Source organism: Meleagris gallopavo, chromosome 29, assembly GCF_905368555.1.
Source record: "Meleagris gallopavo chromosome 29, MGAL_WU_HG_1.1, whole genome shotgun sequence".
NCBI lineage: Eukaryota > Metazoa > Chordata > Aves > Galliformes > Phasianidae > Meleagris > Meleagris gallopavo.
This window is the reverse complement of record NC_139432.1, coordinates 3,409,541-3,477,938: the sequence shown is the minus strand read 5'-3', so window position 1 is coordinate 3,477,938 and position 68,398 is coordinate 3,409,541. Positions and strand designations below refer to the sequence as shown.

General features: G+C 45.4%; 5 protein-coding genes across 7 annotated transcripts; 2 read left to right on the top strand and 3 right to left on the bottom strand.

Moving 5' to 3' along the window:
- Window positions 1-24,508: 24,508 nt before the first annotated feature.
- On the bottom strand, window positions 24,509-33,693 carry CALCOCO2 (calcium binding and coiled-coil domain 2). Its single transcript, XM_010724572.3, has 13 exons — window positions 33,545-33,693; window positions 31,779-31,967; window positions 31,152-31,254; window positions 30,640-30,773; window positions 30,313-30,438; window positions 29,704-29,831; window positions 29,497-29,587; window positions 29,219-29,341; window positions 28,407-28,493; window positions 27,316-27,411; window positions 26,817-26,931; window positions 26,398-26,414; window positions 24,509-25,892 (listed from the first exon to the last, which is right to left on the bottom strand). The coding sequence occupies exons 2-13, from the start codon at window positions 31,956-31,958 to the stop codon at window positions 25,710-25,712; spliced, it is 1,383 nt and encodes a 460-aa protein (XP_010722874.2). The 5' UTR covers window positions 31,959-31,967; window positions 33,545-33,693; the 3' UTR covers window positions 24,509-25,709.
- Window positions 33,694-34,070: 377 nt separating this feature from the next.
- Window positions 34,071-36,458, top strand: ATP5MC1 (ATP synthase membrane subunit c locus 1). 3 transcript variants are annotated; one of them, XM_010724569.4, is made up of 5 exons: window positions 34,071-34,176; window positions 34,499-34,556; window positions 35,092-35,169; window positions 35,451-35,626; window positions 36,235-36,458. In XM_010724569.4, the coding sequence occupies exons 2-5, from the start codon at window positions 34,515-34,517 to the stop codon at window positions 36,347-36,349; spliced, it is 411 nt and encodes a 136-aa protein (XP_010722871.1). In that variant the 5' UTR covers window positions 34,071-34,176; window positions 34,499-34,514; the 3' UTR covers window positions 36,350-36,458. The 3 variants fall into 3 exon arrangements, with proteins under 3 accessions (XP_010722871.1, XP_010722870.1, XP_010722872.1); XM_010724568.4 differs by having other exon boundaries at window positions 34,109-34,246; XM_010724570.4 differs by lacking the exon at window positions 34,071-34,176 and adding an exon at window positions 34,178-34,304.
- A 1,657-nt stretch (window positions 36,459-38,115) lies between these two features.
- UBE2Z (ubiquitin conjugating enzyme E2 Z) lies at window positions 38,116-50,069 on the top strand. Its single transcript, XM_010724567.3, has 7 exons — window positions 38,116-38,630; window positions 40,525-40,597; window positions 42,549-42,736; window positions 44,565-44,676; window positions 45,263-45,375; window positions 45,901-45,991; window positions 47,577-50,069. Exons 1-7 carry the CDS (start codon window positions 38,290-38,292, stop codon window positions 47,745-47,747), a joined length of 1,089 nt encoding a protein of 362 aa, XP_010722869.2. The 5' UTR covers window positions 38,116-38,289; the 3' UTR covers window positions 47,748-50,069.
- Window positions 50,070-50,348: 279 nt separating this feature from the next.
- SNF8 (SNF8 subunit of ESCRT-II) lies at window positions 50,349-53,757 on the bottom strand. The gene is made up of 8 exons (XM_003213067.5): window positions 53,629-53,757; window positions 53,215-53,265; window positions 52,726-52,864; window positions 52,314-52,418; window positions 52,021-52,093; window positions 51,306-51,447; window positions 51,013-51,087; window positions 50,349-50,590 (listed from the first exon to the last, which is right to left on the bottom strand). Exons 1-8 carry the CDS (start codon window positions 53,680-53,682, stop codon window positions 50,453-50,455), a joined length of 777 nt encoding a protein of 258 aa, XP_003213115.1. The 5' UTR covers window positions 53,683-53,757; the 3' UTR covers window positions 50,349-50,452.
- Window positions 53,758-54,195: 438 nt separating this feature from the next.
- Window positions 54,196-61,865, bottom strand: GIP (gastric inhibitory polypeptide). Its single transcript, XM_085210810.1, has 6 exons — window positions 61,820-61,865; window positions 59,722-59,847; window positions 58,539-58,685; window positions 58,065-58,196; window positions 55,423-55,515; window positions 54,196-54,323 (listed from the first exon to the last, which is right to left on the bottom strand). The coding sequence occupies exons 2-6, from the start codon at window positions 59,793-59,795 to the stop codon at window positions 54,314-54,316; spliced, it is 456 nt and encodes a 151-aa protein (XP_085066936.1). The 5' UTR covers window positions 59,796-59,847; window positions 61,820-61,865; the 3' UTR covers window positions 54,196-54,313.
- Window positions 61,866-68,398: the final 6,533 nt, after the last annotated feature.

The window sequence follows — 68,398 nt, the reverse complement described above, 5'->3', positions numbered from 1 at the left end:
AGGGAGAAGGGGAGGGAGGATGGAGAGCAGCACGGAGGAATAATTCCTGGTGGAAAAACACAGGCTCAGCTTCAAACCATCCCATAGCGATGTGTCCACATCTTCCTTAGAGGTCTGAGGGCAGAAAAACTCCAGTGGGGACACCTGGGGAGCCCCTCAGGCTCTCAGCCTGGCCTTGCTCATAGGTTGTGTCCCATGCACGTTCCTGCAGCCACCCACCACAGTGTAAACCAAAAAGACAAAACCTATATCCTATGTAACCTCTACCTGACCTCTGTATTAGGTACAGCTGTGTACCTAAACCTATATATAACCTATAGCCAGGGTGCAGGGAAGGCCAAGGAATGGACAAGCAAGGAGTGAAAAGAGAAAAAAAAATAACTGCAAAAGGTGGGGAGAAAAGGGTCTCTTTGCGTTCAGCTTTGCCTTCTGACACAGTGCTGATGGGGATTTGAGATGGGGGTCCAAGTCAGCAGCTCAAAGGGGAAAGTTTGGAAATGGAGGGGGATCATAGAGAGAGCCTTTGGGTGCAGGAGGAGTGGGCATACAGAAGGGTATGGACAGGCAGGTGTGGAAATGGAGGGTTGCTTCAGTGTGGAGAAGTTTGGAGTTAATACACCGAGGCCCACATTGTGTGTAAATGTTCAGAAATGATCGGGCTATGCATATTTTTAATTGCCTGTACCCGTGGTGCAAACACAGAGCTGCCTTTCTCCCTCCTGTTCCTCTCCATTTTCCCCTAAAAGTCTTTGTCTGGGGGAAACCTTCAGCACTGTCACCCAAAGGCAGAGCAGCTCACGCACTGCCTCTGCGCTGTTTCCTTCTTGCAAAGAGATCAGCTCCAGAAATCCACAAGAAATCGAGAATTCCTCTTTTCTCGTTACCGAATATCAGCACCGCTGTTCCTTCTGCCGTGTCTTCGGCCACCAAAGAAAGCTTTGAGACCCCCAACCCCAAACTGAAATGGGTGGGGGGAGGCAATGACCACGTCGGGAAAGCAGCGGCTCCGCAAAGTGACCCGGCGGGGGGGGGTGAGGGGGGGCGGATTGAAGCTTCATCCCCACCTGTGGATGCGACTGTGGCTGGGTGGGCTGCGGGCAGGGTGGGGAGAGGGACAGAGCTGGGTCAGCAACGGCAAATCGTGAGGAAAAGCCCTTGGAGGTCTTTCCCCCCTCACTCGCCCCCCCACCCCCCCCCGCAGACACCGCTCCTTTCAGCTCAGGAGATCCGTGGGGTCTCTATGGGATTTTGCCCCGCTGCGTCCTACAGAAAAAGGGTAAAAATCAGCGCGAAGCTGCGGGTTCGGTCTTGGCTTTTGTCGTTCTCTGCTGCTGAAAATCTTGGAGTCTTTGTGGACGCAGTGGGTTTTGTTTTATTTTATTATTGGTTTTTTTTTTTCGGAAGAAAAGTGAGAGAAAAAGGGGGAAAAAAGAGGAAGAAGAAAGAAAAAGGAAAAATGAAAAAGGAAATGATAAAAAGGAAATAAGAAAAAAAAAAGAAATGAGAAATAAATAAGAACGAAAAGAGAAAAAGTGAAAGAAAGGAGAAGAAAAAAAGAGAAAGGAGAAAGACAGGAAATGGAGAAAAAAAGGAAAAAAATGGAAAAGAGAAAAAAGAAAAAGGAAGAAAAAGAAATGAAATAAAAGTAAAAGAAAGAAAAAGACAAAATAAAGAAAAGGGAAAAGATAAAGAAAAGAAGGGACAAAAGAAATAGAGAAAAGGGAAAAAGGGAAAAAAGGAAAGAATAAAGAAAAGAGGAAAAAGAAAAGAGAGAAAGGAAAAAAGAGAAAGGAAAAGAGAAAATAGAAAAAGAGGAAAAAGAAAAGAGAAAAAAGAGAAAAAAAGAAGAGAAAAAAACAAAGAGAAACTAAAGAAGAAAGAAAAGGGAGATTTAAAAAATCGGGGGGAAAAAAAAAAGATAAAAAGGAAGAAAATTAAAAAATAAAACCCATATCTTTTTAACCTCCACCTTTCCTCTTTCAGAGCCCCCTTTTTTTTTTCCGTCCCACATTTTAACGACCGCTCTCCTTTGATGCCCTTCGTGTCCATTCCCTCCCTCCCCCCCCCATCCAGCTCCCATTTGCTCCGCTCCCTGCTTTGCTCTCGGCTCCGCGTTTGCCGCAGCTCCGGGCCGGGCTCCGTCTTGGGGTCAAGGCCAAGTTGAACGCCGAGAGCGGCAATGCGGGGCCGCCGTCGGGTCCAGAAGATGCGGGAGGGGTCGAAACGGGGCAGCTCGGAATGAGAAAAACCCGAAGGGATCCGGGCTGGAGAGGAGCTGCGGACGCAGAGGAGCGATTGGCCTGGTGCTTTGTGCCTTTTTTTGTTTTGATTTTTTTGCCTTTTTCTTTATATCTCATTCGAGGAAGATCCAACAGCACAGCGCCCAAGGAAGGACGAAGCGCCGCTGGATGGAAATGGGATTTTATCCTTTTTTCAAGGAATCCTCGGTCAGACACAGCCCTGCTGCCAGCTCCAGGAGCAGCGCCGGCTGAGGTTCTGCTTTCTGCCTCTTTTCACCCTAAATTTCCCACTCGGGTTCGCTTATTTAGAGGTCGGAGGGGACTTTTTCACCTGGTTTCTCCATACATTTGCACGTGGGCTGATTTATTGGAGGCATTACCGATCTTTTGAGGTCTCGTTTCCCTTCGGTTTATCTTTACGACACGGTCGGAACATTTCGAGCACAATTTGCAGTGGAAACGACTGCAACTGTGGCTTTCAAAGTGATATTAAGATTTCTATTCTTTGACAATTTCATGCATAAAATTCGGTGTGATATTTTATATCACAATAAAGCCAGAGGAACGGTGTCATTTTAAAAGAAAAGATCGATTTATTTTCCAGCTCCTCTCTGCTCTCAATGATTGTGTTTGAAATTATTAAATACACTTTGCAGCTATACTGATATTATATTCTTGATGAGATCAATTTAATATTTATGCCATCTGGAATCCAAAAATGTTTTGGAATAGATCTTAACTGTCTGTGATTTTTTTTTTTTTTAAGCAATTGAAATTGAGGTCATCCTCACAAAATAGAGGGGGGAAAAAAAAGCAACCTCAAAACCAACACAAACCCCAAAGCAGTTTGAAGGGGAAAAAATTGGAACTACTTAAAGACGTAACATTTGGAAATAATCAATTGTTGAAAAATTGAGTTCTGGCTCTGGAAGGGAGCCCAGCCCTTTGGTGTCTGATTTTGGCAATATTTCTGGGAGGAAAAAACCAAATAAAGGCAAATATTTTGACCTTTTCTTTCTTTCTCCCTTCATTGATGGATGCTCCTTTCCCACCCCACAGGCAGCCCCAGAAGCTCAGGGGGACATAGGAGAGAATATTTCTCTCCCTGGTGCTTGGAGGGCCATAATCTGTACTTCATAGCACGTTGCTCTTGAATCCTTTGAACAAATCAGCCTGGCATGGGAACAGAGAGCACGGCCTGGCTCCTCTTCACTCCTTTTATCCTTGCCTATTGCTCCTGGCCGAGCCCCTGTGCTGCAATCACTGCAGCACATTTCTGACCCTCTTCAGGGTGCAATGTGAAGCGACCTCAAACTCGAAACATTTTGCTGGACCCAGTTCTCTTTATCAATGCATTTCAGGTCTCCCCTCCCTGAGTTTGTTTGGCCAGAGGCTTCTTTCCTACCTTTCAGTTTCCCTTCCAGGAACCTGGAAGGCTGAGCACCCTGGACAGCCAAACCTGAAACCTCTGCTTTGGGGTTCTCCTTCCCTTTCTCCAAAATATGGTGTTGAAACTCCAGGAGGTTCCCCAAAGGCTGCAGCACCTTTGGAATATTGGCTCCTCTTTAAGCCTTCCCCTCTGCCCATCTCCTGCTTATTGGGCAGGGGAGGACTGAGACTCCAAAAGGGGTCCATTCTGCCCTCACTGCTGCCTCCAGGAAAGGAAGAGGTGTGGTGGGAATCTGTATGGCTTTGCCTGCAGAGCAGAAGCCCGAGGAAATTGAAGGCAATGTGGCCTGGGTGCAGCTTATGAAGCAAATTCTCTTGCCCTGGAGCAGAGAGAGAAAACATAAACGCTCATCTGCTACTGCAAATAGAGACATTTGCACATCTTCAACCTGGAAACAGCTCTATAAATACTGCTGGGTATCCATGTCTGTGTTGTCTCTGTGTACAGCCTTGCTTAAATATGCAAGTGATCCTGCTTAGATATGGCAAAATGTTCCTCTCTTCACATCCCCCTCTGCATACCCCCATATGTGTGTATGAGTGGCCGTGCATCCATCCTGCCCTGAGTCCCACCCCACTGCAGCAGCACTTTTGCCTGAGCACATTTCTCTTTTTTAGCACCCATCACTGCACACCCCAGGGATTAATTCGGTGTTCCCCAGGTTCCTGCTCAGCTAAAGCAAATCATTTCAGCTGCTGTGGGATAAAAGGGGAATTGCTCTGTGTGCAGCTTGCTATACTTCTGATGTTCCATCCATTGAGAGCTGTTCCATTCCTCTGAACTTTCCCACTTGGACCTGGCTGTGGGTCCTGCAGGCAGCCTGCAAAAAGCATGGTCACGTGGGTGGTGGGGATAAACCAGATTTTAGGTGGAATCAGGAATATTTTAGGGCTATTCTCACAAATGTGCCTGGGACTGGGATCCCCCTGAGGGAAGTGAATCCAGGTAGGAACTCAGCAGGACCAGGAGCAGCTCTCCCACACCATGCTGCTGCCAGGGCACTTGGGCAGAGGGCAGCCTGCAGGTGGGAACCTCACACCAGAAACCTATAGATGAGACTGTTCAGGTGCTGAGGATCTCTGTGAGGCAGCAGTAGGGTTCTGGCTACAGTAGTAGGGCTCATTGCAGCTGATGAACTCCTTCCTGCCTCTTCTCCACAGCACAAAATAAGTGATCATCTATTCCAGCCTCTCTGGTAATTCAGAAATTTTTCCAGACAGAGGACCTTTAGCTTTTGGACAATGCCATCGATATGACAATCTCTGCTGTGCTGGATGTGATTCATGCCCTGCATTCAGAAAAGTTTCCCTGTGCTCAATAGGATGGAGCATAAATCCCAGCGAAATGAATGGTGGCACCTCCAGGACCAAGCTGGGCACAGAGCTGTGCAGAGCAGCAGGATGAGGCCCTCAGCCCCTGCAGTGCCCATTGCAATGGGAATTATATTTCCTGATATTCGTGGCAAAACGTTTGGATTCAAGTCTTCAGAGCAGAAAAAACATCGGGGATCTGAGCAGAGCACATCCACAGGGCAGCCCCGCTGTGGAAATGTCACTCGGCTCACAGTCAGTGGGAATTTGGGACAGTGCTTTTTGGTATGATTTGTATTAGTTTATTTATTTATTTATTTATTTAATTTATTGTTCTCGTCTGATTTGTGCACAACCAAAAAGCGACTGGACGGCTCACACGGGCTCCTTCTGCCTTCCTGAGCACGGTGACGGATCGTCCAAAGGGAGCCACCCCCCCTGCACAGGGCTGGATGGGCTCCGTGTCCCCTGGATGGAGCAGAGACCACAGCAAACCTGGGAAACACTCGCGTCCTCCCCCCTTTTTCAACTTTTGAGTCCAATGGGAGCTCTCAGCACGAGCTGGGAACAGCAATAGGGAAGAACGGGGATCTCGGTGCTCCGGGGGGGCTTCAAAGGTCAGCGTTCCTCATTCCCGACCCCCGCCTTTGGGCGGAGAGGTGGCTGAGGGTGGGGACACGAACTCCGCCTCGCCGAGGGTTTCTGGGGATCCGAGCAGCTTTAGGAGCCCAAACTCACATCCAGGTAGCATCCAGCCCTTCTAGCGACCAAATTCACGGCTTCACACGGGTTGATTTAAACACTGCTGGGACTGGCCAGCTGAGATCGAGTTCATTTGGGCTGGGAAATGAATGCGAGGCTGTGAATCAATTAAACACCCGAACAGCATTTGCTAGAATGGGGGAAGATAAAAAGCCGACTATCAGCCGATGGGTCGGGGAATTGTTTGCTTACAGGAAGTGCCAGACTACATTAAATTCCGTGCATGAATACAATGGAGGGATTGTCGGTTTACGAGCTGCACACGGTCGGATGCTGATGTTCTGCATTGCAGAATCCTAACTCCAGAAACAGCATTACTCGAATCCTTCATTCAAAATCGCTTTTCTTCACCTCGTTTCTATCTCAGTGGAAAAGACCGGGGCTCCCCTCCCAAATCTCCCCCCGCTTCTTCCCTTTTCCCTTTTGGAGGATCCCAATTCAGAGCCCCGCAGGTGTCAGCACACGAGGGGGAAAGCCGGGTCCGGGCGGCAGAAATATTTCCCATCAATAAGGAAATAATTGCTTTGGGATTGGAGACATCGCAGCTGGAAAGGATCCCTGCAGTAACAGTTAAAACAAAAGTTAATTGCTTCTTTCTCCACGTCTTCGCTAAACATATCACTGAATTGGAGTCGGTACCGGCACAGGAGCGCATTTCTCCGTTAATTTTGATATTCACTGCTCTTCACGCCCTCGCCATACACACGAGAGGCGGTAGAACAGCGCAGAACGGACCCAGCTCCCATCTGTAACACGAACAAATCTCCCCAGTCTTCCCCCTTCGTTTTTCCCCCAACAAGTGAAGAAATCCCTCACATTTCCCCTCGGCCGTTTCAATGCATAAATCACACCCACGGCAAAAGGTTCTGCCGGAAAATAAGAATTCCAAGGATCACCACGATCAACTTGCCATCGGATTTCACTTTTTCGGCGCTGCAGAACGATGGGTCGCCGACCCGGAGAGCCGTGAGCCCATTCCCACCCGGATTTCGCCCTCTCCCAGCTCGCTGCCTTTGCCGACATAGCCAAGAAAGCAAATTACCCAACCCACAAGAATGTATTTTTTCTCTCTGTTAACGCAGCGGATAGGAAAGGTTTCTTTTTTCCCTCCTTTAGTCAAATAGTACAGAAAACAAACAAACAAACGACACAAAAACGAAACAAACCATGAGAAAAACTGACAACGCAATTGCGAGATAACACTGCAAAGCGGAGAAATAATTCCAGCATTGACTAATAATTTTTTTTTTTTAATTAATCATTTCTAATCTTCCTCCCCCCCCCCCCCCCTCCCCCTTTGCTCCCTTTGCCGATTCCCTCGAATGGAAGGGAAGCTTTCCTCTACCCTCCTTCTCTGTAACCTTTCAACGTTACCTGTTTTCAAGTTGTCCGAGGAAAAACGGATCGTTTTTCTTCCCTCTTTGTGGCACCTCCGGCTCTGGGGATCCCCTGAGCTCCTGGAAGCCCCTCAGTTCCGTCCGACCCCCCCTTTGCTCCGGGAGGTGCCATCGCCCCGCTGCTATTACAGCTATTACAGCTCCTCCTCTCCCGAGGGCTGATCAGGGAACGGATTTCTCCTTCGCAAAGGCAGCAGCTTCGGTTTACCTCCGTCATCGGGATTATGAAAAGCGAGCCCAAAGCGAGGACCCCACTTTACGGTGAGGAGGGGTCCCGCTGCAGTGCGACATCACCTATTTTGCTATCGCTGCTCAAGGAGATCCTGTAAACAGATTTACCGCCAGCACTCAATAACCTCTTCTTCCCCCAACCCCAGAAATCGCGGCTTTCCTCTCGGATTGCTGACGGAACAGGAGCTGAGAAGGATTTCCGTGTCTGCAGGGTGGATTTGGAACCCGGACCTCACCAGAAGGAGCAGAAGAGGTAAAGCTGCCCCTCATCTCCAGGCACCTCTGGCGCTCGGGGGTTCCCACAAAGTGCCATTACTTCAAGGAGAGCTTTGGTTGCAAACGACTCAGGGGAGAGCACTTCAGTGTCTCACCTGTGCCTTATTTTGCTTTCATTTCCTCCCCCATACCCGGTAATGTTATCCTGGAGAAACCTATGGGAGGGGTTAAATCCTTGAGATCCTGGAGGTGAAGGGAGGGGAGAAACCTGATGGGAGAAACCCCAAACTTTCCCCCATAGAATCGTTCACAACCTCAAGAAACCTTACAAGAAATGAAATAATGCATTTCCCAGCAACATTTCCCGATCTGATGTAAATCCTTTCACCTCTTAATTTCGAGGCAATCTCTCCATCTTCTCATCCTCTAGCAAAAAGAATCCATTTTCATTCCCTAATTATCAAGCAATCAGGATGTAAAAAGAAAAAAAAAAAAAAGCAGATTACAGCATAATAATAATTAAAAAAAAAAAAAAAAAGACAACAGCTGCATGATTAAAATTGAAATGATCTTTCCTTGCTCCCAAAGTCCAGCTCACTCAGAAGCATTTCTCAGTGCCTCTTTGCTTGGTGTCAGTGCAGTGTTTGGAGCTGTCTATTCACCACCATTCCCACTCAAAAATTCCTCATTTCCCCAACTCTGATTATTTTTGGTATTCTTAAAAGCCTGGACATTGAAACACTCACACCCCAAATCCCCCAAGGAGCTGCAGTTTTGCTCTGCTGGGCTCCCAGCACAGAGCTGTACCCACCTCACCCTCCACCTCCTCCATTTCCACCTCACCTCTCCCTGGCCAACCTCTCCTGGGGCATTTTGGTGCTCTCTAGCTGTGCTCTTCCTTCTTGTTTTAGTTAAACCCCATCAGTTTTCGTTGATGCTCAGCAGTGCAGCCAGGGGTACTTTGATTTCTGAAGCAAAGCACAGGAAAATCAGAGTCACAAATCCAGAGTTATTCACAGCTACAGAGGAAAGTTCTTCAAAAAACATTTTCATTCATTCCCTTCAACAAATTTCCTCCCAACACTGCCCAGACCCATTTCTATACAGCAAAAGAGGCAGAGAACGTGCACTTGCACTTACCACCAGGGACTTGACTTAGCCACTCATTTTCTTCCCATTTCCAGGATATCACGGATTTTCCAATACCTGTGCCCAAATCATTTTGTGTTCACCATCTGGACAGGCAGATCTGGCTTCTCCCTCCTTGTGTAGTGGGTACACTACATCAGGCAGAGCACTGGTCTGGCAGATGGCTGCCAATTAATTGTGCTTTCCCACCATCATGATGTACAACTTCTGCTGCTGACAAGTCACGTACGGCGAGGCACCAGGCAGTGCAGGCTCACTGCATGGATGCCAGAGCCAATAAATGCTTCTTGGTCCTCAATGGTTGTCAGCAATGTCACCACCCGTGTGACTTAACATAATAACATATTGCTGCATCCAGGTCCCAGCAATTACTGTGCCAGCGGTGGCTTCATAGTTTCCATTCATTATTAGATGTGTCAGAAGCGCCACTGATTGTTGCTTAAGAAATTAAGAAGCAAACACTGCATCCTCCTGACTGTAATAATCTCATCTTCTTTTGTTTTGCTGTTTGTTGGTGACACCTTTTCCTTCTAATTTGGTATCCAGATAGAGGATTTTTATCCTGAACTGGGTCTCCATGTCCCCTATTCTTCTTGGGTGTGATATCCTGGGGATTTTGGACTATAGAATGATAGAATGGCCTGGGTTGCAAAGGACCACAATGCTCATCTGGTTCCAACCCCCTGCTGTGTGCAGGTCACCAACCAGCAGCCCAGGCTGCCCAGAGCCACATCCAGCCTGGCCTTGAATGCCTGCAGGGATGGGGCATCCACAGCCTCCTTGGGCAACCTGTTCCAGTGCCTCACCACCCTCTGGGGGAAAAACTTCCTCCTCCCATCCAACCTAAACCTCCCCTGTCTCAGTTTAAAACCATTCCCTCTTGTCCTATCACCATCCACTCTCTTAAACTGACCAAGGCTGCTGCAGTGCCTCTCCGGGCTGTGCTGTGGGGAAGGAAGTCCAGAACAGCACCAGCAGAAAGGAGTCAGAACCCTCCATGGGCCAACATCCCTCCCTGTCTCTGCTAGGACATAAATCTTCAGTTATGTGCCGTAATGAAAGAATCCGTGCCATATGCACTGGAACTAATTAAATCTGAATCTCGTTCCCAAAGCAGGGGATGTGCCCTGGGAGAAGTGCAGCTCCTCCACACACACAGGAGGAGTTTTTCTCCAGGCTGCCAGCTGGACTGACATAGCCCTGAAAAACGCTGAGCAAATGTTTTGGCTCCTGGGCTGGGTTCAGCCTCAAATTCTGCTTTTGTTCCCGCTGCTGTTTGTTTAAGGAGATCTTCAAACTAAATGTGAAAGAGCCCAAATGTCCTCAACATACCACTGCCTTCAGGAAAGCAGGAGAAATGGATGTTGGGGCTTATTATGCAGATAGCTCCTGAATCAAGGCTACCAGAGGACAAATATTATCTGAAAAGCAATATGTGTGGAAACTGATGCAATTTTCACATGCCGATAATCACTTCAATCTCATTTGGTGTGATTATATTATTGCAAAGGGATTATGTGCTATTGAAACTCAAGATATCCTCCAGCCTAGATAATTTCTCAGAGCCTTCAGCTGACAGTATTGCTGTCCATAATAATTATAGCTCATGATCGTTTTGCTTTGCCCAGCTGTTATTGATATAACTCATCAGCTAGATGACGTTCTAAGATCACACTGATAAACTGAAAGCTGCGTGCATACAAAATATGATGGAGTGAAAAATAATAAACCTGCTACACTGAATGATCATAACAAAGCAATAGTCCATGCTGTGAGACATGAAAGTCTTCAAGGAAGGGAAATTTATTAGAATTGTTTCCAAAATACACAGTTCAAAGTGAGCAGAACAACAGAAGCTGGGATTGTCTCAGCAAGGAGCCAATAAAGAAGGGAGAAATGGAGGAGATGCTATTTGAGGTTCTTACACCATGGCATCCTGACCATATTAACCATTCACATCTCAGCTCCTGAAGACCAAAGAGGCACCAAAGAGGGGTGAGAATCCCTCTGTGCTTTATAGCTAATGGATGGAGCAGTGTGCTCATGGAAGGACCTCCCTGCAAGAAAAACCCCTTTTCCTAGCTTTTCCCTAGCTCCCACTTCTCAGGAATTAGATTACAAAATGGCACTCGCTTCCTTCCTCTGCCCATTTGACTTCCAAGTGGGAAGCACTCCCAAGACAGCCCCATCCTCCCCCCTTCAAACAGCACTGGGGGAGCAGCTCGTGTATCAGCGCAGGGGCTGCAAAGCACTTCACAGGCAGATGCGGTGAAGGCAGCTGAACCTGTGCTTGCCCTTAGCTGAAGGGCAGTGTCGAAACTTCATTTTCTTTTTGATTAACCCTCGGATTAAGTAATTTAAAAGGAAGGAAAGCGGTTCTGCTGAGTGACACTAATTTCAGTCTGATTCATTTTACAATGTTGTAAAAACAATTATGTGCCTGGCACCCTCCAGAACATTGAGCACTGCTCAGTAACCATCAGATCTACTGAGATGAAACTGATGCAGCTTGTTAGAGCAGAAACTTATTGAAAATGTGCTTTGCAGCCAGAGCAAGTGGACAGTGGCTTGTTTTTTGTAGTACGACCTCGGCTGGTTTTCCTTCTCTTAAATAAAGACGTGCAGTTCTCAGATCTCAAGGATCTGCTGTCCTGGTCAAACTCATAGGTCAGCACCCTGATGGACCCTCGAAATTCCAGTTCTGCTGGAAGGAATTGCTTTGATTTGCTGTTTCCTGACTATGATTAATTTGTCCTGACTACTGGCCATTTTAATCCCTACACCAATACTCTGATTGATCAGAACAAGGCTGTAGAGATCTGTAGAGATGAATGTTACCGGATTTCTCACTGCTTAAGAGTCAGTAAGAGCTGACACTACTGAGGGGTATCTTTGCTGTCTGATCCAGCCCTGTGCCACTGATTGCTGCAGCAGGAACAAAGACCAGGTTGAAGCTATCAAAACTGTCTACATCACAGTGGAGAGAACAAAAAAAATTGGTTCTGTTCCTCGCTCTGTGGGTCACAGAGGAAGTTAGTGAGAAGTCCAGTCACAGAGGTGGTCTTCTGCCAACTAACACCACGTTCTGTGCCTCAGTTTCCCTACCCACCGTACTGACAAAACAATATTTTCCCAATCCATTAGAGGTGCTTTGTACATATGGTGTTTCTAACATGCTTTGCTTTAGTTCTGACTGGACATTCAGTTCCAGAACTTAAGAACAAAAGGAAAAGATACTAATTACCTTGATAACTTCCCCTCAACCTTGCTTTCCATGGCTGTCACTCAGCATGCATTTAGTTATTATGCTGAACTGATCCTTCTCCATTTTCCTTTACACTCAAACGTTCTTCCAGTCTTTTGTACTGTATTTCTATATAGGAAACAGAACACCATGGATGTGAGTAGCCTCATTTGTAACCAAGCTTCTATTAAAATATATTAAAAGATTAATATTTTATGGATACCTTGCATTGGAATGGACTTCCTCGAAACACAGACTCATCTGTCTCCCAAGGCGAAACAGCTCGTATCACTGGCTGCTTCAAAATGGGATTGATGGTAGAGACTAAATTCATTCTTGATGAAATGGAGATCATCCACTCAGTCTATGTGACAGAGTTAACCAGTGTTAAAAATTAAGAAAGTGAGGATGAAGTACTGATTATTGCTTCATGTTACTGTTCTGCAGAGCTAATACAATGCAATAAGCTCTGGACAATGGATGAAGATCAAGCTGAATGGGACAGTGAGTGAGATGCTGAATGAGGTTGTATTTGTTCATTTGCTGATGGAAGAAACTCAGAGCCATAGCCTTAAACCCATCTTTTTATGATGGCAGGTGTTGTAAGTTCTTTGGACAAGGACAGTGCCACGTTATCTGTCTGCAAAGCATGCAAACATAAAATTATTAATGAGTAAAACAGATTTCCTTGTTCTTGACAGGTGACAAACATTGAAAACATTTTCAATGACAAATCTAAGCATAACTCCAACAGACCCATGTGTTCTCTGGCAAGTATTTCTTACATCTCTTACCTTTGAACCCTGCTCCATCATTCACCCACTCACCTTATGGCAGTTTTCAGGATAACCAGAGGAGCCGTAGTGAGTATTAATAAGAATAATCAACATTTTTGTTAATACACAGCAAATGAATATCAGTGCACTGAAACCGCTCTACAAGAAGAAATCACCCTATGAAATGAAGCAATTTGTCAGACACAAGAGGTCTTTTTGCCTCTAATCAGATGAAAACTAGGCCAAGGAAGGGCATGTGTGAGGAGCTGAGCGCTCTCTTAACAGAGTTAAGTGCAAAATGAACGACTCTCCATGGAGCGATATAAACAACGAGCCTTGCCAAACCCCCAGACTTCCAGGATCACAGTTGAGATTCCTCATTTTGGCCTCTTCCATCATTTCATCTCTGTGAGCCTGAAAAGTGAAACCCTGGTATATTGCATTAATCTATTTGTGTTCATGTCAATCTCAGTATCAGTGAAGACTAATAGATGTGGTGCTGGAGATGTCTGACTATGGCAGTCCAACAGCTTAGCAGGGTTGGCTCAACATCCACTGGGAAGGAAATACTACGATCAACAATTTAATAGAGTGCCTACACTGCAGAACAAAGCTTTAAACAACCCAGCTCCTATTCTAGAAGAAGTACAGCCATGACCATGCATGTGCACCCTCAGTTCTCAGTGAAATAAAGTCAAGATAGCTCAGCTATCACTACACAAGGGTGTTACTGAATTAAATTGCTGCTCCATGCTATAAAGCTGCATGGAGAGTGTGCACCATTGCTCATAAAGGCGTCACAGTTTGAGAATGACTACTCCATTTTACAACTGTAGGACTGCAGAACTGCGTGGACTGAAAGCATTTGAGGAAAGGCAGCAAATCCATCCCTTCAGGCTCACCACGCTTCTCCCACAGATTCCATTCCACCTGCTCTTAGAGCTACTGAACAACCTGTCTATCAACACAATCCATCCTGATTTCAATTTACTGCTATAGTCAAGGTTGGATATTCCACAGTTTTGCTGCTGGTTTCGCCAAGGATTGCTTAAAAGCCACTTCAGTTGAAAAAGACACCTTCTTATCCTATCTTATCCTTATCCTATCCTCATCCAGTGCATCCTTGCTGTTTGTCAAACCAACAACAGCAACAAAAAGCAGTGACACCAGCTGTTTTTTTTTTTTTTTTTTTCAATTTGGCAAAGAGAAAACGAATCATTGACACGCTCAGTTTGAAATTACGACCTGAGATCGAATGTAGAGTCGATGCCAATCCAGCATCCACTAGGAGTAGAAGAGGAGGAACTGCCATTAACTCGCTGTCCTCTGAGAGCCACAGGCTACACTCTCCATTACCAAGTACATTCCACAGAGGGTAATAGCTAAGTCTGAAATAATTCCGCATGCAAAGAACTTGAAAGAAGTTGTCCACAAAGGTGGGGACTCCTGCAGGCAGGAGATGCTCCATGCAAGCTCCCAGAGCTATTTTTTTCCCACCCATTCAGTGTATTCTATCCCCCTCTGCCGGCCACCCATGAGCCACCCATTATGTGGGAGCTGCAGGAAATCTGAAGCCACACCAATTAGAAATGGGTGTTAAAAAAGAGACGGGTGGCAGCAAGCAACAGGCTGAAGAAGAGAAATAAGTGAATACAGAGTCAAGGATCAAGTAGACATCTTCATATGGCAGAAGAGGTAAATACAACCCTCTCTGAGAGTAGCTCTGAAATGTTGACTTCTTTTTGCTTTTTACTACCAGTGGCTTCTTCTCTGCAGAATTAACACTGTTCTGGTTAATGGAACAATTTGTCAGATGCATGCATACATTATCTGTAAATGAATGAACAAGATGCAGGGTTAGAAAGGTATTAGCCTCCTCTCTTCTTCTCTACATGATCCTGGTCACACTGCACAATGTACAGAGCATCTTAATTAAGCACAGAAGATTTAATGGCACTGAATATGATCAGCTCTATACTGATCCCATTACTCTAAAGAAGCCAATAAATGAGGCTCAACAGCTTCAATTTCACTTCACTGCAATCTCATCAGCATTCCAATTCCATCACTTCTGAGAAATCAGCAGTTTCAATTGAATATAGCCCTCTTTCTCAGTCAGGTCCCATTCTACAACTACTTATTAGCAGAGCTAATTCCATGTTAGAATGATCCAGAACTACACAGCAGAACCTTTTCCAGCCATCAGCTAAGCCAGGACTTCTTTTCATAAAGAAGCAGGAAAAAAAAAATCTTAGCAAGGAGGCAAAAATTTCTTTTTCTTGTAACTACCTTAAATAGTACCAAAATTATGCTGAAAGTCGATTAGATACGTATTTGTGGCAATATTATCACATCTAAAACTTGTTTTCAGCTTAGATACCAAAAATATAACTACCTACTAGAAAAAGAGCTAAAATATTTTATATGTGCTTTTTTTTTCATGGAACTGAGGTCCTGCACATAGAGATCATTAACATTTATGGAGTTCTTAGAGATTTCCAGATAAAGAAACTTTGGACAATCAAACAACAGTGTTTTCTCTGTCCAGTTGCCATGTACTGGATTGTCATTAATATCTGCTAATAGAGTTGTTTACTTATGAAGCTATTATGCAAAGGGTCAGAGTGTGCTGAACTAGCAAAATGTGTAAGGTCCTCATTACAGACAAATATCCTCAGAGGATCACAAGATGTCACCAGCACATAAATTTGCAGATCAAACTTGTGTCTATCAATTATAAAAGTCTGGGATGGGGAATGTGAAGCCAATTTGCTTCTAAACTTGCTTGAAACACATGAATCACTCAAGTAACTCATTAACCTATAGAGCAAAGGTTATAAGCCCAGTTAATGTCTCTACTGAACCCTTTCCTGCAGTAGATATTTTTCCAGAATAGTCTAGCCTAGCTAACACAGAGCTAGGAAAGATGCAATAAATGTCTATTGCTGGGGTGTATGACCCAAAGACTGATTATACACAGCCCACAGCATGGGAGGTGGAATAAGATGATCTTTAAGGTCCCTTCCGACCTATGTCATTCTCCTATCCTTTGATTCTATGACTGCCTACTTTCTTTTTCAACAAGCCAGAGTCTGCATGTGCCCTCCCCTCCATCTCTCACTGCTTTGACTTTCATTCTTTCCTGGGAATGATCCCTAAGAAATAACAACGAGGTGAATGCAAAGTCAAATTTATCTCCCAAAATAAAGCGTATCCAAAGGTCAGCAACAAACCAGAGTAAATTTAGGTTCTGTTTCCAAGATTATCAGAAATCCACAAAACTAGACGTTTACTGGGGTTTGTACATTAGACTTCATCAGGAACATGACTCCAAATGTCAAGCAAAAACGCTTTGATGAGAGACTTGTAAGGAGCAGGACGGCAGGGCTTAACTGGACTCGTGAAAAATGAGTATTGTTTAAGGGCTCATTCACTCATGAGGGAAAAAGTTTTCCTTGTCCAATGAGTCCGAATGGCCTGAATTCTTGTCAAGGTGATTCCATCCCAGAATATCAGAGGCTATTTCTGAATGAGCGTTTACGCGGCAACATGTAAAGTAGATATTTTTCCTTTTGACAGCGATGAATTCTTTTGATAGTGATGAATCTGAAGAAAATGACCAGTGAATGCTATTTATGGCTGACTGACCACATCAAAGCAAGGCTAAACTGGATATTAAAACAGTAGCTCAGTGACAGAACAGCAATCTTGAAACATGGAATGGAGGGCTTACCCTTGAGATGCATTGCTGGCAGATCCTCCCCTGTCCAGGTTTTATGTCCTCAGATTTGGCGATGAAGATGCCTCTTCCCTGACAGTCACAACCCACTTTACAAATATAAGTCCTGTGTTTCCTTGATATGCTATCAGGCTGCAAATCATCACCACTATAGGAAGGGAAACAATAGAGGGACTCTTCAGAAGTTATCAAACGCTTGCACTAAAGCTGCTTTCTAAGGTAGACTTTCTAGATGTAATTTTTCAATCTTTTGAAATAATTCTGAAAAAAAAGAAAACAACTAACTGTAATAAGTAAATGCAACATCTGGCTAATTTTCTGGGTAACTAAGTCAGAAAAAAAAGGTGCTATTTTGATTTTCATCTCTTTAATTGCAAAAAATAATGAAGAGACCATCACATGTCATGCCATGTTTGGACCCGATGATCTTTAAGGTCTTTTCCAACCCGAGTGATGCTATGATTCTGTGATTCTATTCTATATGCATACAGGCTAAGCAGCTCATGCTTCTAAGGGCTTGATCATCACTTCTGTTCACCAATCTGTTGAGGCAGTACAACCTGTCCAGTATGCTGTCCTCTCCTCATCATCTCTCACTGTCCATAGGTTTCAGGAGAACGAAGAGTTGTAATTTCAAACTTTGCCCTCTGAGCAAGATGCAGCATCTCCTTTCAGTCAGACCTCAGCAATAAAGCAAGGTGGATTGCTTCTGCTTGCTGCAGATGCATTATTTACAAACTGCCCATTTTAGATGGCAATTGGTCATAAAGGAACCACCAAACAGGCCAACAATTTCTTGCTGCTTCAGAAGCCACCAACAACTGCCCAAACAAACAGTCCCATTGATATTTCTGATGAGTGGTGAAAAACAGATTCCTGGAACACAAGCCTGAATAATGCTTTGTTTAAATTGGGAACAGAGCCATTTGTAGTGCTTCTTCGTGTTCTGCACCCCAGGCACGAATCCAGAAAAGTACTGGCAAGAGCTCACTGACATATTAAGTTTTGACTTCTTGCCTAACTTCAGTCATTAAGAGAGAAATATGTATCATGATCACAAGCAAGCCCTTCACAGAGATTAAACATTAGGGATAGTGGAGGCTTGCAAAGAGCAAATGTTAGAACAACAGGGGACACTCCGGGGCAATAAACCAATACTTTGCCTAATGACTGGTAGCATATGTCTGAACAAACTGCATCAATGGGGAATTCCAGGACAGCCTGCCAAGCTCTGCACAACCAGCCACAACTTTCAAATGATATTTGGAAATCATGTCATGACCCTCATGCAAATAGCAATCGACTCAGCCTTCGGGGATGGACTACACCGCAATTATTTTGGCTCCTCCGAGCCCAAAGGCTGTGTGAATGTTCTCCCAGTGCCCCATCCATGCTGGTGCCAACTGGAGACCCATTCACAAGGAGCTCTTTTTTTGCAAGACCGCTGTACTGGTGGCAAGGTTGAGGTAACACCTGCAAGGGACGGAGCGCTGGGAGCTGCTTTCAAAGGCGACGGCTCACCAGAAGGCATGGAGGAACTGCTGAACGAGGGGAGTTCGAACCCCATGGGACACCAGGAGCCTCGAACCGGCGACCCTAAACCTCAGCGCGGCCCGCAGCAGCGCCACCTCCCGCCCAGGTGAATGCCCTTAGCGTTGAGCCCCCACCCTCGCGCCTTCTGATTGGACAAAACGACAAGCACCACCCCCTTCTTTCCCCGCCCCCTTATTAACATATTGCCGCTCCATTGGGCCGAGCGGCTTGTGACTGGATACAAACAGCAAGGGGGCGGGGCAAGGAGCTGCCGGGGGGTGACGTCACTTCCGTGCGCCACGAGTGCGCAGGCGCGTTTTAAAGCCCTCCCCTTTCCCGCCCACTGACGGCTGCTGACGGCCCCGCTTCGTTCTAACGGTCGCAGCCAATCGCAGCTGTGAGGCGATGTGAATATTCATGAGGGCTGAGGAGGAGCGTCTGGGCGTTGGAGGCTGGGGTGACTCCTGAGGGCTCTGCTGCTCGGGGGGGAACGAAAGTGCTTCGCTTGGGGCCTTCGTACAGCAGTTTGGGGGAGGTCAGAGGGGAATGAACGGCTGTGAGACCCAGAGGAGCGCGTCTGCCTGGATGGGATTTCAGGGCTCTGTTTTAAACAGCCTCAAGTTCGAAGTTGGATCTCCACAGCTCTGCCAGGGCTGCCCCAGCTCTGGGTAATGGCAGTGCACGGGCCTGAGAGCGGCTGCGTCTCAGATATTAACATTAAAAAAAAGCACCCAAATCATCTTCGCAAAGTAATGATAACAAAAGCAAATTAGCAGCCTTGGGGAAATGAAATTAGGTGCTGAGGTCTGCTGGTGCTGCTGACACAATGGGCAGCACCATTTACATCCAGAATTCGCAGTTGGTGTATTAATTCAGCTCCTGCTGCCATGGAAACAGATGGAGCTGGCAGAAAACAGAGCAGGTTGTGCTGAGCTAATTGACACACGCACACAGAAAACTGGATTCCCTCTTCTTTTTTGTGATAACATATCCTTTAAAGTAACCCTATTCCATTTCCATAGCAGCCCACAGAGGATTCACCAGAATTCATTTGAAATTTTACAATCCTGATACAATCCTCATAAGCCTAAGAGTTTTCCAATACTTAAAGATCTAGTGAGCATCTCAGATTTATTTGAGCAATCTGTGGTGCACTCAATAAGGTGCACCCAAATGATACATAGGTAGATTGCTTCTCCATTAAAACAGTGTGTTTTTCTCTTTTGTTGCTTGTAAACACAGATGTTGGAGCCTGAGACCAGAGAAAATTTCACTCAGGATCTCATGGTGATAAAGCGGGTCTGTATGCTGTCTCTTATTGGAATTATTTGGGATAAAAGGCAAGAATCTCATGTTTGGGGGTTGTCTTAGGAAAGTTCCCTGAAAAATAGGGTACAGCTTTCAAAGTTAATCTTTTTTTTTTTTTCCCAAAAAATATATATTAGCGTTATAACTATGAGTATTTTTATAAGAATTATTGTTTTAAGAACAGAGATGTTCTCTTGTAGGTAGCTAGCAGGAAAGCTTGAATGTCCCCATTTTAATTGGTTCACTGAGAAAAGCAAAACAGGTCATTAAAGTTATAATAACAGAGAAGGCACTTCTTGAAGGTGTGAAAAACACTGCACTGCCTAAAAGATACTGATGTTGTGACAATCTTTGGGTCATCTAATAAAGAATCCTTCCTTTCCAACATTCTGGATCAGCTCTATCCTAGCCTCTTTAAGGAAGAACTGTCAAGTTCAGCGACTCTGCTAAGACAAGTGTGGGTTCATAAACTGCTACCATCAGGTAATAACTCCTAGAGATTAAAATTCCATATGGCTCTCTCAGCTGCACTACATAACATGCAGTATCTGCTCTCAACAATATAACTGCTAATAAAAAGGAATTAACCACACTGTGTGGCTGGCAAAACTGCAACTTACTATTAAACACAAAGAAGTATTAAAAAATATTCGGAATCTTTAGATTTCCCATCTTTTTGTCTTTTTTGTTGTCATTATTTATTTCTGGTTGCATTTAGATGCTATAATCATGACCAAGGCCCCATGGGAATACACATTATGAAAGCACATGCAATATTCTAGTCTCATCCTGTTACTGGGGAAGGGAGGCAGGCAGCGTATGAGACATACAGATGTAAGTGCCTCAGGGCTTGAGTTATCAACTCACTCTCGAAGCAGCTGCTCCCAATGGCAAATCTCTTATGGATCAGCAGAGGAGCAGTACAGGCTGATGAACCCCACCAGGTTTTTCAGGCTGGCAAAACCATTGGGAAGGGTTAAAAACTCCCTGGAGTCTGAAGGACATCAATCCCTTTTGGCAGCCATCCATTTTTTCTCCATCCTGGCTCACTTCTCGTGCTGCGCAGCCTTTCTCAAAATGAATGTTAAATCTGGTGAGGGAGAGGAGGATTATGCCACACATTTTCTGAGAGACTTTGGCTAAATTCCTTCATGTCTGAATGGCTGCTTCCCTATCTGTAGCATAGAGGTAATATTTAATTACATAATATAGAGCATAAGTCTCTTAAGACCTGCTTCTTCAATCCTTGTGAGGTTGTAATGTGGAAGGAGCTATATTTTAAAATAATTAATTTAGCATCTGTGTTGCTGATGGCTTTATTGTATTTTAGGCTTTCAGTGCCAGACTAGTAATTATGTAAGACTATAAGCCCTGGGCACTCTGAAGCTAGTGGAAGCTTTGTCACCAATGTCATTTTTTATTTCTATTACATGGTAAGCAAGGGTGCAAGCCTACCTTTAAGCCTAAAGTGACCTTGCATACAAATTTTAATGAGCTGTGGAGCTCTTGAACTCTTAAATAGGGCACCATGTTTGTCCCATCTGCTTTGCAAGAGGGGTGGGCACAAGCATGATCCAAGCTAGCCATAATATATCCCATAATATAGCCAACAGAGAATGGATGAGTGAGTTCAAGTTCCTTCCTAGAAGGCTTCAGTGCTGTATGCAGCAGGATGTTATGATCTCTGCAGACAGCTAAGCTAATGATATTTGGAGGGTGAGTAAATAATGTCAAGGAACATTGTAGTAACCCAGTTTCTGGCCAGATCCAGTGAACCACAGAAACATTGCTATTTGGATCAGGGTACGGTGTTAATTTTTCCCTGAAGGCAGTTTGGACTGACTAGGAAGGTTAAAAAAATCATCTTGAAAAGTCCTGCTTTTACTAACAACAAGAGACAGTCTCTATAGTATCACATCAGTAGCTCTACTACTTAAATGGTGATCAAAAACTAACACAACCCTCTATTTGCTGAGATTTACTACTTCACAGCCCAATGGAGCGAAATGTAAACTGCAGCACATCCATCTTTATTCCACAAGCATCCCTGGTTCTGTTATCCCCCTTCCCCCTGGATGAATAGCCCTCCCTGCCTTGCCATGCTGAATAGGCCAGGTGACTCCAAAACCGGCCACCCAGCAGATGCTTCAGCACTACCAACTGTTCTGAATCCCCCACCTCTTCTCCAGCTTTTTTTTTTTTTTTCTTCTCCCTTCCCTCCTTCCCCTGTGTCCTACCAATCTAGGCTGCCTGGCACATGCTGCAAGCTGCAGTCCCACTGGAGTGATATTGTGATGGAAATGAGGGAGGGGGTCCAGGCAGAACTGCACAGATTTACAGCACTCTAAGGGTTTCCATTAAAATCCTTGACAACTTGTTATTTATGAGTAGACCAACAGCTCTTCTAATATCCAGGGCCTAGACCCCATTCACTTCAATAATGCTGGTTTGGAATAAATGAGCCAGAGGATGGAAACCAGTTCTGTTAGTATAATGGAGGCGGCTAATAGCTGTTTAGAGAAAACAACTGATCTAATTCTGGGACCCAACCGTTTCACCAACAAAACTGTAAAGATCTGCTTCTTCAGTGCATTTCAGATAGGGATTTAATTCAGAACAAAGCGGGTGATGAACAGCAGTATTCTGATTTCATGCCTTTATGTACCCACTTTGTGCAACTGCTCTAGAGATAAAGGGACTCACTAACTCCTGGATAAGCAAGAGTAGGTCAGTTTGGATCTCTACTGCAAAACAAAGATAAAGAGAAAAAATGTCCTTACACAGTAACATAAGCAACAAAAAAAAAAAAAAGCTTGACATAAGTATATCTTAATTTCTCAGTTTCACAGGGACGTGTGAGCATTTCCTTCCCCAGATTTTTCAGAGCTGTCCCATCTCAAACAGCCTGGCAGTTTGTTTCAGTGTCGTTTTAGAACCATTTTTTTAACCGTGATTGCATTCCCTAGTCTCTTCCTTTTCCCATTATTGACATGCCAAATACAGAAGCACTGCCACTTACTAAGAAAGTACAGACCTGATCCCTGAAATAAGGACTTTGATGTTCAAAACACTTTAACTCCTAGGATGTGCATTATATTGCTGTAAAGAATTATCGATCTCTTCTGCTGTGTCTTAAAATCAATCTGACAAGTTGATTATCAAGCAAAACCACTCAGTTGCTGGCTTGGACACTGCTTTCCTTCTCCTCTATTGTTCACCTGCACCTCGTCTATTTACACTCCTTTTGTTAGGAACCTTTTTATTTTCTTTCTGCTTCCTCTGCTCTCTGCAGGAGCCTCATTAAGGTGAAGAGGAGCAGCAGCAGTACTCCCAGCCTGCATTCTGCCAGCGATGCCAGATGGACCCCACTCCATGCCTCAGCCTCTCCTCACCCTAAACCTCAGCACTGCAATTTCAGAAGAGAAAGACAATGCTGAAGGTGCACCTTACTTGCACCAGTAAGAGGAAGGCATAGATAGGTGATGAGAAACCAGGAGAAAGGGTGGAGGAAAGAGGCTGCTAAAGTGAGTATAGGGGCTGTGGCTGTGAGATTGGGAATCATTTTGTGAAAGGAGCAAAACCACCCATCAGCCTTTCAGAAACTCTGACTTTCAAGACTGAAAGAGTTTGAGAATCTGGATACTGTAACAGTCTACCTCACGGCCAATCTCATTGTTCTGCACCAAAAATAACTTTTGGCAGGCAAGATGATGGACTTTCTGATGGAAAGAACTGTCAGTCTGGTGCCCTGTGCAATCGACAGCATGCCTTTGCAGCTGGGAGATGTTGTCATCTGCTTTGTGTTTTCTATCCACAGACATTTGGCCTGCAAAATTTTTATACCCCTTTAAATATTTATATATAATAAATGCCCATTCATTCGGATTCCATGTGATTCCAGACATTGATTGTGCCAAATTTCTACTGTCACTTTTGAAAATTTATTTCAAGGTCCTTATGCAATACATATCAATGTAAATGGGATCTCATCCAAAGTATAATTATATCTGATTATCAACCATTTGAGCAATTTCTGTTTTAAACCACACAACTGAGATAGGGTTGAAACATACTGCAATTCCAAATGTTAAATGCATCAGTAACATAAATAAAGCTGTAAATTACATGTAAAATGAAAATTTGCTTAGAAAATACAGTGTAGTTTGTACTTGGAGGTAAATTGGTCCCTGGCTGCTCAGGATGTGTCAGGCAGAAGTATATTATGTGTTGGAAGTCTGAATCTGGATTGTTATTACAGAAAACAAATGGCATACCTTAAAATGCTTTGAAATGCAGCATCCTCATGAGATTTATTGCAGTCTGACCCCCTCTGCCGGCCACCTGCTTGCTGTCTGTGTCCTATGGCTGGCACCTCAAAACAGGCTGTGAGGTTTTGTGGAGATGGTAGGAGGTGGCAAGCAGAAAATGGTAGGCACCAGAGTACAAGGGGTGGAAGCAACATCAGCACTTGGCACTGGTAGCTCAGGGACGTAGCTAACACTGTAACACAACTAACCACTAATGACAGGGCTAGGCTTGAGGATTTGAGCTGCTAAAGCCAGCATTAACAACAGTGTAGAAAATGAGCAGGGCTGGTAAGTGGTATTTGGGCGAACTGCTGGAGCTTTAATAAAGTCTGCTTCTGTGACTCTCTGCATTTGATCTGCTTCTGCCAAGATGTAAAGTAGGAAAAGAATGAAAATGTAATTTTAAATGAGGATGCGTAGAAAAGCTTTGGGGAGGGAGCATTTTCTTGAAAAACAGTGGGGTATTTCCTGAGAAAACAGGTGCTCAGTTAAAAATTAGCCTCGTGCTGACAGAATATTTGATTGCCAAAATTGGGATAAAGATACGTCAGGAATGTTGATATACATTATAGTAATGAATAACATCCTATCCTTTGGCTTCCTTGATATATTCCTATGCTGAGAGAAGCCAATGACGATCTGCCAGTTAAATATATACAATCAGACAGCAGCAGCCCCACTAACCATTGAGATATTATGTTGCCTGCTAAAAGTTACTCAGAGATGTGCTTAAGTACTTTGTTAGAGAAAAGCTTCAGAAAGTAATCGAAGACTTGCAAATTGCTCCATTAAGACACCAACAATTCCTCCAATTTATTTAAATAACTTGACATCTTTTTCAAGGACTTTCTCAGTACAGCTTTTATTTTTTGTCTGCTCTTATTTTCTGTTACAGATTTTTTAAAATAATGCTTACAGTATAGTACATCTTAAAGACAGAAATACTCCATTTAAACCTAGATTAAAAAAAAATTATGTGTAGAATCAAAATATTATAAAGTCTTTGTTACTCTTAATAGTCTTAAAACTCTATGTAAACTTCTTATGATTTTCTCTTGTTTCAGCTGGATAATAAAACTTCACCCATTTGTATGTGCATGGACAAAAGAACTGTTAATCATAATCTGAAAATCCCAAAGCAGAAATAAAAATAGTAACTGGATAATCCATCCACAAAGCATTGTAATGTCCCAAGGCACTTAGCAGTTTTCAATCACGATGTTTTGGTTTGAGGACAGCCTCTTCATTTTAAGTCATGAGGGTTTTCATCTCTTCCTTTAAATGAGGATGCCCAGTTTCAAGACTGAGAGCCCATTTATCCTCAGTACTCTCATGACAACTCAGCTACTGCTTTCCTATGGGCTCCAGGCCATTCTGACTTTCCCTGTTTCATAAACATCAGGGTTCCCTCGCCATGAGATGGATGCATGACAGGACAGTGTCAGAGTGACCGCACAAGCACAGATTGTATCATCATTTACTTTCAGTCTGGTCATACAGGAAAAAAGGGACAACAGTGCATGCACCTCGTTCTACACTAAGCTATATTGCCTGCTCAGCTGTAAGAAGAACCCTAAACCTTTAGATCTACAAATAAGTATTTTCTTTATAAATATATATTTCACTTTTTTATGACTAAAGGCAAAAGAAGAAAGGAAAATATATTCTTATTTAGACTTCTGTATTTATTAGTATTTAACTCTTATGTTCCAGAAGCTGAACCAGACTGAAGGTGTGGTCCTAAAAGATTATGCAATGCTTCTGCTCTTTGGTTAGCAATCACAGTGCTCTACTGAATAATAAAACCACTATAATGGACCTGTATCAGCAGAGTACTGCTGTACTAGATCTATTATTTGGCCCTACTTGGATAGTTATTAATTACAGGATTTGTAACTCATCTAGCAAGCACAGTTGTTTGATCCAAGACAGAGGACTTAAGGGGATGACAATTCCATTTCTTACTAGCATAGATCAAGTCTCTAGAATAACTTTGTCTATTCCAAGCTGCAGCCTCTGCCACCTATTCTACAGAACAGATAAGGATTCATAATCGTTCCAGGCTATGGCACAACATATGGTCTTCAAACACCTGCTGATTGGACTTTTCAAAGGCTCGATTGCAGACTGGGCACTCCAGAATATGGCCCTGCACGTGGGCCTCGTAGTCTCTTGTTTCAATATCATCAGGAAAAACGCCATTGCATATGGGGCATTTCCTGATAGAATCCTGAAGTACAAAAGAAATGCAAATGAAGACAATTTTAAATTTGTATTTGTATTTTTTCTTCAAAAAGAAGAAAAAAATTGCTAGTCAGATATTATCAGCTTTGGACAAGTCTTTCTGACTTGTGATACACTGAAGTTTTCAAATGTTTCCAAGCTTCTCTAAACAACACTTAAAATTCCTAAATGGCACATGTCCATGTCTACAATACAAAATAATAAGGTATTTAGCAGCTGCTCATTCTGACATTTGATGCTGCCAAAAGTTGTTCTTTAAAGATTAAGGTGAACAGAACTTCTCTTCCCTAACATGTTACTAATTCTACTAAATAGAAGTGTACATGGTTCCATTTTATTGTCCACTATATTACCAGGACTAAAACAATAAGTGGACAACAAGCTACAGAACTGAACTTGGTGCTTCCCATTTTGAACTATAATTTTTGTCTGTATACCACTAATTCACATCCATTCATGTCTCCTTTACTTACAATTCCTGTGGCTCTTACCCGTTTTGCTCCTGCAGCTGGGGGGGGGAAAAAAAGAAATTCATTCAGCCACTTGAAATGATTAACAGTGTAATGTGTCAATAATTGATAATTCTTGAAATGTGAGGCTCTGGATCTAAACCTCTACATTTAGGACTATAGAAACTGGACATAGCTACAGAACTCGCTGTCCCACTGACAAATGAGCTAGGTAATGGTTGTCTCTTTCTGCAGAAAATGACAGACTGCTGATGAATTAAATCAGCTCTTAACATCTGGCAGCATTTTGCAGCTGCCAAGTCATCTGCACACATGCAAAGCTACGCAGGTGCTGCTAAGAATGCATTCTCTACAGCATCCAATTTGAAAGGGAGGACAGTTGGCTGAGACCCTTACTGCCATGTATTTGTGGTATCAGACAGAATGTAAAGTATTCTCACCATGATATGGGTTTCCAAATACAAAGTCTTCAGGAGCTGAAAAAACAAAAGAGGAAGAAATATCTCTAGGCTGAGAGAGATGCCTCAGGAGGGAATCGTTCTCTTTCCTTAGTTTCTGCAAAGGACAGAAGGGTAGAATTGATTTCCAGGAGCTCAGGAGAACATTTCAGTGAGAAGTTACACAATGAACTAAGATAGATCTTCTAAAACCAGAATAAAAATTGCTCTTAAGTTTTTAGATAGCTCAGTCTTAGTCCTGCTTAACAGAAAGTGAGGAAAGGAAGTGCAAGGATCTATTCTGTGGCCTGCTCAGAAAAGCAGACAGGATGACTGCAATAGAGTAATACATTTGAAAAGACAGAACAGAATCTTGCAGTTGTAAAGGCACAGGTAGCAATCTGTTTGGTGGAAGGGTCAATGGAACTGAACACTAGATGGTCAGACTTGTGGTTTTTTTTCAATGTGTGAAAAATGTAAGGGACTTGTGACAAGTTCTCACCTGATTTTCCTGATCAGATTCCTTCTTTTTTGCTTGCAAAGCCTGAAACAAACGCCTCTGCTCTTCAAGCTCTTTCATTAAGTCATTGTTTTTTTGCTATGAAGGAAGAGTGTTATTAGCTGAATTGTGGGACACTGGCAAACAAAAAGATGACAGCTCCAAGCAATGTTCACATATACATGCAGCTTCTAACTGCATTTATTACCAACAAATAAACCTTCACTTGAAACAAGAGTTTTACCATTTTGTAGATTTTGACCTAGGACAACTCTGTGTCACCAACCACTTAAGCTCTGTATTTTCATTACAGCACGAGAGGATGATGTGACCTCCAGGGAGGATGTACAACAAGTCAAAGTGAGAGGTTAAAGAAAAGGAATGACAACAATTCTACCCCAGCTGGTAAGAGCCCTCCAAGCCTGACATATTTCCTGGTACTCTGACATCTGCATTGACTGGATAGCTAGTACATCCTTAAGAATGAATCTTGTATTAAATCAATAAATTAGATAAGCTAGAGTCCGTAGGGATTCTGCAGTCATTCTCAAAGTATCACTGTAAGAACCCTGAGCATTTGGCATCACAGCAGAGGTAATCACATCTATTTTGGGCACCTAATTTTCAAAGTCAGAGCAGAGCCTCCAGAATTATCCTGAGTAGCACATGCAGAAAGGGAAACACCTTTAGAAAACCACAAAGGACAACAGGCTAAAGATGTTAACATGGAGGCTTCAAACATTGCCAATGATGGTTCCTCCAGCAGAATGAAAATGTCATTCCCTTTTCTCTTTTTCACGTTCCTTCAAAGTGTGATTTTCAGAGCTGAAGTCTGTGAATTGTTCCTAAAAGATCTGCAGGAGTTACCTAAGAAAAGCAAACCTTCTGACCATTGTTATATGTATAGGCATCTGTAACATCACAGGGAAATTGTGATGGTTCTGCAATTTGAAAAAGGGTGGACAACAGGACTTTTAAGTAAATGTCAATTCCCCTACACAGACGCCAGCAAATTCTATACAATATAGCAGAGCTCTGTACTCAGCACTTTTGAGACCACCCCCCCCAGCTGCACCCCTAGAAATGCTGGACACCTGTTCATTCTGCAGACGACGTGTCAGCTTGGCCTCTGATCCGTTCAAGTGCTCCAGGCAATGCTTAAGTTCTTTCATTTGCTTTTCCTGATCAGAATTCCCAGAGTTTCACAGGTAGAGTTGCAAAGGAAACATCAAAGAAAGAAGGTGTCAGGTCTGGATGTGAGGCAGAACATTAAATTATAGAATAGAAACTTTACATTGTAAAGGTTGTTTCGTGGCATTCTGACTATATTCCATCTCTTCATTTTTCTGATTATTAAATGCCAAATCAACAGTAGTAAAAATGAGAAAGGGACAAAACGTAAGCATACAGGAAACCAGCAAGGTTGCTGCCTCTCACCAGTTACTCGTCAGCTTCCTGTTGGAGCTAGAAGTAACTGCAGGTAGTCTAGGCAGATTGAAATTGTTTCATTTATACAAGTCTCCATCCTGAAACAGTTTTGCCTAGTTGTAACAATTTGCAATCAGCTAACTATCAATTCTGAATTCCCACCTACCTGCTTCATCAAAAAAGATGAAGACAGAGATTGAATTTTCTTGCTACAGAGAATCAGAATTATGAAGTCTACTCAGACAGGCATCTCTTCCAAAACTAAAATGTATGTGCGTACTACAAGAATCTGCAAGGTGGTGTGTTCACAGAACTACCTGTGTGGACACCCATACCAACATAGAGATTTCTCTTTGTCATGAAATCTCCTAGATTTTTCCTAAAATTGAACTTTATTTCTACCCAGTCACTGCAAGGGACACCATTCAGCCTCTTCCCTGGCTTCCCCAAGCATCCTGATATTCAGGGAAGGTTTTACCTTTTGAGTTATAGTCATGCATAACTGGTTATTCTCTTCCTTTAAACTTTCACACTGCTTAGTCTTGTCACGGTCCGAATGAACCAGGTCTTTAATTTCCTTCTCATAACTCAGAAGTTGAGACTAGGAAGAAAGAAGAGTGGGCAGCAAGTGAATACAAATAGTTATGACTGAGAAGCACAGGCTCTTTTAGGTGCATGAAGCAAATCTCCAGAACCTGTGGCTGACCATCAGAGACTGTCCATAAAAGCAAAGGAAGGAAGTTATGTGTTTTCTACCTGCAGTTGATCGACATGATCCAGGGCTGTTTTCAGTTTGGTTTCCAGATGTTCTTTTTCAGAGGTTACACTCTGAATTTGCTCCTTGAATCTGTTCAAAGCAAGTCAAAAACACACCACGCTTTCACAAATGGAAATTTAATCCACAACAGTAAGATGTTTGCTTACATGGAATCCTGTTTAAATTGATCTTAAAGATACACTTACTGTTGCAGTTCTGCCTCTCTGCATTCATTCAGCTCCTTCAGGTGTTTATTTTCCTTTTTCAGGGAATTCAGCTCCAGCTCCAATTTTTCAGCGCTGCTCCTAAGGGACTCCAAAACATTTTGTAGCTCCTGAAAATCAAAATGAGGTCAGTAGGATGAAAAATGGGACTCAAGTCCTCCTTTGCACTGGAACTGCAAAATGCAATGCTTCCAGGCAGCCCACCTGAAGGAGGAAAATCTCTCCTTTGTATCTTTCAGACCCCGTTTTGTTTACACTGAGCCCTGAGCAAAACTGAAAGAGAAAGCCCTGAGCAAAACTGAAAGAGAAAACAGGAACGTTAGGAACAGGGCTGGGCAGGCAATTTCAGGAGAGCCTACCAAGAATTTCTGAAAGCTCTTCTTCCCATATGTTCCTGAACCCCATGTCTGATGATGCCTCTTGTTCCTCATTATTATTATTATTGTAGGAGAGGTGTTGTACAGATAATATGGGAAGAAAGCACTTTCATTTTCTCCTGGAAGCATACAACAGAGCATGACCTGACTCAGTCTTTTTACCTTATCTTTCAGAATTAAAGCTTCTGACTTCATATATGAACTTTTGCTTTACCTGTGTCTTCTTGAGGTCTTCCTGCAGGTCTGTGTTTTGTTTTTGGAGACTTGCACAGTTGGCTTGCAGCTGCTCATTTTCTTTAAGCAAATTTTTGTTTAGTTGTTCAATCTCTTCCACTTCTCCCTAGCAAGCAAAGTTGTTTAGTTGTAATGGAAGCATAAAAAACTACTATGCTCCAAAGAGCTGTATGCAGGACACTGCAAAATAAATGTGCCTGGCTTCACAACACCTCAGTTATTGTCCATGCGCACACGTTTATTCCCATCTAATGGAAGGCAAATAAAAGCAAAGGCAGGAAGAAGGAGGGGACGAGAGGATACATACCTGTGTGGTAACCACCAGAATATCATCCTCAGTCTCTGCTCTGAACTGGAAAGGCACACTGGCTCCACGGATCATACCATCCTGGTCAATGTAGCAGAACTGGTAGTATTCATCATCTTTGGGCAGGTAATAAGCTTCAGACAAACACAACAACACTGTCATATGCAGCTTCTAATTACTTGAATCTCTTAACTATATAGCACAGGAAGTCAAAAGCTAAGAAAACACACATCTTACTTTAATATTGTTCCTCCATCATTACTAGTTCTTTGTGATAGTGATTGGAACACAAACAAAATCATTCAGACAGGATTGCAGAACCCAGTAGATTTGAAATATTTTTTTGTCTGTTAGGCTGTTGGGATTTGAAGTTTACCAAAGCACATTACTAAGATAGTCTGTTGTAACTCTGAATATAACAGTTATTAGTGGCAGCAGTGTGGGATTTTATCTGTACATGCCTGTTTGTGCATGTGCACATATATAATATGAGTGACCCAACCTCTCCCCACCTTTGAACTGGATCTGTTGCTGCACAGCAGTATCACCATGGACATCACTGGGCTGAGGAGCCCACATGAATGTGTAATATTCTCGGGTGGTCTTCCATCCCACCTGCAACAGCAAAATTCTTGTAAGAGATTACATACTTCACGTTTATCCTATGGCAATTGGACAGTATTACTACATAGACCAGCTGTTGGGAGGACTTTTGTAAGGATATCCTGACTTCTTAAGAGTTGTAATCTATGCATGAATCGAAGATTCTCACCAGTTTATGCCTTATTCTATGGAATGTGTTAGGTAAGTGAGGGGAGCACTGAAGTAGGAAAGATGTTGGAAGAGGTGGTGCCAGTATGGTCTTTAATGCAATTGTTCTTCACAGATTCTGTGAATCATGGTCTGTTTCACTGGCCTTGAAGCTGTTCAAGTAACAACAGTTCTGGCTGTTGTCTGCTCTGTCCCTGAGCACAAGAGAAATGTTGCATGACAAAAGGTTATCGCTGAAAATAAATTCTTTACTTTCTTCTACCAAAGCCTTAAGACCTTTCTTAATGCTGAAGTATCAAATAAATGCCAAGTAATTTGTTTCTGTCAGTGGCTGTCTCTTCATACTTGGCTTCACAGTGCTCACTCACCCGGAAGATGCCCACCCAGTCCTTCCCACGAGGAACAATATTCTGTGTGAGAGTATAGTGACAGGTTACGTCTCCTCCAGGAACATAAAATTTCTCCACGTTGTTAAAGATGACTTGGGAGAAGTGGCCGCTGTCTAAAACGACAGCAGAAGTGGGAGGTTCATCTGAAGTCTCATCCATTGTGGAAGTCTACAAGAGGAGAAAGCATAATGTGATTATCTCATCTCCACGTGCTGCCACTATAATCGTGTCCAGGAAGGATATGAAGAGGAACATTTTGTGAGTGACAGAGCTGTAAGGTCCTCTACACATGGACCAATATTTATCAGCAAGGCACATGGGAACACTGGAGTCCCTACTGCTGTGATGAGACTGCTCCTTAGACCCAAGGCAGTTTGCAGATCCTCTTTAGCAACGTAAGACTGACCACTGCTTCCCAGCCACAGTGCCTGGAACTCTAGGGCTGTCCATGTAATGTAACAGCCTCTCTCCTGCTTGGGATTCCATAAGCCAGACCCTGCTGACCTTCCTAAAAATCTACTACACAGAAGAGAGGCAGCAGTGCCTTGTAGCAGCAAAAGCATGCATGCATGCCTGCTGGTGGGATTCGGTGCCTGGATGCAGCAAAACAATGCATCCTGCTGGGGGAAAAAAAAAAAATAATAAGAAGAAAAAGTGTTGTTTTTAGCAAAAATAACTGTAATCTTGGAGAAAAGCAATCCCAATGGCCAGACAGGCTGTGCTGATGATACAGCATTCAGCCCATTTCCAGGAAGTAGAGGAGAAAGACATCTTATTAACACAAAATTTGTTATATGAACAGTTTTGAAGGAATCAGTGCAGGAAGAGGTCCTGTGAGGCTGCATCCACTAAGGCAATGGTCACAGCCCCACCTTTGCAGATGGTAATGAATAATGGTCCCAGCCCACAGCCGAGGTAATGAGATAATTATACTTCACACAGAGCAATATGGAATATAGAACGCTTCCTCTGATATTCACAGCCCAACCTCTTTCTGGAGACTTTTGGTTGGTTTTCTTTTGCTATCATTTTGTCTTCTTTATAAGCTGCAGCATTCCAAAAATGCAATCTGGGGGAGAGAATGCTCTGATAGCAGCCTTCTGATACTTATAAGCAAGAAGGAAATCAACCTTCTGCACGGGTAAATAGCAGTAAGACAAGAGGGAAACTTTTAAACTAAAATAAGAGATTCAGATGAGATATCAAGGGTAATTTACTCACTGAGAGGGCAGAAAGGTGCTGGCACAGGCTGCCCAGAGAAGGACAGGCACCCTATCCCTAGAGGCCAGCTTGGATGAAGCCCTGCCCATTCTGATGTAGTGGTTGGCAGGGGGGTTGGAACTACGTGATTTCTGAGGTCCTTTCCAACCCAAGCCATCCTATGATACAACAACAACAACAAAAAAAACCAACAAACAACCAAACTCTTCTTAAGTGAGGCTGATTTCCAGCTGCAGGCAGGAAGCTGATGTGCCAAGTTACGTGCCACGGGGGGTGCCCTGACTACAGCCTTGTTAGCATCCCTACATAAACCGTGGGGTGGGACGGGGTGCCGCTCCCAGCTCCACCGGCCCAGAATCTGCACTCACTGCCGGGAATCGAATGTGAAAGCGTCTCAGCAACAACCGAGCCCCGTTCACAATCAGCCTTTCGCCCTGCCCTGAAAAGAAAGTGGAGGGAAGGAAGAGGGGCAACGGGACTGCAGGGCATCCCCAGGACCCCACTCCTTGCCCTGGCTCACTTACCGACAGGCACAGCTGCAGAGTTCCGAGCTCCGAGGAGGAAGCGGAGCACCAGGAAAAGCAAAACGCTGCTCGACAGGCTCTGCCGCCCCGCCCAGGGCCGCCTCCCCGGGCTCAGCCCCGCCTGCGCTGCTGGGATTTGTAGTTTGGTGCCGCGGCACAAGCACGGCCCCCTCGGTGCGGGGTGCTTCACTAAGCGAGGCCGCGCTTCAACAAACCACAAGGACGCGTTTCAGTGTTCGAAGCGAGCTTTATTTATGGAATGGGAAACAGGAGAGGCCGCAACAGCCTCCGGTGTACCGGAGAGCAGCGTGAGATGACAGCCGAGCCCACGCCGCAATGGCCGCCATCTCTATGGTCAGCTCTATGGTTCGAGGAGTGGCCCGCGCACCTCGTGGTCCTCTGGGAGACCTCCAGGACGCCAGCCAATCGCAGAGCGCGTAGCGAAAATAAGTAACCAATGGAGGCCCGCTTCGTAACACAGTCCTCCCGCCCCTCGTGCTGCTATCCCGGATGTTGGTGGGAGGAGCTTGCCTGACCGCGGCCAATAGGGAGCGCGGATGTTGTCCCAGAATGCCGCGCGCCGCGTGTAGCGGTAGCCAATCGGCGCGGAGGACGCTGGGGGACACGGCAAGGTGAGCGGGGTGGGGGCGCCCTCTCCCTTCACAGCCGCCGCCGTCGCAGCCCGGAGCGGACACCGTGCAGGTGGGGTCCGTGTGCGGCCCCTGGGCTTCGAGCGGCACCGCGGCCTGGGGCCTGGCAGGTGGGGTGGTGCCTGGCCGGGACCGTACCCTTTGATGGGACTCTTTGCTCCGTCCGGGACTCGGTTGTGCTGAGGTGGTTTTGGGGTGTTTAGAATGAGGGAAGAGAGAAACGCGGATCTCTTGATCTGCAGGGTTGGACCGCGAGGCGGATGTGGCAGCACTGGGATTCCTAATTCCTTCTTCTCGTTATTAGTAATAGGTAAAGCAAGATGCAGACGACTTCTTTGGCTCTCCTCAGCTCTCCGGCTCTGGTAAGAACTGTCTGCAGAGGGGTGTAATGGTGCTTAGTGGGGCCGTGTGGCTGAGGAGGCTTTCCCAATGGGGCTGCGATCAGAACTCTGGGCAGTCCTGGCTGAGAGAGGGTCCCACAAAGCCATTTTACACCTGGGAAATAAAGGGGGGGGGGGAACAAGGTGACCTCTGGTGACTGCAGAGTGATGCCCACTGTCCCTGCAAGCATTTGTTGGGCTCTGAGCCCAACAGCAGTGTGAGATAAGCAGTTATCACAGAGATGTCATCCTTTTGTCACAAAATACAAGTTAGGAATGAAACCTCTGGGGTTGTGATAATGGTTGAACTGTGAAGTAGCAGCTGTGATCCTGCAGCATGTGGTCCGTGACAGCGTTCCTTGTGGGCTGCATCCAGCTGACTAGACTAGAAATACTCTAAACTTGTATATGCTTTTTTCAGTCTTGAAAAGTTTCAAAAATTTTCTAACACTATTCTTTTCTGAGAATTGGTGAGGGTGCATCTAACTGTAGGAATTAATTATCTGTTTTGCTTCAGTTCCGGTGCTGCTCCAGGGCTCTGGCCAGGCCCGTTTCAGTGTCTGTGTTCAGCAGGCCTGAGGCTCAGGCTGTACAGGTAAGACTCTTTTATGTGGTAAATTAAATTGGCTCCTGTATTTCTGTGCTTGATGTCTTGATGACTCCTCCAGAGGTGGAGGAGTAAGATTTTTACATCATCAGAATGGCTAGTAAAAGGATATAGCTTCTAGCCCAGACCAGTGGTAGCTGAGCGTTTTGTTTCTTTTTTTTTTTTTGCTCTGTCCTGAGTGGATTATAAACGGTGAAAATGTGTTTTATTAAGATGACTTCCATATTGATGATTCGATGCCATTAACCTGTTTTTTATGTATCCCACAGCCAGCTGGTGTGTCCTATCCACAGCTGACCCGCCGTGAGTTCCAAACTAGTGCAGTTTCCCGGGATATTGACACTGCTGCTAAATTCATCGGTGCTGGTGCTGCCACAGTTGGGGTGGCTGGTTCAGGAGCAGGTATTGGGACAGTGTTTGGCAGCTTGATCATTGGCTATGCCAGGTAAGTAAGATGTTAGGCTGGCTTGAATTTATTCCTTTCTAGCACTAAACTTGGTAGAAGAGTGGAGCTTTTTCTGGAGCTTATGTTCTACTCTATACGTGTAGTGTGTAGAATCACATACTTTAACTGAAGCATTCCTCTCTGGAATGTGAAAGAAATGTTATATTCCATCATTTCATTTAAACAAATAAGAAAGTGCCTGAACTGTTTGAATCCACTCTATACTTACTATTGGGTGATGCAGAAGTTCTGTGGAGCTCTGCCTCCTCCTAGAAGGAATGAAGCACTAGTCATCAATGGCAACTGTTGCTTGGTACCACCAGGGCATGTGAAATTAGCTTTGGGGGTTTTACAAGGCTACTAGCAATCACTAAACCCAGGGAAAAATCATGGCTTTTTCATTCCACATGGTGGCTAGCTGCCATAAATCTGGTTCATCCTCCAAAGCTTGATGACTGTATGGCATAATCCTGGCTTTCTGTGATGTGATATGGGGTCTGGTTTGTTTAGTTGTGTTTTGTTTTTCCCTCACTGTGGGTCCTTTTCTTTTTTTTTCTACCTTCACTTTGTTGTTTTTTGTTTTCTTTTTCCCCCTTGTATACATGCAGGAATCCATCTCTCAAGCAGCAGCTTTTCTCCTATGCCATCCTGGGCTTTGCCCTGTCTGAGGCCATGGGTCTCTTCTGTTTGATGGTGGCATTCCTTATCCTCTTTGCCATGTGACAACTTCTGGCGTGGCTGCAGTTTCCATCACTTTGTCCTCGGCGGTTTGAGTCTGCTTTCATCAGAGCGTTCCAGACTGACAATTAAAGAAAAGATTTCTCTAAATAAAGTGGTGGCTTTATTTTTTTTTTCTTATGCGCTGGTCCATGATTGGGAAAGCCAGTGGGGGATGCTGGTATATTAGTTAAGAGGGTAATATTCTAGATCTAGGAACACCTACTGTTAAAGCAGTGGGAATGTGAAATGGTGGTAGCAAGAAAGCAAAATGAAGTCAGCCAAATAAAAGGGGATGTCCTTGAGCAGCTCAAACACTGCATCAGATTCATTCAATGATCCCAACAAGCATTGCTCTAATAAAGCAAATTCTTATATTTGAGCTGACAAAACATTATTATCTCCACATAATATTACTGAAGATTGTGGTATTGAAGAGGTGATGGGTACAGGTGAGTGTACATAGAGTATTAAAGGTGTAAGTGCAAGTACACAAGGATATACGTTACTGTACCATCTGAGATTTCTTGAACAAAGGAAAAATGGTTTCAAGGTCACACTGTTCATAGGCCTCTTCAAAGCATTGATTTAAGCACAGGACCACAGACGGTGTTATTTCTTTCTCAACAGTTACATGCCTCAGCTGTTTCAGAGTTTGGAGCACACTGAGCAAGGAGAAGTTCTGAGGTCTAAGCTGAATCTTGGACCCAGTGTAAGACAGCTGTGCCTTTAAGGAAGGTAACCGTGGAAGCTTGTCTGGTTATCAGCTTTAGGTAATTGAATTAATGCAGTGTCTGTGTATACTAAAGCCTCTGAAGCGTGGTTGGGACACGCCTGGGGACACGAATTGGATATCAGTAACTTCTCTGTTCCTTTGTAATAGCTGCCTATGCAGTGTGAATGGATTTGGAGAAGGGTTTTGATTTCTGCCTAAAAACAACAAACAAACCTGTTCTTGACACTGTTTGGAGAAAAGGGTCTCCAGAAAGAGCCCAGACGAAACCCACTAGCTGAAAAAGAGGAAAGGTTCTATATGTTCGGAGAGGTTGCCAGGTGGGAACAAAGAAATAATTGCTCAAAGGAGAGGACCCTGTTCTGTATGCCTGGATTTCTACTCCAGCTGAGGTTTACCTGTATTAAATGTTAACCGTGCTGGACTGCAGTAGCAGAAACCCCTGCTGATAGAGAGGATGATGCACAACTTGTGCTTTAATGTTTCCTTTAGTGGGAAGCTAAAGTGCACCACAGACAGCTGTGAGCTGGAGAGAGGCAGATTTCTCTGAGCGTGGGGGAAGCTTATCTGCGCTCCCTGTGAAGTGTGGGAGTAAAACTATCAGTGAAGGTCTCTGGGAACCTTCAGTCTTGATGTTGACATGGTGTAGTTGGCAGTGTGTCAGCTGCTCACCTATACTCACAGCACAGTTCTGTGTTCCTGACCTTTTCTGGCATGTAATCTGATTGCATTTCTTCTTTTACGTCTGTCTTTTGTGCGTGAAATGGATTAAACCAGATTATTTTGCGTATCTCTGGTATGGCAGCAGTGACCTTGGGAGTAAAATGGTTCAGTGATGGCTGCTCGGGGCCGTGCTCAGCATCTCCGTAGCAGCTGCTTCCCTGCTGAGCCTCAAAAAACTCCCATTTCCACGAGTCAGACTTCTCTGCCTCTGCAGTCCGCCGGCACAGCAGGGGGCGCTGTTCCGCAGCGACGCATAGCCTATGGAGGGGGGGAGAGGGCGGTCTCCGTGGAAGGGCCGCTCTGGTACCGAAAGGAGACTCTATGGCAGCTGGGGGAGAGGGTAGTCGGCGCCGGTAGTGGGAGGGCAGCGCGTAGGAGGTGACGCTCTGGGCGGCGATCGGTGGAGGAGGCGCGAGGCGGTGGCCGCTCTGGCCGACCGACTCGTTGGTGCGGAGTCCCGGAAGCGGCGTTCTCCGAGGCCGGGCGCGGAATGGCGGAGAGTCCGGCCGCCGAGGAGGCGGCTCCGGCCGCGGTGTTGGCGGCGGCGGCGGCGGCGGGCAGCGGTGGCGGCGGCACCTCGACCAGCTCGGGCGGCGGCGCGGGGAACCCCGGCGTTTTTATCCCCGCCGAACTGTGGGCGGCCGCTGGTTTCGGCTCTTCTCCGGCTGCTTCTAGCGTAGCCCCGGGAAGCGGCGGAGCTCCCATCGCCGCGGCGGCGGCGGCGGCCGCGGGGGCCGCGCTCCTCACGCATTCCGCCTTCTGGGACCCCACGGTCAGCGGCGACTGGGACAGCGAGCGGCCCAGCGCGGCCTGCCTGCTGCGGATCAAACGGTGAGCGGGCCGCCCTGCCCTCCCCTCCCCCGGGGCCGCCTCCCGTCCTTCCCCGGCACGGAGAGCTCCGACGATGTCCCGCTCCGTGGCTGTGCGGGGCCGCCCGCGTTCCTCAAGGGCGCCGATAACGGGTACCGGGGCCGCGCCGGGGGGTTCAGCCGAGTTTGGGGCTGCGGACGGGTCCTTGGGGTCACCAGGACGGGTCCCGGGGGTCGCTGGGGAAGGGGAATCTCAGGAGAGACCCTGAAAGGGATCGGCCTCTGTACCAGGTAGCAACCGTAGGATAACGGATGATGGCATTACGTTGTGCCAGAAGAGGTTCAGGTTGGGTGTTAGGAGAAATTTCCTCTCTTAAAAGAGCGGTGAGGCATTGGCACGCAGGCTGCACGGCGAGGTGGTGGAGTTGCCGTCCTTGGAGGTGTTCAAGAACTGCAGAGATGTGGCACTTGGGGACGTGATTTGGGGGTGGGCTGAGCTTGGGTTTGTGGATCTGAGAGGTCTTTTCCGACCGTAATAATTCTATAATTCATTCCCGTGCCCAGGGGCTCTCTTAAGTGCAGCCCCAGGGCTCTGTGTTCAGGTGTTTGGGTGAAGGCCACAGCCCCTCTGGGATATCCTCCTCCTCCTGTTGCTGTGGCCTTTGGCAGCCACGTTCTGTGGCACGTTGCCCTCATCCTGCCCTTGGGATTGCAGCGTGCTCCGTGGAAGTGCTGTTAAATGGGAAGGGAACGAGCTCCTCTGCTCCCATCAGCAGTCAAGTTGAGTTTTGCAAGATGTTATCCTAAACCTGCCGGTAGCAATCCTTTTTCCTGGTTGGTTGCCACCCATTTGGCTGCTCTGACTCTTTAAGAATCATCTGGTTAAACCTGGTATGTCAATAGCCTTTGATACCGTGAGCAATACGGTCTTTTATTGTTAGAGATATTGGCACTGTTTCAGCAAGTTCTTCCTCTTCCTTCAGAGCAGTATTGCTGCCTGCCAGGCTCTTGCTCATCCTTGTTCTGTTGCTTGTTCTAGAGCTTGTCTAATGTCTTCCAAAGATGGCACCAGATATTTTGGCAGTTTTCCATCCAAACACCTTCATAGTGCTAAGTAGGAAGGCAAAGCTCTCCTGTTGTTCTCAAACTTGTTCTTGCCCTGAAACCTCTCTGAACTCCGGTTGCTTCCTGAACAGGTCTAGTGGTAGCTTGTCCCAGAGTACAGTGCAGCTCTGATTATGGTGGGGAGCTTTTTGGCAATAAAAGGTGATGGGTGCTGTTTGGTGCATTTGTAAACTTGTTATTTTTCAGTTCATTTAGTCCAGGAAATAAAACTGTTGTGATTAAGTTGTGTGCGTGTCTGTGCTTCCTAATAGCACTTGAACCAACTGTCTGATTAAAACCAAACTTGACGGAGCAGTGATGTTTTTGGACACAGTTCAGCCACTGTATTTTGAGGAAAAAAGTGACTTGGTCGGCAGAAGGGACTTTGTAAATAGTTCAAGTGTATGGAGAGAAAACAGAGAGGTAAAGTTTTCTGTTAGGCGACAACATTCACCAATGAGAGCTTTTTTGTGCTGACCTTAGGAGAAGCTTAGTGTTAATTCCTAGGCGCTGGAGTTGATGTAGGGTAAAAAGCAAGGCAGCAGGTAGCGAAGGTACTGAGGTCTGATGCCTCACTGATTCATTGAATGCTGCCCGTGCTCTTCAACTATTGTTTAAGATAAGTTAAGAGAGCTCAGCCAGGAAACAGTCAGGCCAAAGAAAAACATCTACCACTTTGAGTTGCAAATTTCCATCTTAAAAATCTGTCCCTTTGCATCTCTACACAGATTTGTCCTCTAGAACATTCCATGCCTCAAGGGCTGATGAACACCAAGGGAGATCTTGACTAATTCCTGTTTCCTTTGTTCCAGGGATATTATGTCCATTTACAAGGAACCGCCCCCGGGAATGTTTGTTGTGCCTGATCCCCATGATATGACCAAGGTAAGAGACACTTTGGAATGGGTTCAAGTTCTCACTCTTCTGTATGTTGTTGTTGGTGGCTGCTCTGAGGATTCTCCCAAATGTAATCCCTTCTTGTTTTGAGAGAAGTCAGGGTGAGTCCTGTAAGAGCACAGTGCAGCTCTGGTTTTCTTGGTGACAGTCTGGGCTGCATTTAAATGAGAGGAGGCTGTCAAGGAAAAAATGGTTTTGTGAAGAGATATCATCACAGGAACCTGAGAGTTTCCACAGATAAAGACAGTCCTATGAACTAGTGGAGTGCCAATTCAGCTTGTTCTTTCCCCTGCAGATGCTTGAAAAGAATCACTAGATTAGCTTAGAGAGAGCTCTTGGAAATCTGTTGGGCATGGGGGGCTTTGTGAGGGGCTGGAAATGAGGAACACCTGTCAGTCACTGGAAATGCTGAATTATATGTAAGTCACCTATGGAAGGCAGAGGTGTTTAACTGTTGTGACCTGGCAGTGGGATTTATCCCTGGGCCCAGATCCTGTCTTGCTGTGGAGCTGCCTGCCTGGCTCTCACAGGTAACAGCATCCCTTTCCCAGAGAGGTGGTAGATACCCTGTCCCTGGAGACACCTGAGGTCAGGTTGGAGCAGGCTGTGAGCACCTGATCGAGCTGTAGGTGTCCCTGTTCGTTGCAGGAGAGCTGGACCAGCTGGCCTTTACAGGTTACTCAAACAATTCTACGAGTTCATGCAGATCTGACCTGCATAGCTACTCCCATCACATCACCTCCAGCATATCTGTTCCCTAGGGCCAGGTGTGTCTCTTGCCTCTCCTGCCCCAGTTCTTCCCCTTCTGGCTGCCTGGCTCTAGGGATTTTCCAGGATAGGGAATTGCCAATTATGCCTGAGAGAGTGCAGTGATCTTGGAGGCTGATGTTGCTCAAACAGTGATCTTGATCCAGTGCATTCCTTGGCTGATGCTACCTTTCTCCAGCCAATGTCACCTCATCTGGCTGTGCTGGATTCTGAGAAAGCTGTGTGTGTGTGTGTGTGCGTGTGTGTATGGGGTTGCTTTGGTTTCTCCTCTGCTGCACACTTCTCTCACCCCCTTGACAGACTTGGCACTCCCTTGATTCCCTCAGCGTGAGCACCTGCCTGGCTTAGGGCTCTTGGATTTTTTTGAGATAGTGCAAAAGGGAGTGTCTGTGTGCAGACAGCTCAGACCTTGGGCATTTTGCTGGAGCTCTGACCTCCCTCCATTTGGAGGCTGAAAGTGCCAAAATGCCCTTCAGCAGAAATGCGGGTTTGTAGAACGGCAGCCTTGGGGTTTTTAACTAACATCCTAGGTGGGTAAGGGGATCATTAAAGGAGATTGCTTGGATCACTTCAGGAGGATGGAAAAAGAGGAAGCTTCCCTAATAGCCCAATGGGAGCAGATTTCCTGGTATGCAATTGAGATTTTTGAAGGTAATTAGCGAGGGGAGCATGGGGTCTTAATTTCAGATCCTGGCAGAGGTAATTAAATGATTGGTTTCAATAAAACCGAATCAACATGAGACCATAAAAATTGAAGAATGTTCTAGTTTTGGCAGAAAATCTGCCTTTTTTTCTTGCTAAAATTAGACTTTTTTTTTTTCATATTTGAAATCTTTTTAAAGCAGAGCTCACCAGCTGAACTGTGATTCAGTCCTCTTTGGACTGTGTTGAGATGTATGGGAGGCAGCTGCTGTGGACTGTGGCCAAACCTCGCTTTGGAAACCTGCTCTGCACATTGAGTGTGGCAGAGGGGAGAGAAGTGTGCAGCAGTGGCCCTGGCTAAGGAGGGAAGGAAGGGGGGGTTGTGTATGGCCTGCACGTGGCGTGTGCTTGGGGAAGGTGCCGTGTCCATGCCTGGGTGGAGGTTTCTTGCCTTCGGTTGGCTTTGTTGAGGATTTGATGGTGCTGCACAATTTTGAAGTGGTGCGCAAGATGGGCTTTTGTTTTCCAGATTCATGCATTGATCACAGGCCCATTTGACACGCCTTATGAAGGGGGTTTCTTCTTGTTCCTGTTTCGCTGTCCTCCAGATTATCCTATCCACCCGCCAAGGGTCAAACTGATGACAACGGGAAATAACACAGTGAGGTTTAACCCCAACTTCTACCGCAATGGGAAAGTCTGCCTGAGTATTCTAGGGTAAGAGGAGACTTTGGCTGTTTTGGTGGGTAATCAGGAGGTAGCCACTGGCTGCACTGTGCCTCGCACATCTTTCTCAACACGCTGTGCCCTGATCTTGCCCCAGACATGCTTGGATGCACCTTTATGCTTCTGTGAAGTTATGCACTGGATCAGAGTCGTAAAGCAGCACAAATTCCTCTTCTGAGCTAAGAGTCTAACTTGTCTCTGAAAGCATCTGAGAGCGGAGCAGGGGAAGCATGAAGTTCAGTGGATACTGTCACTTTTCTGCTTTCCCTCGCAAAGCCCTGGCTTGAGCACTGCCTTTCTTCTGCTCTTGCTCTTTGCAAACTGATCCTTAATGCTTTCTGAATGCAGGTTTTCGTGGTTTTAATTTCCTCCCTCTGTGTGGGTTTAAAAATAAATAAGATTAAAAGCCTCTAAGAACTTCCTTGAAAGCCATTTGAGCGCTCTGGGCTTCCACCTACATGTAGAATGTGGGGCTGGGTAGGTCTAATGATTTACAATCACTGCTCCCATGCTGCCTGTTCCAACAGGCTCCACTGCTGCAAATGCTTGTTACTCACATACTTGGTTTTTAAACTGAGTCCTGGCTGATTCAGTGGCTTTTAGACTCTACCAGAGGATCTCTGGCCATAGTGTGATATTCCCCACCCCAGCTGTGATGGTTTCAGCTGCAAGTAAGGAGGGGTTTTTGCTGAGGCTCTGGATTGGTGCAGATAGAGGCAGCCAAGTGGGGAAGGGGCAGCGATGGCTTGAATTGCTGTAAGGGTTTCATCAAACAACAGGAATCTGAGCACAGCTGCGGTTATGAGACTGTCTTTGGGGTGGGTTCAGCAGCACTGTGTTCCTTATGCTAAAGTTGATTCAAGTCACTGATACTCATCTGCTGGTCCAGGGCTGGGTGAGAGATGCAGTGTGCTGGGAAACATTTTCCTCAGCGTATGAGCCTTTCTGATCCAGTGAGCTGGATGCCAATGCCTGGGAAGCACTGAGGTGTGCAGGGCTTGTCTGTAGCTCAGGGTGCTGCATGCCCAGCAGCTTCCACTCAAGCTGCCTCGTTGCTCATGTAGTGTAGCCTTGGCATGGAAGCTAAATTATTGAAGAGTGAACAAAGAGCCTCAGCCTTACCAACAATGGGAAGCAGTGAATGAATTTAGGAAGAGCATATGTGGGTCAGTACATCCTTGTTCAGCTCCCAGGGAAGCAGCTGTCTATCTGGAGCTAGGATATTAATGGCAAATAGCAGTTCTGACCTGTTGTTCTGTGCAGAGGTTTTTTGCTACACCACACATATTAAATAGCACCTTGTTCTTACAGCAGGGTATCCATGAGTGCTTTTGGTGGCAGACCTTGTGCTTTCTGCATTGCAAACTGCCCAAGTAATGGTCTTGTTTGAGTCTGCAAAGTTAGTCTTAACTTCTTAAACAGTTGCAGACTTACTGTAGTGTTGGCAGCATGTGTTGCTTCAGGATGCTGTACAAGATTATAGCCATAGCTCTGAAGTGCACTGGGAGGTATTTGAAGATGGTGCTTTTCCTCTGCTCACTTGTGATTCCCTCTGCGTGTTAGCTGTGAAGCTCCCCAACCTCTTATATGGCTCAGATTGATGTTCTCATTTGACTGAGAGAATAAACTGCCTCCAACTTGGAAACTTTCTCAGTGTACAGTGCTTTGTCTTTCTGTAGCAGCTGTTACTTCTCCTGTCACATTTCTGTAAGGTGTAGATGTGTTTTCTGAGCTTTCTTATCTTTGGTATTTGGAGAGATGGTTGTTGCTGGGCTGATCCTGCCTTGTTAATTGATGCTTTTCTGTTTTGATGCTTCAGCACTTGGACCGGGCCTGCATGGAGCCCAGCACAGAGTATCTCCTCAGTCCTCATCTCCATCCAGTCTCTGATGACTGAGAACCCGTATCACAATGAACCTGGCTTTGAGCAGGTGAGAGTTGGAGATGGTTCATCTTTGGTTCTGCAACGATTTCTCCCTTCACTCCACACCTTGACCTGGTAACGAAATACATTCTGGAAATGGGAACAAAGCAAGGCTGTGTCAGCTTTTTTTCAGTTTGCTCTGCCTCTGGTCAGAGCTCGAGGAGGGGACTTGCAAAGCTCTGAACTGGAGGCTGCTTAGCTCTCATAGTGGAAAGTAACAGAAGAAGAAAAGGCATTTCTCTGCTACATGACTCCTGATGCAGCTTCCTTGAGACACACTGTCGTGCAGAAACCAAACTGCTCAGGTTTTCATGGCTCTGGCATCCCAGAGAGAGGCAGCTTTCTGTGCCAACTATCAGCTGACTTATCTCCCCAGCTGTGCAAGTCCAGGGCTCTGTAGATGTAGAAAATGGTGCCAGCTTTTTTTTTTTCCTTTTTTTTTTTTTTTTTTCCCAGTATAAATTAGCTCAGCATACACAAAACAGACAAAGCTGTAGTGAGTTCATGCACCAGTGAAATTCATCAGTCTCGAGAGAGAGAGACGAAGAGCCATTCCAGTAACATGGACTCACTGGCCCAAATTCTATTTCCAGGAGAGGCACCCTGGGGACAGCAAGAACTATAATGAGTGTATTCGGCATGAGACCATCCGAGTAGCAGTGTGTGACATGCTGGAAGGAAAGTGTCCCTGTCCTGAGCCACTACGGTATGGAAAGGAGGCAGGGAGGGAGCGTAAGAAAGTGGGTGTGGGGAAACAGGTTAAGATTCTCTGGTTGCCTTTCCTGAGATCCTGAGAGGTGCTCCAGAGAAGAGCAAGTCTTTAAATCATCCTGCTCTAGTGCAAAGTGGTTTTGTTTCTTCTGAAATGGATGACTGCATCTATGTCGTGCCCAGGAGCTGTGCACTGACCAAAGCTGTGTTACTGTGCACAACGGCTGCATCCTCTGATTTGTGTTTGAGTATAAATGTGCCTTCTCTTAGAAGGGAAAAAAACATTTCAGAGAGAGAGAAAAGCACAGCTGTTGTAGAAACACGTGCAGGATCTGTTCAGCTGCAGCAATGCTGCAGTTTGTTTTGTTCTGTGTCCTGCCTCTCTGTACCCAGTTAGCTGTCTGGCTTGAGCTGTGCTGATTACATGACTGTGGTTCAGTGGGATGCTGTGACCCTGGATGATGCCACCATTGTAATACTGTCATTCTCTGTTGACTCTTTGCTCTCTGATTATGTTCAGGGGTGTTATGGAGAAATCCTTCATGGAATACTACGACTTCTATGAAGGGGTGTGCAAAGAGAGACTTTATCTCCAAGGTCAGACGATGCAGGTGGGTAGCAGATGATTTTCTTGTCAATTCAGAACTTGGATTCCAAGTACACTCATAGTGACAAACAGTTGCACTGTGTGATGTGCAACATGGGGTGGATCTGCACCTTTTCTATCAAAAGTGTTTCAACCACAGTTTCTATCAGGTGTGGTTAACTCAACTCTGAGTTAACCATGAAACTCCTGTGGATAAAACACTTAACTTTCTTGAGTTCAGAGTATGCACACACACAGTGTTTTCAGGGCTGTTAGATTTCTCTAAGTGCTGGACCAGAGCCACACTCAAAGCAAGCAGATACTTATACCACTGTTTAAAGAAGTGCAGTTTGCTTTCATGTGGATTTGGCATTAAGCAGGGAGGGTCCATGTAATCTATGCAGTACTGATGGCAGCTGAGCTCTATTGCATCATTTTCATGTTGAGATGCTGGTAAGGTTTCTTTTTCTTAGATTTCTTTGCTTGTACAGATAGGAACTTTTCTCTGACACTGTCAGAGTTGTTCTGTAAGATGCAGTTGAAAGTGGCTGACTGAGGCAAAAGTATCTGGAGGAGGGAGGATTAAGGGAATAGTGACAATATGGCAAATACATGCAGACAGGTTGAATAAAGGAGCTCATTTTTGTAGGAAAATAGACCTTACAGAATAGACTGCCAAGCTATTTGCATCTGAACACGTCTTCCTCCCTCATCAGGCACCTCTTGTCTGACTCATTGAGAAATTTCACTGTTAAGAAAAGATGGAGGTGTTTGATTTAATGATCTAGTGTCTCTGATCTGAGCCCTTCTTTCCTGTCAGTGCCAACACTGACTGTGTAATTCATAAAATGAAAGCACTCCTGAAGCAGGAAGGTTCATGTTTGGAGCGAGAAATTCCTGAAAATGAGAAATGAAAATGAGAGCACTGTGCTGAAGGCTGTATTTGGTGAGATCAGAGGATTGTCAGGTGTGATCAACTCTTGTTTCTTCTTCAAGGAGCCAGAGCTAAGTTACTTCTGAAGAACACAATGGCTTGGGACTGCTGTGCTCAGTCTCCAGAGCTAGTGACTACCACAGTCTGTTTTCTGCTCACGTAAATAGTAGTGCAGGGAGTCTAAACACAGTTTGCTACTGTTATCTCCACTGCTCTGTATTTAAAATGAAGTCACTCTAGATGGATATAGTATTGGTTCAGTGCTTGGCAGATGCGCTGTCTTGTTAACTCTGGAGCCACATGGGACAGGTGAAACTTCACCACTCCTTTATATAGCCCTGGCAATTGCCTTTAACGTGGAATAGGGATAAAAGCAATACGTGTTTAAGCAGCTGGGCACCTTGATTTAAAATGAGAATGTGGTTTCACAAAGGACAAGTTGTGCCTGATGGCTCTGGTGGCCTTCTACAACAAAATGACTGCTGGTGGGTAAGGGAAGAGCAATTGGCATCAATTTAGAGTTGTGTGAGGCCATGGACACGGTCCCATTGATCACAAGGTGGAATTCAACTCTTAACTCTCTATTTGCTGGCCAGTTATTGTACAGCTTTCTTTAGACCATTATCCTTCTGGCAAGAGGTCTGTATTAATGAGTTCATCTCTGGTTTCCTTCCAGGATCCTTTTGGAGAAAAACGAGGCCACTTTGACTATCAGTCCCTATTAATCCGTTTGCAAGGAATTCGGCAGAAGGTGCAAGAGAAACATCAGCAGGAGAATACAGAAATAGACTCTGAGAGCAGCTCCTCTGAGACAGAGACAGACACTCAGGGCTGCTCCAAAGCTTAGAGCTGCGTTACCAACGGAGAGGCCAAGCCGTGGGGATGTTCTGTCTTCACACTAGAGTACCCCTGACAGACTCAACAACCAAACCAATGCCAGAGTGGAGAAAACTGTGGGATATCTTCTGTCTCCTTTTACTGCTCTGGTGGATAACGCTGAACGAGAAGACTTCATGCTAGACAAAGCCAAGCTTGTGACAGGCTACTCTTACAAGGTACTTACTCTACTAGAAATCCGGAGCATGTGGCATCAGGTTATTTTTTGAAAAACATCTACACTGGTTATTATTATTATTATTATTATTATTATTTTTGTCTCCATTTGATTAAAGAATGAGATGTAGACTGCGACTCCTCTTTACAGCTTTTCTGTTCCTAGACAGTGAGCCCTTCCCTGGGGCCATGCTGAATATGGAGCTGTAGCTGTGGGAGCGCTTTGATGAGTCTGGGGTATGACATGGCCCAGGCACTGTGTGCCTGGATGAAACCTTTTTGTGCAGACTGGGAGAGATGGAGCCTGTTTGCTCTGTAGAGCCCATCTACCCGATGTCTTTCTTCTAGACACCGTTCTAGACAGACCAAAGATAAAGAGCAGTGGTGGAATCTGGGCTCCTTTCTGAAAGCTTTACACAAGCCGTGGGTGACTTCATCCACTGAGATTTCAGGCACAAAAGGGGAGGATGAAAAGGCAAGAAATCCATACATTGAGTGCAGGTCTGTTCATCGTGGTGTTTTGGGGAAGGGAAGGCGAGAAAATCATTGGTTCAGAGATAGGGGAGCACTAAAAAAAAGACCTAAGTCTTGTTTGTGTAACTCTTTAAGGTTTTGATTTGAATTTAGTATTCTAGAAATGTTTTATTCTGGCTGCTCTGAACAGAGAGCTGTTTTGTTTCCTTCACTGAAGTACTTTTTGCTTTCCATCTCTCCAGTCAGTGTAATATTTCATTTTCCTCCTGCCACCTCCCTCCCCACAGCAACCTTCAGACTGAAATGCTAGGATAAGGGGCAATTCTAGCTCAGGAAGCCACTGTTTCTAGGTGGAGCTTTCCAGAGGTGTACACTTAGTTACTGGCTGAAATTCCTTTGCCAAACTTGGCCAAGCTCGACGAGTGTTGTAAAGTTAACACTTCAGTACTTTGAATGTTTTAAATGGCAGCTTTTTACTGTGAGCAAAAGTAAGGCTGGAGGAGAGGTGTGTGCTGGCTGCAAGTGCAATTACGTCAAAGATGTATTCAGTGCAACTTGGGTGGAGGTGAATAAAAGCTTCTCCACGTGAAAGACACCGGTGATGATCGATTGAACCAGTAAAATGTTTTGTTGGTAAATAGCTTAATCAATTTTTTTCATGAGGACCGTGATAAAAAGCTGAGCACAAAGTTGCACGTTGTCCCAGGCCCTCTCCCCCAGCGCAGCCCTGCTGCATACTGGTGGTGGGAGAACATTCAATTCAGTCATTCTTGTTCTAAAAGCAAAAAAAAAGCACGGGAGGAAAAGCCAAAAGACCCCTGCCATGCACTGTACAGAAAGGCATTGTCCTATACGTCACTGAATTATTTTCAGTCTCTGATTTATATTGGCTCTTGCAGAACTTAGAAGCCTGCACACTGCTCTCTAAGCAGCTCTGGAAGGTGGAAACGTTTCTGAACTGTAAATGTGCCATTTAACAAGTAGGGGAACCTTTCCTCCCTTCTAGCAAGCAACCTCCCCTGGGTCTGTCACTGGTATGAATTAGACTTTAACCTTATCTTCCCTCAAGGGAAAGCTAAACTTACATAGGACTCACTCAACACATACACCAAATGAGAGTAAATAAAGCTGTGTTCACCTTCAAATAAGGTCTCAGGGAGGCAGCGGGGTCTCCTGAGAAATCATGAGCAGTATGCTACTTTTCTGCCTCTGTAATCCTGTTGTAAATGTCACGTTGTTTGTCACCATTCAGTAGCATTGTGGATAGAGCTGTGACTCTGCTGCCTTCTCAAGGCAGAGCTGGTTCTGAAATCTGTTTGCGATGCATGTGGCATTACCATCCACCCATACAACGAAACAAGAAAATGCCTTATTGTGGACACTATTCACATAACTAGCATGTGGCTGTAAAAGAGAAGTATTAGTTTTCTAGCTCTAATGTTGTCTGTCCTACCATTTCTGAATGTTTCCATTTCAAAGTGACAATCCTCAAATGACTGCTCTAGGCAGAGATGTTTTAGCAACAGATTTTTAGACCTAACTGAGTCAAAAATATATGCACAAGAGTCACTCTAAGATACCTTGTTTATATACTATTGTACATAAGATTTTTTTTTGTGCAATAAAGTTTGTTTTGGCAGAATCTAGACTGTGGTACTCCTTAGTGGAACGACGACTCACTCACAGGACAGAGGACTACAGCACAGTTTCTGAGTGGCTTTAGAAGCATCACTGCAGGCAGCAAGAATCTTTAGACAGTCATTTTTGCATCCTCCATGACTGCAGTTGCAGCAGCAGCACTTTTCCTCTTGCTGTGACAAGGTAACTACCATAATAAGTGATACTTCCACTCACAATAGAGGAGAAAATTCCAAGGTAACCAAGCATGAATTAGTCCTATGAAACTTGTCAAGCTAGACACTTCTTTTTACAAAATTTTATTTCAAGTCCACTGTCCCTCTGTTTCAGGTGATATGCAAGTACCCTCACAAGAAGACTTGAATACAGGCACAGAACACTTAGCAGTCAAGGTATTGCCTCCTTGGCTTCCTCTGGAGTGATTTCCTGAGAGTACAATTCTGTAAAGAGAGCAGGCAGCCAGTACTGAGGTTCTCCTGGTGCCTGTGTATCCAGCCAGGCCATTCCTTCCTTCAGCAAGTGTTCCTATTCAAACAGAGCAGAAACTGTGAGCAAAGCTTAACTAGACAACTGATAAGCCATTCACAGGGGAAGCCTCACCCCACATTTATTGTACAGTAAGGGAGCGTGTAGAACTCAAATTTCTACTCATCCTGAACAGGGGAAAATGTAGTTTGGGCATCTAGTCATGCAGGAGCTGAGCTAACACATCCCAAGTTTTACTGAGATTAGTGAAGTCACAGGAATATCATCTGCAGCTGCTGACACTCTACTTCCTTCAACTTAGGTAGTGTACACTCTGCCTTTGGTCTAGCACCTAGCTTAGGATCACCTGTGCATGCTGTGATAACACACACAGTCACTAAAGTGTCTGCAGCTCTGATGCAGAAGCAGCCACTCTATCCTGTCACTGACCTGCATCATTCACAAGAGGCCCTCATACATACCAGAATCTGCTTTGCACGTTCCACCTCCCACTTCAGACTGGACTTGATCTCACCAACTGTTACATAGCCCTTTTTCTGAAAAGAGAGAAAAAAAAATAGCGTGCTTGTAGTCAAGACTTAAGTCCACAGTTTAGAAGAGTGTGGACAGTTTTACCTACAGGCCTGATCTAACCATAGCACAAACTCTGGATTCACATTCATGCTGGAATGTTATTTTCCACTCCACGTGTTCCCTGTCACAGAAGCAGGGAGATTCTTTCGAGGTGGCATTTTAAAGCCTCCTGGCTCAATACCTCTGCAAGCTGCAAGACAACCGTGTGATCCATGTTCAGTTCAGCTGGTACAGACTGAATCAGATATGTTCCACCAACAGGGATAATCCCAAAGCCACTCCCCAAGACCTTCAGTTTCTTGATTGCACGAAGGAGATCATCTCTGAAAGCAGAAGTTAATGCAGGGCTTTAAGCCAAAAGCCTCTCCCAAACTGCCCCAAGTTTTGTAAATGAGGAAGACTTCATGTGAAGAGGGTATAAGATACAGCTACTGGAGCTTGCTGCAATTTCAGATAATCAACAGCTGATTTTTCTCCTATTATTAATTTAGAATTAATTTATCTGTGTCCCTCTACAGAAATACAGAGTTCCATTAAAGGGACATTGGTAAAATCCAAGCTGCAAGTTTAAGATTCAGCCCCAATTACCAATTCTAGGGAATTGTATCCTAAAATCTTCTTCTCTAAGGCCAGGTATCAGTCCCTTCCTTTACAGCTTGGACCAAAACTGTTTCAGCAGACTGTGACAGTAGGAGTGCAGCATTTGCAGCCCAAGCCAACAGCTCTTATGGCTCACTCCTGAAATAGTCATTAACTACAGAGCACATGTACATGACTAATTGCTAGAATTTGGAGTCCAATTAACAGCAGCACCTTCAAGCCCATTTGAGATAAATCACTGAGTTTTCTCTCTCATGTTACTTGATTCCCTTTTCCTACAATATACAGGCACTCACTGGCTGACTTCCTGAGCAAACTTCCCTCTTCCCTTCAGCACTTGCTGATGAAGTTCTTCCAGTGTTATCAGACCTAGGAGTCAACAAAAGGGAACAAGAAAGCATAACTGCACAGCAAGAAAATTACTCCAGCAGTAGTATTGAAGGCTTCTTTGTGTGTTGACCACTGGCTCACTCTTGCCTCACATTACACTCCCACAATGCATCAGATTCCAGCTCTATTGGCTTTGCTGTTGCCCACTCCTAGCCTCAGATTGCACTTTTGGAGTGAAGACAGACAGAGAGATCCTCACCTCCATTCCTGTGTTTCAGAGCCAGGCAGACTTCAATAATCTGCACACCCAATTCATAGTAGAAGTCACCAACTCCCAGCATTTCTGACCAGAATCCTTTACCAGCTGTGAAGTGAGAAAGAAGAAAGCAATTGGACCATCAGCAAAAACACCTTCCTTAACAGCCACTGGTGCTTACAAACCTCACTATGAGGACTCTGATATCTCAGTGAAGAGCCTCTTTGGTTACCTCCACCTTTTTCTTTTCTCCCTTTTAAGTTTATATATCACCTAAAAGCATATTACAGCAATTCACAAACCCTAAGAATCAATACACCCTCAGACTTCCCCAGGGACAATTTCTAACACTGCTTCACTGAGAATCCTTTCCAGGAGGATCTTGAGCTGTTAACCCCTGCTGCCTGGTGCTCACATGCTAAAGGATCCACTCCAATTGTTGCACACATATCCTGGAACTGGACCCGGAACTCAGGGCTTTTTCGGATCTCTTGTTTGTGTTTGCTGGCAAACTCCTCCAAGTTGGTCTTAAACATGTCCAGCTGCTTAGACATCTGAAAGACAGTTAGAGAAAAGAACTTCTGCTTAATCCTTCTGTGAACACAGCCCCCAGTATACATTAAGCAAGCACAGCCCTAAGGCAACACTCAGCACTCTGACATGCTGCCCAGCCTCAGTGGACTCGAAAGGAAGGAAACGGCTCTACAGAAATGAGATGTTGCTAAGATGGAGAGGAAGGAAGCAGAGCAACATCTGCAGCAAACAGCATAGTTCTTGGAGGAGAAAGCAGCCCAGTGGTGCCATCATTTAATGCTCCAACCCTGAAACAGTGCGAGATGAAGCCGGGATTTACAGCTGGGCTCACAAACATGGTTATACCACACAGCAGGGCTGGGTCTCCCACCTGGGCCAACTGGTCTTCAGCCAGGACTGTCCCTCGCTCCTTGTACTTGGCCTGCAGGATGAGAACAGAACGGTAGAGCCAGCGCTGGAGAACAGAGGAACCAAACCCCAGATTGGGCACGGGAAATGCTCCTTAAGGATATATGAACCCGGAAGCCAAGTGAGGGAACTATTAGAAACCTCGGGGCACCCTGAGCTTACGGCTGACACGGCTGTGGAGATGCTGAGGACCCCACTTAGAGCCGGACACCGCAACTGCCGCCAACCACAAGGGACCTGAATCCCTCACACGGGAACACCGGAGCCTAGCAGCTCACCTGTCCCGACACCGGCGGAGTTTGACCCCCTACGAACGCACTTAAGAGCTCTCACCGGGGTCCGGAACCTCCTCCCCACAGACCCGATCCCGCCTCACCTCCGCCAGCTTCTTTTTAGCGATAGCGCCCGCGCCCACCCCTCGCCGGTGCATCCCGGCGGCGCCGCCGCGCGTCGCGCACTTTCTGACGTCATCAATCCGCGACGCGCCACGTGACACACGGGTGGGCGGGGCCTTCCATTCCACGCCTCCGCCTTAAGGGACGCTTCTGGTGGTGGCCGATGGCTCCCAGCTGTCGGACGGGGCTGGGTTCATCCCAGCCGCCTGTTTATGGGTCATGGGGCTGGAAAACGCATTTTATGGGTTCTGGGGGAACGAAGGCTGAGAGGAGAAAGTCAGCATCTATTGAAGTTAAAAAAAAAAAAAAAAGAGAAAAGCTCCGTATGCTGATGGCAAAAGTTGGACAAGGATGAAAGGATCTCCTCCATCCCTGGAGGCAACGGCAACTCCTACACTGCAAACCCGCAGCCCGTCCCCTCCTCTGTTCAGTTCGGACAGCTGTAGGCTGATCTCGCTGAGCGCCGTGCCCCAATATGGGAGGACACACGCTTTTATTTTAATTGCTGAATTAAACCCCGCCCGTCCCCAAATGAAAACTTGATCTGATTGCAGTTTCGGGCTAAAAATCTTTTATTTCTTCCATTGGCAAAGTGGGTGATACGCAACGCAGAGCCTCCTCCTCCTCCTCAGTGCGGCTGTGGGAGCTCCTCAGGCGGCGCTGTGGTTACACAGCCCTGCATGGGAGGGGAAAAAAGAGCCATAAATCCTTATGGTACCACATTTACCCCGTTTTAACGCAGCTCCATCAGCAAACAACGTGTGATTTGTTGCCTTCTTTTCCCACCAGTCCCCTGTGGCACCTTTTAGATGCCTTTTGATAGCATGACATATCTCACAGCTAACAAGTATCCAACAGAAAGTAGGTACAACTTCTGAGAGAGAGCAGCAACAGCTCAGAGGAGTGGGATACAAAGGTGTGCGTCCTTTCCCTGCAGGATGAGCTCAGCACTCAGCTGTTGCCTCTGCTTTGTTGTTGTCTGCTTGATTCTCATTGTCTGACCAACCTGCATGGAGCTCTCTGTAGCACAGAGCAGCCTTCACCTCCTCCACTCATGGCCAGCCTGTCCTTCTTTCATAGAATCATAGAATGGGTTGAAAAGGACCACAATGATCATTTGGTTTCAACCCCCTGCTGTGTGCAGAGTCGCCAGCCAGCAGACCGGGCTGCCCAGAGCCACATCCAGCCTGGCCTTGAATGCCTGCAGGGATGGGGCATCCACAGCCTCCTTGGGTGAGGAGATTCTTTCATCCTTGTCCAATGTTTGCCATCAGTATAAGGAGCTTTTCTCTCTATCTCTTTTTTTAAATTTCAATAGATACTGACTTTCTCCTCTCAGCCTTCGTTCCCCTAGAACCCATCAAATGTGCTCTCCGTTCCCTTGAGCCCCTCTGGGACCTCAACCTTTTGCACCCTGATTTCTTGTTTTTCTCTCTGCTTTTGTATACCGAATAGAAAAGAAACATCATTTCTAAGATGAACATCCCCTCTTCTCAGAAAAGCATGGCAAAGGATTTATTAACCCTTCTCTAGATGGTCATTATTTGATGTTTGTCCATCCCCCAGTTCATCATTGAAGAATTCTTTTGCAGAGCCGAACTCTGACCAAAGCTCTCAACTCTCCAACGGAATCCAGTCAAGCCACATTGTGTGAGCACTCAGTGGTCATCAGAAAATGGAGCACTGCAGCAAGAACCCCTGGGCCAGGGGCTTTGTATGGTGCCACAGTGGAAGGGATGTTTTTTACTACAGAGTTAGGTAGAACAGCTGCTCACCATGGTCTGCAGAGGTCACTTGACATTAACCATGTCAGAAACTCCTGGTTCACAACATCCTTCAAATCTTCTGAACCTTCCAGAGAAGCAGAACTGCAAGAAACGTGACATGCCATCAGGAGAGGAAACAATCTGAATGCAGTATACAACAATCTTCTCCCAATCACATCACAGATATTTTATTTTCCTTTGATTTAATGCGTTGATTGCCAGCTTGTCAACCCTGAATCCTGGCAACATTTCCTTCTTTTGATTCTCAGTACTCTGTTATCCTTAACCAATTTTTTTCACTTCATCCTTAAAATAAAAAGTCCTTTAAAAGAGCCCTTTCTCCCTCCTTATTCTGAAATAGCCATGTACAAATCTCTGCCTCCCAGCCTCGAAAAAGTAATGGTCAGTGCCACATGGATTCAGGTCCTTTAGGTTTTCTCCATCATCTTTCCTCCCAGGTGCCACTTAGATTGTTGGCCAGGTTGATCATTTGCTCCTTAGCAGAAATCCTTCTGCTGCCTCCTGGGCATTGCAATAGTGCCACAAACAGGGGGAAACAGTTTGAAAGATCACTGTGCTGTCAGCAACTGTTTTTCTGTTCTGTGAAATAGAAATGCCAGTGAAGAAGACAGAAAAAGGGACATCTTGATGGCTGGGGGTGTTCCCTGAAGTGCAGAAAAAGGAAAACAAAACAAAACAAAAAACCCACCAAGAAGCTCGAACCTATTTTTGACGTGGTGAGATGCTGCCACGGAACACCGCTTTCATCTTGGGAAGTTTGGGATGCTGAGCACTCAACGTGTCCATCAGGCTCAGGGGATGAGAAGGAACAGCCCCCTACCCCTTCTTTTCCCCACGTCCTCCCTCAGCCCCAGCAGGCACCAAAACAAAGGCAGAATGTGGGTGAAGCAGCATCTGTGCTCCAGGATGACAAAGGAAAGGCTCTGTTCCCAGGAAGGACTTTCCCCCACGAGTTGTGCTTTTTAGTTGCAATTAAAGAGATTAAGGGTGACACTGAAATTTATTATTATTATTTTAAATGCTGCTACTCAAGTTGATGAATCTCCAGTATCAAAGGTTTTCTTTTTTGCCACCCCACCACCAGAACAGGTTAGACAAATATCTGTCAGGAACATTTTCAGGCAAGCTGATCCTGCCTTGTAGCAGAGGTCAGACTGAATGACCTTTTGAGATCCCTCAAAGCCCTCATTTCTTTGATTCCACATTTCTGTACGACTAGCAACTCCCAGTGTCCAATTTTCTGTGTGCTTGGCGTTAAACACCTCTGTGAACCATAGCAGCATTTGCTTCCCCCACCCCAGGTTGTCCCCTGCATCCTTGTTTCTAAAGCAGTTTTCATGCAAAGGCTGCAAAAGACAACAGGTGCCCCCGGGTTGTTGTTCTGGGTGATGGGCTCACGAGTCCCTGTAGCTTGAGATGGCATTCTTTTAGCAGGAGGCACCACAGTTGTGCCTGAAATTTGTGGGCTGTGTCCCTCTTTTCCTTCACGCTACCATTTTAGGGCTAATCAGCAGCAACCTGCTATGTTAGATACATATATATACGTACACACACTTCATGTGAAAGAAATATTTCCCTCATTTATTTGCTGGCTATTATACATATATTTTAATATAGAAAGTGCCCAAGAACAGATATTTGGTTGGATCCAAATACCTGATTTGATTTTGGAACATTTGTGTCATCAGCTCAGACTGGGAGTGGTAAAAGAGGGTCTTGGTGGGCCGGGGTTATGCTGAGCCAGCAGGAAGCCATGCAGCTCCGTGATGCACAGACATACTCAGGTGGCTGGGAATGAAGGCACCAGCAGCAGCCAGAGAGCTCCATGCACTCCCCAGTTGCCATCCCAAGAAAACTAACTTGTGGCAACTTCACCACTACGAGCAGTGCAGACACACCAGAGAAAAACTGTGTCTGTGGTAAAGGACACAGATCAGAAACAAAGAGGGGAATTCCTCCTGGGTCACTCAGTTATCTCTCCTGCTTTGTTTCACGTTTAAATCTTGTGCTTTTCCTAGCAAGAAAATCCTAGGGAGCAGTGTCCTACGTAGCAGTGATACAAGGAAATAAACATTTTGCTTCCTTGCTTCTCACATCAGTTTCACTTCAGTTGTCACTGGTGAGTTTTATTTCGATAGGGCTTTGAATAAACCAGGCTGGAATGGTTTGGTTAACTCAAAGCGGTTGGTTTTAAGCTGTGATGTGAAGGATGCTGTAGGAACAGCTGTGTCTCAGCTCTGTCAAAAACAGTGCTCAGACTTCAGCAGAGCACTGGGTTTGTTGAGGCTGTTCTGATATTACCCAAGAAAGCAACCAACCAAAGAAACCCCAAAGCAACCAAACAACCAAAGCCTGAACACCCTCCTCAATCTTCTGCTTTTCTCCAATGTGAATTTTGTAAGAAATTTTAGAGGGATGGAAGCTTTTTTTTTTTTTTTTTTTAATCTTTCTTGTCTCCCTCGCTCATGAGACAATTGCAAAGCATGGTATTCCTTTTTGAAACAGAAATCCTCTTGCTTGCTGATGCTTATCACCTATTCCTGCCCTATAGCATCCCTCCAAAGGTCGAGAACTTGGGGACTTCACCCCCCTCTTGGGACCGGATTCTGTTTTCAGTTCTCCGCTCTCACCTCTGATTCTCCTTGGCTTTTAGGAGCCAGGCAAGGAAGTCCTTGGCTTCGTGGCTGCGCAGGTCCAAGCTTTGGTCGCTCACCGCGGATAGCTGGGGCTCGGCTTCTCTCTTGTTCGGCTCAATGACGTTGCTGGGAAGGCAAAAATGGGCAGAAATCTCAGCCCGAGGCACCGCAAGAGGGTGCTGGAATGCTTCTTTTCCACAAACCCATCTCCCTCCCCACTCCATCCAACCGCAGCAATGGGAGAAGGCGGACTGGAGCACGGAGGAGGCTGTGCCGTGTGCCGATAGAGCAGAAAAACCTCTAGGATTTAGAGGAGAAAAAAGAAGAAAAAAGAAAAACAACCCCTCTGCCCCCCCGGGAATCACTGCTGCAGTCCAAGAAAAATATCCTCAGCTGTGCATCGTAACGCAGCCATCACTTGGCTGACGACAGCTGTGAGTTTGGAGCGCTGGAAGTCTGCACACTCACTCGCTTTTCTTCTCTCTCCGGGCCAGCAGCCACTCCACGAAGTTCTTTTTCAGCATGTTGTCCATCGTGCGGCTGTAATCACTCGCCAGCGTGGCCTCCGAGTAGCGTCTGTGCATTGGTCTGGAGCCGGGAGTCCTTATGCTGAGGCTGTAGGAAGAGTAAAGTGGAGTAGAGGAGAAGAGTGAGTGCCGCCCAGCTCTGCAAAGCAAATTGCTGACCGGACAAGGAGCCGCCGTGCTCCTCATCCTGGTAACCATTACTGCCTGCTGATACATTTGCAGCTCATATCTGATAGCTTATGGGGTGAAGTTGGGATATTTGGAGCCAGCGTGACTCTTCATAGCATCATTGAATCGTGGCATCATTAAGGTTGGAGAACATCTCCAAGATCATCCAGCCCAACCACCATCCCATCACCAATATTGCCCACTGACTCACATCCCTCAGAGCCACATCCATTTTCCTGCCGTATTCTGATGGATCCGAACTCTGACTCAGCCCTAATGGATGCTCAGGCACCTTTTCCAGTGAGCTACACACCAAGGAAACCATTCCCTACATCCTCAAAGAGCCTGGGGGGGGGGATGGCAGGTGACGATTTGAGACCTTCAGACCAGTCTGGCAATGCAGACGTGGTTGGGGACTACTTAAATTAGCCAAGGATGTCTGGGCTGATCTTTCTTTGGTACTATTAGCTGGAATTACATCAGCTCCTACTTCTCTAATAGGGATTCTTTTGGACCTTCTTGGGTAGCAGCTGGAGGTTCTGTTTCAGAAATCGAACAAAGAGAGGGAAAGTCTTTATTATGTCCCCACTTTATGCAACTGGTCACATTTTCAGAAGCTTAAAAAAAAAAGAAATGCCCCCTAGCCTACTTCTTGTGAGATGATTACATCTTGTTCTAGTTTCCAGCCAATCTTCTCTCCCTGGTTGACTTCCAGCTTGCTACTCCTAACCTGGAGCAATAAAGTTTCTAGGGAAAACTTGGGAGTTCTTGGCTTTGGCATAAAGGCTTTAGTTTGAGATCTCTCTTATCATTTGTTCATCTCTTTATATCCAAGAGCCACCTCAGGACTCGTGTTCTCACCTTTTCACCAAGATGCCAATGGAAAGAATCCATTCGCTTCCAGCGGGAAGTTGGAAAAGGCTCAAAATACATCGTGTGCTTTGCAGAACACTTACCCTGAAACGTTCTCTTCCATCAAAACAAAGCTCAGAGAAGCAAAAAGCAGTGAGAGAACTCTCAGAGACATCATTTTCGTGGCTGATTTCTCTGTTCAGAAGCAGAGGGCGATCTGGATATTTGGCCTTTGGGACAGAAGGGACAAGACAGTGAGCCCAGAGGGATGTGCCACGATTGGGCACAAGTCTGTGCTTGTTAACATGGCTCTTCAGCCCTTGTGCTTACAACAGCCTCCTCCACCATACACAGCCCTCCTTTACCATTCCCAGTTAAATTACTTTTTCAATCCCAATGCTCTTCCACCACCGTGCTGCCTTTTGATGTTTGTTCCCCATACTTTTATTGTAACCACCAAATTCACCGTGGTTTGCACCTTCCTGAAGGCAAGGACATTGTCCTGCTCTGTGTTTGCAAGCTGACCCCGAGGGATCCTCTTCAAGGATCAGTTCAACCTTCAGTATGTGAATGGGAATGTACATAGGATCAGGCAGCCCCAGTGGCAAAGAGGAGAAACGTGGCACCCTGCCTTTCCCTCCGTACAGATCTGCAGGATTTAGGAGCCCAATCTAATCACTGATGAGCTTTCTGTTGGTGTGGATAACGCCTTATAGATAGGGAATACATCCAGAGCCACTGGGTATCAGCTGGGAGAAGCATCCCAGGACAGTGATAGGATTTAATTCCATGGTTTATTGGTTTCAGGCTGTTCTTAGTCCAGAGTTCGGCTCAACAGCCCTCAGACATCTGAGCTCTTAATTACTATTCCACCTCCACAAACTCTGTACAAAAATGGTTTTGATCATGGCTCATGGATGTGGTTTATTGTCTGTCACCTCACTTTTTGTTATAGATGTTTCTGGTATCTGCATTGCCCTGCAGAGCTACTGCTCACCAGAATCGAATAATAACAAGAAGTAGAGGTGTAGATCAGGACTTCAGCATCCCATCCTTCCAAACTGCACTCCTACATCAGTGCAACTTTGCTCACACTCTTACAACAGCTCAATTATTCGTTTGGAGAAAGAAAGTTTTGATGTTGTTCATAATTGAGGCACTTTTTATTCCTGGGAAACTGTGGCATCGTTGCACAAATGTTTTCAGCCTTTCCGATTGAATGAGAGAAATATCAGATGTGTTCTGCTATCTCAGGGACATCAAATTCAGAGGAATACCTCAAAAAGCAAAGCGTGCTGTTCTGAGCACTCACAACCCCCCTAAAATATTTACAGCTAAAGCCAAAAGTTACAGAATGCATTGACAGAAGTGGGTTTCATGATACAAAAAAAGCTGGGGAATATTTTATATGAGAACAGAAAAATGGCTGTGATTTAAGAATGGGTTTCCCCTCTTATTTGCCCTTCATTTTATATATTGCTGTAGGTATGACAGTGAATCTGAAAATAGTTATGTTGTAAGAGAATACTGTGCTGCTGAAGGTAATTATCTACAAAAGTAGGAGAAGAAATGCATTGTAGCCTTAATCTTAAGGAGGGGTCATGCTCATTCTCTGCAGATTTTGCCAAAATAGGGAGGAAAAGCAGTCTGCATTTTCAGAGATGGTCGGAACAAACATTCCTGAGTTCACACAAGACCCCTTTGTCTCCGTGATGCTCAACTCAAGCTCTGCTCCACCCGTCTGGTGTGGATTTTGCACTGCTTTACCTTACCCTGGGACTCCTTCAGACAAGTGGAAATCATCTCCTGATGGATCTCAGCTATGTGAAGGTCTTAAACCCCTTGTCCAACACTGTCTGCTTTGGAAGAAACATTCTCCTTGTTTTATCCATAGCCAGGAGGATGCAAAAAGCCACTGAGAACCATTTTTCCTCGTTTCCCTGTGTTAGATACATTTAAAAAGGCAGATCCCAGCCTAAGATGTGCTGCATACCAAACCCTCCTTTGAAATCATGGTCTTCACTGCTGCATAGCTCCTTCCTGCAGACCCTACCAGGAAAGCTGCTGCTCCTGCACTGCTTGGGGAATAACTCAGCCCCACAGCTCACCTTGCTCTGCTGCCTTCAAGCAACTCTCACACTCATATAAGGAAAAAGAATACAAATAAAAAGTAAAAAGAGAGTCCAATAGAGAGCTGCTTACCTTCCTGCTCCCCCGAGGATGCCCAGAAGCTTTCAGCCAATTCTGGTGCCCAGAAGAGACCCTTCAGAGCCTTTATATACATTCCCAGTGTGGGACCAAACCCACTTCCATGAGGCAAACAGGAAACTGAGCACCAATCAGAGCAACTCAAACCCGCTTAGATCTGCTCCATTAGGTCCATTGACCTGCAGAGCAGGGAAATAACCTTTTAAATTATGTTTGCATTAATGGTAATTAAACACGAGTGTATCGCGAAACCAAGAACTGTGGGCAGAATACAAATGGCATTGGGCTGAACCTTATTTCCACACAGCACCTGCTTCCCTGGCAAAACCTTTATTAATTCCCATCTCTTTTGCTGTCAGGTGTGAGTGTCACCTTAGGGAGACCTGTTGTGCTTTTCTCCCATACGGTAGGAATAATAGGAATAACTTTGCTAAAAACAAGAGCTCCAAGTTTTATTTTCGCCACCACCAGCATTGAGTTGGGGGCAAATGAAGTGTGTTCTGCAGCCCCCTGTGCAAATCCCAATGCTGGGAGCAGTGTCTACCCCTCAGACTTGCCACCTAAGGAGGTCCATCCATTTGGGATGGACAGCAGCAAGCAGGAAATTGTTAGGAATTAGCAAGGCAGTATTAGTTGAAGGGATGGAGAGTGGGATTGGGGTGGTTAGCCTTGGAGCAGAGCACCATTCTGACATTTCTGAGGGTGTTCCTGTTGTGGTGTGCCTGATACAGTGTTCTCCGTGGTGTCCAACCTGCTCTGGGTCTACCTGGGAGGAGAAGTAATGCATTTTGCTACATGCATCCAGGGGAGGGGCTGCTCCCAGGGGTTTCTGCTGCCTTCAGCTCCAATCTGCTGAAGGAGTGTTTTCCTGGCAGTTTAACCCACGCATTGAGCTCTGCTAGCATCCATTCCCTTGCACAAGGGGCAGCCCTTGGTGGAACTGCAGAAATAACGGCAACGTCTGTGATTTCAGCATGGATGAGGGCATCACTGCACCCCGATGCATCTCATCCTTAACAAACACAGAAATCCAGTGCAATGAGAGACAGATCTCTGTATGAATGCTTGCTTAAAAGTTCTTCTCTGCTATGACACGCTGCCAAATGTGGGTTTGCTTCAGTCACCACCTGTATTCCTATACCAAGAGAGCACAGAATGATATGCACACAGCATCCTACAGCCCTGCCTGGCACAGGACTCTCTGCCCTGCAGTTACACAACAGCCTGGCACAGCCAGCCCCTGCTGCATCTATATTACATTAAGATAAAGAATCAGAAAGACATTTTTTTTTTTCAGGTAGATTAAGAGCTCAGCGCTATTAGGGAGTAATTATTACTTTCACAGGAACTACTTAACATTCGGCTTAATCCTTTAACCAGCAGCACACCAGCATACCAGTGTAGCCAAAAGCTTTTCACTCATGCAAAAGCATCGTGGCTGCAGTAATAAATGTTGCACTGTAATAATTACAAGTAAGCAATTCACACTCTTATCGCTGTTGCTAATCAATAAAATGGAGTAGTTTATCCTGGTGTCTTTATTATATGTATTCTGGGCACTTTGCTCCCAGCCAACTTGGATATCTTGTTTCTCCAAAGTGTAAGCTGTTTGTTTTCCTCTCATTTAGTGCCTCTGTGTGGTAGGAAGTTAATAGAGTGAAATAAATATCGAGCATTAAATGATGGGCTGTTCACAGTTACGGTTATTTCAGGGCATCTGTTTGTGATCCACTTTGGACATCAGCATCGCTCTGAAGTTTCTCACAATCTTTCAGACAAAAAAAAGAAAAAAAAAAATAGTATAAAAATAATTTGAAACCAACCAAGCAGATTCACAGACACGAGTGCAGAGACAAGGAGCAAAGCACTGACAGAAAAGAGCCATGTGCTGCTTTTCTTCCCCCCAGCACAACAGAGAGTCTATTAAAGATGTCGACCTTGCTCTTCTCCAGCCTTTGCCCATCACAGCTCCCCTTATAGCACTGCCTGCACTCCCTAATAACAGCTTGCTTCATGAGCTTCAGCTGGTTCTTAGCTTGGGACAAAGGACACTTCTGCTTAGGTTTCACCCAGCTGCAGCATTTCCCTCCTTGCAAATAAAGCAGGAGAGCCAAGGCTGCCCCGTGTCACCCACCCAGCACCCAGTGCCAGTGCTCTGCTCCCCTCTGCAGCAGACCTGGCTGAGCAGTCGGGGCTCTGGGAACCTGAGAACGTGTTGGGAAGATCACAGCTGTGTTACTGATACAGTCCCACTCTGCTTTGAGACACTGAAACACCTCGAGGGCAACTTTGATTATAAAGTGTTTCAAGCATTAGACGTCCCTGTAATCATGGAAAGCAGGGCTTGATGTGACCTGAAGAGATTGATCATTCACCCCCTGCTTCCAGACAGGCTTGGCTCTGCCTAAATCATTCCCAATGGATGAGAGCCTGATCTGTTCCCAAAGGTTTTCAGTGAACTTCCCAGTGAACGTTTTGTAGAATTCTGCTGGAACATCTCACTTTCACTGGTGCAATTTACACCTCTGTCCCATTCCCAGTGGATGTGGTGAGCAGGATTTTCCCTTTCCCTCTGAAGCAGCGCTGTCAAGTGCTGTTCTGCGTGGCAGTGAGGGCATCTCTTCTGCCACGGGAAGGATTTCAGGTGTTGCACAAGCCACACGAAAACACTTGCTGCTCCTTTTTGCATCAAACATTGGGCTGCTCTGAGATTGCTGCTTGTATCCAGCTGTGATTGATCACCATCAGCATTTGCTTTATTCCCCACAGGGACAGATGGATGATTTTTGGTCCTTTTTTTTTTTTTTTTTTTTCTTTCCTAAGCCCTCTCCCTTAAATCATAAGCATTGGAATTGTTTTCCAGTGCTGCTCCTGACTCAGGACTGGTTCTGTTCCTACTTCACCCTTCCTGCTGTCAAAGGCAGAAAGGCTCAGAGCTTTTGTTGGTGGCTCCTCTTTCCCCCTGAGACACCAGCAATGATGTTTGCAGGGGATGTAACTCTTCTACACTTTATCGTTCCTCATCCTACTGCATTTTGGCAATCCTAAATATCAGCTTCAGTCTCCAACCCCACTGCCCAGATCTTTCATCTCTCCTCCAGGACATCCTCCTCTCTAGTGCTGTCCCTGTACAGACCTCTGCCATTCGGTGAGCAGTGAGGTTTTCCCCGGCTTCTCACCCATCCCTGGTGCTTAAACCCACACTGTTCCCTTTTAAACACACTGTGTTCCCATTTATCTGCACATGGGACATGAGTGATGTTCTGCCTGTAGTTACAGAGGATCTTTTGAGTGACGAGCATCACTTCATCCTCTCTTATTGGTTCCAGCCTTCCTCCCTCCCTGGGCTTGCAGGAATGGAACAGGTTTGTTCACCATAGCAAAATGCCAGATATGTGCCAATACATACACTTAACTGCAAAAAAAAAACCCAAGCCCTGGGGCCTTTTAAAGCTCTCAGTGATCTTGATTAACCCAACTCATTGGTGTGGCTGTCTCTGCTGCTTTGTGACTGCCATTTCTTTTTGGGAAAATCAAAAGCTTGAACTAAAAAGAAACCAAACAAAACAACATCCGAATAAATGGGGGAAAACACGGGGAAAACGCTCTTTTACATTCCCACTTCTCTGTTTCCTTTATCTTAGGTGCTTATTCTGCACCCCAGGAGCAGAGAGCTGCGGGATAGCACTGAGTGTAGCAAAAAGCCGATGGAACATCGCTGCATGAAAGGTTTGTTTGGAGCACAGAGCTCTCTGGATAAAAATCCCTCAACTGCACCTTTTGCCTCTGTGCAACCGAATGCTGTCACTGCTCCAAATGGACGGATCTGAAACTGCCACAGCATTAAAACTACCTGTGCTCATCCTTGGCGAGCTATACCTTGTGGCAGCTCCACGAAACCCACCCTTAACCCATCCCTAAGCAAAGACAGAGCCAGAACCGAACAGCTGGAGAGATTAGAGAGGTGAAAACACAGGGAAAGAGAGGAAATAATCAGTCCCGATAAATCCCAGCCATGGAGCAGCAGGACGAGAAACGAGACGGCAAAGTCCCGGCACGGCGCCTGCCCAAGTGGCCGGTTCAGTAGCGTGAAATTATTTCCATCTTGTGCCCTTTCTGTTCCCTACCAGCACCTTTCCAGCAGCCCAGCAGTACTGGTGCCCCGGCACAGACGGTGGGGAGCAGTTCAAGGTTTGGATTGTGAAATGACCTCTATTTTTTAAAGTGACCCACAATAGAAACGGTCGCTGCGCGGTTCCCCACCTCCCGGGATAAACTTGTTTTGGGTCTGAAGAATTAAGGAAAAATGGGATGGTGATGCTGAGCCTTTCATTGCCTCCTGCTTCAGCGAGCTGAGAAAGCAGAAGGGTGAAGAGCAGCAGCACTGGAGAGCCCTCTTTTCTTGGGGGATTTAAATGATGCATCAAAACATACGAGACCCCTGAATTTGTACTCACGTAGCACAAATCTGATATAAATGTATTTAGTTTGGATAGGAAGAAATCTGATACAAATACCTACCAGGAAAACTTTTGATCCGTGCTTTATATGTGCTGCAAATACTTGGAGGGGGGTTAAAAAGATCAGCTCCTGCTTGGAATAAGGTCAGGGGGAGTTCAGCAACGGCAGGATCCATCTCCCACGATGCCTTCTGGGCTACGTTGGTTTTGTTTATCATTGCACCAACAGCAAAACTTCCCACCACCTTCACAGCCATGGATCTTTCCAGCCATCCAGAGGTGGAATGGCTGCTCTAGATATTTGTCCCACGGCTTGCAGTGATTTTGAGGGGGAAAAATAACAATTTGGCACGTTAGGAAGGTCTGCTGGAAAGAAGTGGGGGAATATTTGAAAGCTGCATTAAAGAGGGGGGGAATTAAAAATTAAAGGGACTCTTTGAACAACACAATTTCAGGGCTCCTTCCAATCAGCATTTCTCTCTCCTTGCATTTGGGATTTACCTCTTAGCCAAAGCAAAGGACTGAAGCACCAAAACGAAACCAAATCATTTCCACCGTGGGAGAAAAAAAAAATAAAGAATGATTAAAAATAATTTAAAAAAAAATCGATGCAAAGCAGCTTTGTTTTGCTGAAGTCTGAACAGCTCTTGGAACGTTTGCAAAGCCCCAATGGGGAATTCAGATTGCTGCTGCAGGAGTGCAAGAGCAGAGCACCCTGCCCTGTGCAAAAGCAGCTCTCAGGCAGATGGAGGGAGAAGAAAACAAGAGTTTGGTTGTGGTTCGCTGTTGTTTGGAAGGAGCCTCATCTTTCAGCAGCAGAACAAAAGGATTTTTTTAGAACGTGAGCTGATGCTGCAGCCTGAGTTGATCACAGCGTGTGCTGTGCTTTTAACCAAAGTGCTGCAGTGCTCGGGCAGTGGCCAGCATTGGGAGCCATCCCCACCCTCAGCACTGCTCCATGGGACCCCCCTATCCTCACAGCCCCCATTTCCCCCCAGGGCAGGATGCTGCTCTGCCCCTCGGCTTCAGCAAGCAGCCCTTGGGGATCAGAGTTGTGTCCAAAGAGCACAGAGAATCAGGAAATTATTAATAATCGATGCCAAGCTGGAATTTTGTTTTAAATCCAATTAGTGATTCTGCAGTAAGTTTGATTCTCAACTGATTCGTGCGCTCCAGCTTTAATCAGTGGGATCAGATCACGGATAGGAGGTTCCTTTTTCATTCACAAATGTTTTCCTCCTAACAAAAAAATGAGCAAAAGGTGGTTTGAACTGGGATCCCACGTAAGAGAAAGGAAATATTGCCCAACTGCAGCCTCACACCTCTCATTCTGCTCAGTTCTCACCTGTCTTTCAGGGACAGCCTTGCTCTGTGCTCGGCTGATTTCTGATGGCTGAGGTTTGTTTGTAACAGATTCTGCATGAATCAAATGGTGATTTTTTTTCCCCCCTTCTGTGACAGAAGTGCTTCAGTGAAACCCTTCAGCCCATATTTAGTTGATTGTAACTTAAGCCATACGTGAAAGCTCTGGGAAATGAGTGTTCAGAGCTTCAGGTGTTTCTCTGTGTTGTCCAACTGGGAATGCAGTGCCATCACCAGACATTAAAAACAAAAACAACCAAACCAAATGAAAAAAAGAATCCAAACAAATGAAAACAAAATCAAATGGCAACTGCCAGAAAAGATAGCAGGATTTGAGCTACTCCATTTCACCACTTCTCTGCCACAGAGATCATTCCTGGTTTAATTTTCCTCTGCCTCAGAACAACAACAGTGCTTCACCGCTGTGCAGGAATTACACCTTTCCATATTGAACCTTTGCATTATCCACCATTCAGTTCCCACCTTTCGTTTTCTGTTTTTTTGTTTTTTTGTTTTTTTTTTTTAATTAACCTTAATAAAGTTCTCCTAAACTCCTGTGTGACAGTTGGGATTGTTTGGTGTTGTACAGTAATCGTGAAAACTCATTAAGGACCTTTCTGCCTCATTCCAAGGTGGAAATCTTCCATCAAAACAGCAACAACAAATCAACCATGCAACTCCCCCCTCCCCCCAGAAAAAAGCAAACAAAAAAACCAACAGCTTCTAACCCGGGTCACATTTTGGGTATGAA

Excerpts from the sequence above, each read along its gene's own strand:
- CALCOCO2 (XM_010724572.3), bottom strand. The coding sequence starts at position 31,958 with ATGGATGAGACTTCAGATGAACCTCCCACTTCTGCTGTCGTTTTAGAC. Across the intron at positions 30,439-30,639 it reads TTCTGGTGGTTACCACACAG|GGAGAAGTGGAAGAGATTGA; the intron begins GTATGTATCCTC and ends TTTGCTTGCTAG. Across the intron at positions 29,832-30,312 it reads AAGACCTCAAGAAGACACAG|GAGCTACAAAATGTTTTGGA; the intron begins GTAAAGCAAAAG and ends TTTGATTTTCAG.
- ATP5MC1 (XM_010724569.4), top strand. The coding sequence starts at position 34,515 with ATGCAGACGACTTCTTTGGCTCTCCTCAGCTCTCCGGCTCTG. Across the intron at positions 35,170-35,450 it reads CTGAGGCTCAGGCTGTACAG|CCAGCTGGTGTGTCCTATCC; the intron begins GTAAGACTCTTT and ends TGTATCCCACAG. Across the intron at positions 35,627-36,234 it reads TTGATCATTGGCTATGCCAG|GAATCCATCTCTCAAGCAGC; the intron begins GTAAGTAAGATG and ends GTATACATGCAG.
- UBE2Z (XM_010724567.3), top strand. The coding sequence starts at position 38,290 with ATGGCGGAGAGTCCGGCCGCCGAGGAGGCGGCTCCGGCCGCGGTGTTG. Across the intron at positions 38,631-40,524 it reads TGCCTGCTGCGGATCAAACG|GGATATTATGTCCATTTACA; the intron begins GTGAGCGGGCCG and ends CCTTTGTTCCAG. Across the intron at positions 45,376-45,900 it reads CCCTGTCCTGAGCCACTACG|GGGTGTTATGGAGAAATCCT; the intron begins GTATGGAAAGGA and ends GATTATGTTCAG.
- SNF8 (XM_003213067.5), bottom strand. The coding sequence starts at position 53,682 with ATGCACCGGCGAGGGGTGGGCGCGGGCGCTATCGCTAAAAAGAAGCTG. Across the intron at positions 52,865-53,214 it reads CTGAAGACCAGTTGGCCCAG|ATGTCTAAGCAGCTGGACAT; the intron begins GTGGGAGACCCA and ends ACTGTCTTTCAG. Across the intron at positions 52,094-52,313 it reads TCTGAAACACAGGAATGGAG|GTCTGATAACACTGGAAGAA; the intron begins GTGAGGATCTCT and ends GTTGACTCCTAG.
- GIP (XM_085210810.1), bottom strand. The coding sequence starts at position 59,795 with ATGATGTCTCTGAGAGTTCTCTCACTGCTTTTTGCTTCTCTGAGCTTT. Across the intron at positions 58,686-59,721 it reads ATGGAAGAGAACGTTTCAGG|CCTCAGCATAAGGACTCCCG; the intron begins GTAAGTGTTCTG and ends CTCTTCCTACAG. Across the intron at positions 55,516-58,064 it reads AAAGCCAAGGAGAATCAGAG|TTCTGCTTCTCTGGAAGGTT; the intron begins GTGAGAGCGGAG and ends CGTTTCTTGCAG.